Source organism: Porites lutea, chromosome 1 (genome assembly GCF_958299795.1).
Source record: "Porites lutea chromosome 1, jaPorLute2.1, whole genome shotgun sequence".
In the NCBI taxonomy this organism is placed as follows: domain Eukaryota; kingdom Metazoa; phylum Cnidaria; class Anthozoa; order Scleractinia; family Poritidae; genus Porites; species Porites lutea.
The window spans coordinates 42,619,301-42,691,389 of NC_133201.1; the positions used below are offsets into that span (position 1 = coordinate 42,619,301).

Here is a 72,089-nt window from a genome sequence, read left to right on the forward strand (position 1 = left end):
TGCCTTTTTTCTTCTTTAAAATGGACCTTAATTTTTCCATTTAAAATGGTTAAATTTCATATTTTACTCACTTAAGTAAGTCGGATAAACTTCATTGAATACCTTCTTTAATGCTTTCACTGAAATAAGGGAAGTCGATCTGCGATAATAATAAAGATGGTCTTCTTAGTATCTCATCTGGAGCTCAGAAGTTTTTGGGAGCTTTCCAATATTAGATTTCTCTTCTAAATACATCTTTAACAATTAATTGTACACCTATAATCTGGGCCATATTCATCAATTGCAGGAGCAGCATAAGAAAGAGATAGAAGAGATTAGAAAAGCTGGCCATGATGCACTGGCAGTCATTGTTGAGGAATATAAGGTAATGTATACCAGTCGTGTAGATTTCGGCAAAGCGAAAAGGGAAGCTCCTCTTTCTGCATTTATAAAGTACTTCAGATGATGAACTTGGAACCACTGCAAAGAAATCCACAAACCTATAGTTAACTTTAGGAGAGGGCCATTGACTTTTGAGGACTAGCTGCTGAAAAACATAAACTTGAGCCTGCAATCAATTAAAAGCTAATAACTGGGCAGCAGAAAGCTTAATAACAAGTGACCTCAATGAGTTGGCACCTATGCCAGCAAGGCATTCATTTGATTCTGGTCAGCGGATACCAAGATTGGACAGCTATCAATTGACCATAAAATGTATATCTATTAACAAGTTAAATACATATTTCAGGCTCCCATACCAGCTAGAAAATGTGACATTTCATATTGGTTTCCCTGTGGTGCAGACAGACGGGTGGATGGATGGGTGTGTGGACAGGCGTACAGTCATCTGACGACCAAAATTTGTCAGATACATAGATAACCAATTTTTCTTACCCATGGTGCTCTGCTGCACGCTTCATGAATACGATAGCTCCCCTACAATAGCTTTACCTTAAGGCTATCTAGAACATGATTTAGCTTTGAGCGATCTGAATCTTCCTCTTAAGAGTAAGCTGCATCTATACAGGAGGTTGATAAAAAGTACACAATGTACATATTTCATTGCAGGAATTATCAAGAAAAGCTGTACTGGAACAGCAGGAGATGAATAAAATTCAGATGGAAAGTATTTTGGAAGATCAAAGAAAGAAATTCCAGGAGTTTCTTCAAGAACAGGTAGTTACAAGAGGAGAGATTTTATTAGATGGACAAACTCCAAGTGCTATCTACTGTACTTTTGGAATATTACTATTTTAGGTAAATTCTGCGCTGAAGTCATTACTTAGTACCTTTACCCATACACAAAATGTTCCTGCACGGTTGAGAAGAAAATTATCAATCATATTCAACAGGGAGCACTAAACATAATTTTTTTGGCCCGCAAGATTGTTGATTCCCTCTTAGCAGAGGTCTCTCACGACAAGGCAATCTCTCATTTTTGCCTCGTCGTGAGAGACCTCTGCTAGCAGGGAAGATTTTTGACAGATTGGCATTAAAAGTTTTTCAAGTTTCAATCCATCTCTATTCTTGCTGTTTGTTGTGACATGTGACAGAAGGAAACAGTTAATATGGTCTTCAATAAGAAAAACAGGACCATTATTTTTGGAATTCGATTGATGCAATGACAAGTTCAAGTTTTTTAAAGATTAGCAAATAGTGCGACATAGCCTCTTTTAATTCAATTTGACAGGAGAGAGAAAATAGCATAGATTTGTTTCGTTTGGATGTGTCTGATAGGTCCCTGTTATGTAGCACTTTAGCGATCTATCAGAGATCTACACTGTTCGCAGTCCCTTAGGATTATTGTAGTTATGACCATATTAAATACGAGCGAGCAAGGCAAATGCGTGACTTCTCGCTTGTGCGTTTGCCTCACTCGCTCGCGTGTATTAAACATGCTTGCCTGTGCAACAATCCAGAGGAAGTGTGTTACAGAATGATTGAGCTTCAATAAAAGGCAATTTTCAATTTCCCTTTAATAATCTCATTTTCAGTGCAAGTGTGATAGGAGGTTGAGTGTTAGCATGACTTCAGTGACAATCTTTAAATTTTGTTTTGGTTGTTGTTGTTTTTTCTTCAGCAAGATAGTTTTGAAAGAAGGATGCAGGAGGAGAGCAATAAGAGCAAAGAGAAGGCCAATAGTTTATTAGAGGAAGAAAAGAAACAACACAAGGTTTGATGTCTATTTCTATGTGATGCGATGACTCACCATTTTCTAAGTGTTTTTGAAAGTGCCATTTTGAACATTATATATCAACAGACAGGTACATCACATGGTCTTTAAATGTGTTAAAATAGACTTTCAATGTGGAAAATAAACAGAAGAAAATCAAAATTTTAAGAAGTTTCATTTCCTCCTGTTTGTTTTCCAGTGAAGAGTAGATTTTAATACTAGTCATGAATTTTTTTGAACATATAGAGTCATAGCTGGCTTTAGGTTAAACAAATTCTGGACTGTGATGGGCAAGGTTGCCCACTCCGGTTCAGGATTGCCCCCTCTGTTCCCATATGGAAACACTTTCTCTTGTCCATTATGATAAGCCCTTTATTGATCAAGCTTCTGTGGCCAATTTGGCTGGATGTTGGGTACATATATTCTTTGCGTTTCTGTGGACCTCTCCTTTATCCTAGCCCATTTAAACATAGGTGAAAAGAAAAAAATAAATAGGCCTCCTTGTAGTTTCATGCTGTTGCTTATGACTGTTCAGTGTTGTATCACGGTATCTTTTGTTTTAAACCTTTTTTTCTTCTTCGCTAGGAACAAATTGAACACCATTTGGAAGAAGACAGATTAAAGAGCAAAGAAGCATTGAAGAAGGCTGTTGAGGTATTGAAAATGACTGAATAGAGTAGCTTAACTGAGCTGTGCCTTGGGCTTCTGTCTTCTGTGAGTGAAGAATTTTTGCATTTTTCGGCGGAATTTACCTGGGTCAGGATGAAACGTCAAACTTTACATTCGCCGCTTAACCCTCGGACGACAAGCGGGGGCAAGGGTGCTGTGGTTGCCACCCCCCCTCCCCCTAAGGTTTTTCTGATTTTTTCCTTAGACGATAAAACATCAGCACCTGAAGTTTTCTGTAGCTGTTCGTTTATCCCTAGTGCGCATTTTGAGACAACTTTAGTGATGGTCAGTAACTATGGCGTTACGGGATATGACGTCCTAAGTAGCAGGTGTTGAAGCCATTTTTGAGTGAAAAGGCATGTTTTATCAAGTTCTTTCAGGAATAAAAGTAAAGCTTGTGGATAAAGTGATGCAAAGTAATTATTTATGCGTTACTTTACATGTTAAGCGCAAAAAATTAATTCTCACTGTTTTACCTGATTTCTAATTCTTGATAAAATTCAAGATGGCGGCCAAGATGGCAACCATCTTTGGTGACGTCACAGACCTCCAGCAGCGCCACCACCCATAAAATATACCTTATCTTGTAGAGAAGATTTACTCTTAAAGATCAAAGGCTTTCAACTGAAGGCAAAAATCGTTTCGAAATGCTGCAACATATCAAAAACTCAAGGGAGGTTCCATCAACCGCCCCCCCCCCCCCCCTCCTTCTTGTACCATGGTGGGGTTATGACTTTGCGTGTACGTCCGAGGGTTAAAACCGGAAGGAAACTGGGTCGAGTGAACTTTCGCAAAGACTTCTTGGGCTGTTACTAGGGGCAGGCAAAAAAAATTGGCCAATAGTCAGTTCTAAAGTGATGACGTCGTAAAAGTTAAAGTTGTGAAATTATGAGATTTGTCAAGATGTTCTGAAAGAACAACGTCCAAGACGCATATGATTTCAGGCCAAATTGTCTCTGAGATATTAACCCAGTTATGCTTTAATGACTCCATACAAATTCTTCTAAATTTGACTTAGGTCTAAACGTTTAGATGGGTTAATATTATTATTGTGATTATTTTGCGGTTAATTTAAACAGGAATCAAGACAGGAAGGATTGGAAGCTGTAGAAATTGTGAGAAAGGAAGAAAGACAGAAATATGAAGAATTTGTTACTGAATACAAGGTGTGAACCGTATGCTGCCATCGTTCAAATTCTTAAAGGGCTACTCATCATCATCATCATCGTTACTATCCTCATCATCACCATCAAATCGTTTATTTTAAAAACATGATAAGAATTCCAAGTAAAAGCTTGTGGGGTCGTATTGCAAGGGTAAAAAGTATGAAACTACAATAATTCTCCCAAGAATAATGCTATGTAAGAAGTTAAAGCAAAGTGTATACAAGAATTTTAATCATTTAAAATTATAAACACTATGAATAAATGGCTAATAGCAAAAACAGCCGAACAAGTTAATAGCACTTATAAAATCGTGCACGGTCTGTGGAGCTGTACAGGCCCTAAAATGATCTCCAGCCCTGAACTGGTGATCATTTTGGGGCTGTAGAGAGCGAATGAACTGAATGGGCGCTATAATCGAGATCGTTAACATGACGATGGCAGTGAAATTGTCACTAAAAAAATTAAATTGCATTCTTTCAAACCCGGTGGGTTTATTTAGCCTCACTTAATTTGACAAATGTGAGCAGGTTTTCCTGGAGTTGATTTCTTAAGGGGTGGGTTGTTCAAAGTTGGTCAAAGATTGGGAAACTCGAAGTCAGAAATGAAAGCTTGGAAGCGAATTCAGTAATTTTTGTCGATGAATTGATGCACGGATGTCCTGAAACTTTATCCGTGAAAATGTTTCTGAACAAAAAAGAGAAACCCGGATTAAAGTTTAACCAATTGGGCCAAGGTCTGTATCCAAAATCAGGCAGGGAAAGGAAAATTTACGCCCTGCATAACACTTTCATAACATGAAAGGAAGTTTCACGTTGTAAGTCGCGCAGTCGACGTGAAAGAATGTATCAAACGGTGTGTTCCAAGTGTTTAATGTTGTTAAATGTTCGTTTTGACGGTCTTGTTGCCGTCGTCATCGTAGTTTTAAGCTTCCAATGTTTAAATATTGTTGTTGGCGAAACAGCGACTCTTTAAGGCCGCAGTTTTGACACTGCCCAAGCAATCGACCCCAAAATTTTAAAGCCGTTAACTGGGAACACCCCATATATTTAGCTGTTGTTTTTTTCGTACCGCAGGAGTCAATGAAATCTTTAACCGATCAGGAAGGGAAAAGGTTACAAACTCTTGTGGAGGAGACAATCAAAGAACAAAAAGAAAGCAATAAAGTAAGTCATTGCCATTTCCCATAATACACTCTGTTTGCCTTCCCAAATTTTGCATGATTTATTGTATTCAAATGTTCTTGGATGATACAGTCCTCCCGGGAGTATTTTGAAATCGTAGTTTATGCAAAATTTCGGCGTTAAACAGAGTCTGTTACTGGGGATTAGAAACTAGAGAATTGGGCAGGGATTTCAGAGCCTTTTAACCCGTTATTAACAATTCAACATGCCTGTGTGTGTTTTTTTTTTGTTTGTTTGTTTGTTTGTTTTCAACGATAACAGAAGCACACACGTACATACAATGACATCTTGTGCCTGGCAAGATGGTGATATCCATGCTGCCTAGTTTCATTAGTTTATAGATTTCTAAGTTTGGGTTGTAAATATTTCACCAGCATTAACTCTCGTGAAAACGAAAAGGAATGCGAAATAACAATGGACGTTTGGCAAGTTGCAAAGTTAGCCCGATTTTTTCATTTTGAGTGAGCTGAAAATTTTACAGCTGCCTGGAAAATAAAACATTTAAAGGCGGGAACATATGACGTGTGGTTTTCTCTTAAGCCATGTTTTAAAATAATTATCCAGATTTTTTTGTGGCCTTAAACATTTGGGACGATTGAAACGATCGACACGATCTGTGTCATTATTTGGAAACCAGTCGACAGAGCAGACCCTGTGTAGACCTCAGTTCTAGAGTGGTTTTCGTTTGAGTGTCGTAAAACCAAAACCAAAGTAATTACTCTGGCCAATCACATAGGACACAGACAATACATTGAACCAATCAAAACTCGAAGTAATTACATGTGGCTGACGCAAAGCGCGGGAAAATGCATGCGAGCGCGTCACAATTGGCTTTGGTTTTACTTCTGATTGAATGAAAAGGTGGCGCGAATCTTTTAAGCCAATCGCATCGTGTAGAAAGTGCAAAACCAATTACTTTTCGACACTCAAATGAAAACCGCTCTATCTAAGCGGTTTTGGTCACCCCGATCGTCTGGATCGTTCCACAATTCATCAGAGTTGAACGACGTTTTCCCCCATGGAATCGTCTCGATCGCCTGAACACGATTGTATATGTACAAGTCAATCCAATCTTAATTAGACATGTTCCTGTTTTTACGGAATTTGTAAAGGCGGCATTAGAGGACGCTTTGGCCGAAGAAAGACAAAGAGGGAAAGAATTTGCTGAGGAAATCAAAGATGAAACCAAGAAAGAAATGCTTCAATACATACGAGCAAAACAAGAGGTTAGAAGTCATGTCTAGTTTCCTGACGTTACAACTTAACTAGCAGAGATTTTTTTTTATTTTTTTTTATAACTCTATCTAGAAAGCCCAGTATATTATAGCAATGGGTTGGTTAACTGTGTTTCCTAAAAAAAGCCCCTCCCCGAAAATATTTCCATACTTTTAGGGTGCAATTAATTGCCCCTTTTTAGTAAGTCCATACGTCTGAAGAGGTCTCCATTTAAGTCGGCTAAGGAAGGAAATTGGTTGCACATACACGATATTGACTAAGTACTTAGCCTGCGAGAACAGACGACTTTGAAGAATGCGCTACTAGCTTGCGAATACAGCCGTCTCTACTCGCTCTTCGCCGCTGCGGCCGTATTTACAGGCTTACTACTAAGTACTAGGCGGGTCTTCAGCTTCCAAATGATAGTCTCTGGTATCTGATTAGTCCGACGGTCATCATGTCCCACCGCAAATAGGATTTTCTCCCCGGATGCTTGACATATTTTAGGCCGGTGACATCGGGGCCATTTATAAGAGGAAAAATATAACGCGTCTCACATAAGACGCGAACTTTCCGTATAAACGGCACATTTCGTCTAAAATAAGACGCGTCTTATTTTAGAACAGCCCTTAACACCTGTTCTTGGATACGACGCGTCGAGAAAAACTTTGTATAAATGACCTTCGCGTCTTACATAAGACACGAACGCATAGTATGCATGCGTTATTTTTTGGCGGGAAAATTTTCATTTGCCCCGCGACGGACTCGCAGGCTACTGGCAGGGAAAAGTTGTTTACAAATTACAACGCGTTTTCGTTTCCTTGGGTTGCCATCTATTCTAAGACTTTTAAGCTTTATTTGTTTCTTCGCTCAAGTATAATGAGCACACCGACAAAGGCAAAACGAAGCACGTGGTACACCGCTGAAGAAAAGGATTTTTTTGTTGTTATGCAAGGAGAGGGCAATAGCAGACCTCCTGGAAGACTCCCCTATTTTCATGAAAAAGGTCTTCAAAATATTGCCTCTGCGGCAAATTGCAACATGACACCCTAACTTTGAAACGCGCGCCATGTTGGATTGCCGTTGCTACGGGCAACATTCACATGAAAACGAGTCAAGAACAGAAATAAGACGCGAACCATTTATACGAGCTGTTTTCGTCTTAGTTAAGACATGCTCGTGTAAATGGTACAGTTCGCGTTTTATTGAAGACGCGTCTTATTGTTCCTCGTATAGATGGCTCTATTGGCTGATGACCCACTGTTATTTAAGCCTCTGAAATTTTGAACCTGCACAAATAAAATAGAACACCACGTTTTACCCTGCCCTTTTTAATTTTTTGTTATTATTACTACATGACAATTACAATTTCTATTATTAAATTAAAACTTTTTAGCGCAATGAATTTTCTATAGTGCATGATCAGATACTCCTTACCACTTTACAGTAAGATAAGTGACTAACAATGATTAATTAAAAATTTACAAGCAGTTAAGAACATTAAAAAATCAGTATAAAATAAAATAAAGAACTAAAATACCTTATTACCCATTTTAATGTTTATTTAAAAAGATACGTTTTAAGATGGCATTAAAATTTGAAATTTTATCATTATCATCATCATCATCATCGTCATCATCATCACCGTTATCATTACTTTATTTCTTAATGTTGTCAATACCTTTTTTGAGATCATATTGGTCTTCCTTGTAACAGGCCGACAGAGCTGCCCGACAAAAGCATCTTCATGGTTTGGACTTGTTTTTAGAGAGTGCAAGGGCTCAACTGAAAGCACTTATGGAGGACCAAACTGAATTAGATCCAAGCGAAACGTCTGGACTCTAACCGGTTTAAGATTTTTAGCTTACCAACATACGTAACACAAAATAAGCGATAATGTAGGCCTGGTCGTATAGTGTTTTAAAACCGTTCACGTAATAACTGTAAGGAAAGATAGAACATACGTTTTGCTCTTCTAACCGAGAGGAAATTTGAATGCCCCCCCGCCGCCCCTACGGGTGGGCTAGGTGAGAGAGACGCTACCCCTAGGGGAGTGGGGACAGCTGACACTTCAGAATAGACACCAGGGCCCAGTTGTTCGAAGGCCGATTAGTGCTTAACCCGGGGTTAAATTTAACCCGGGTTTCTTTTTCTTGTGTTTAAAAGCATTTTCTCGGATAATTTTCTGTGCTATTTTTAGAGCTTCCAATCATCAACTTGTAGACAAAAAGAACTAAAACTGAAATGCCTTCTAAGCATTCAAATCTGAATTCAAATCTCGGCCTAACCCTGGGTTATCTTAACCCAGCTTTGAACAACTCGGCCCTGGGTCCGGGCGACTGTACGCACAGTTGCGGGAATACGATCGGATATCAGCTGTTTTCCGGCAGAAACTAGTATATTTTTGAGGAGGGCGTTTTTATACTGGGAAAGAGTTGATGGTTCTGAAATATGTAGTTAGTTTATAAGAAGATGTAAAATTAACTTTATTGTAATAAAATTCGATAACAATCCCGCGTAATTGAACGAGTCCATTGAGCTACAGAGAATATACAGTAATGTGAAAAGATCGTTAATGCTGATGAATGCTGATGAAAACCTGCTTGTCACAAGTGCATTGTTCATAGCCCATTATTTTCTCGTACTTTTGTTTGTCAAGAGTGAATTTCTTTGCCCCCTCGATGTGTTAATAGGAACGATGGAAAGGCTGTTTGTTCAGTGCATGTTTTGTCAAGAGTACTATTGGCGCTTTCATTGTCCTAAGCCAATGATTGGGTATCAGATTCTCAAGCGATAGATATCATAGAGCAAAGGCGGGTCAAGAGATAGAGGTGAATGGGAAGGAGAGAGTTCCCCAATTTTTCCTATGCCCAATTTTCTCCTCTTACTCAAACTAGAGATCGCTGCTTGCCAGGACAAGCCTGCAAAACTTTTCTTTCGCCCCATGAAAGGAAATCTAAGATTCTTTTCGGATTCTTTTTCAGTGGAACTTGGATTCAGGACTCCAGTCGTTACTGGGATCCGGGTTCCTTAAGGCGTATTCCGGATTCCAAAGCCCAGAATTCCGAATTGCAAAAGAAACTTTTGCAAGCCACAAGCAAACTTTTTCCCATTCCTGAATCCAGATTCCCCTGCATGGGGCAATTCAGTTCTTTTTGTGTCCTCGGAGTAAATAGTGAACTTACGCAACAGGACGGGAGAGGAAAGAAGACGGCAAACCTTGTGTGACAACCGTGACAACAATTTTGTTTGAAATAACCTTTCGCAAGAGACTATAAAGGGGACAGAGAGGGCATCCCCCATATACACCCTATTCCATAGGTAATTCGTCTCGAGTTATTTTTAACACCACAGATCTCAAGGGGGATTAGACAACAGCCAATCACATAGCGCGAATGTGTTCCGCGTGGATGACCCACGCTGAGAGCCACGCGTCCTTCACGAAATGACGCAGAACAAAATGGGGGAAGACGCGGAGAGCGATTCTGCTAATCCGAAAACGACTACAGCGAGATTTCTGCGAAAGCTGTGTCAGCGAAACCGAAATTAAAAAAGAATCGCCCTTCCTCTCTTGTATAGAGCTAACAGTAGAGCAGGGAAATCCTTAACACACTGAATATTCTCTCAGGATCATTTATAATTTACAGTTTGAAGAGAGCAATTTCTGGTTTGATGTTTATTTTTTTCAGTCTTTATAGCGATTATTCCTACCCACTTACTTTATCAATTGTAGGCGAACCCTCCTAAAGCTGAATTTCAAGGGACCATATTCAAGCTCAGAAAGAGAAATAAAATTTCGTCGTTGCTTATTTACGTCCTCCATAAAACGCGAAATTAGGCATTTTCACGTCATAGTCGTTCAAAAACGGGAAAGAAATGAACAAAAAAGTGTGTTGCACGTGCGAAGTTGTTGTTTTGCTAATTAAACCTATTGTTTTTTTGACGTTCTAGTTGTTGTCCGCGTCGTTGGATCTTAAACCCCCTAAATTGTACAAACGACCCGTTTCAACAGACCGGCGAAATTTCTCATTTTATTAAAGCACTGAGGTTACGACAACTTCGAGTTAAACTGATTTCACGGGTTGTCAAAGAGTATGGCGATTCCTTTTTCCCAGGTGAGCGCCGACTCATTTCGCTTCAATATTCAGGAATGCTCTCGATCTTTTTACGCTTTCATTGCCTCTCGCCCGACATGTTTTGCACCGCGTTTGGTCATGCCAAACCTCCACGAAACATCCACGCCTCGCGCGAGGTAACTTTATCCCGATTCTAAAAATAACTCGAGACGAATTACCTATGGAAAAGGGTGTATATGGGGGATGTCCTGTCTGTCCCCTTTATAGTCTCTTGCCTTTCGCCAAACATCACTTTCCTTTAAACATATCTTTTTGTAAAAACAAGAAAACATTAACGCTAAGTGAAGATCACAACATAACATGCAAGTTATAGCCCTGTCACGTTTGTCACACACAAACATTTTGCCGTCCTCTTCTTCCTGCCGTCCTGTTGCGTAAACTCACTAATAACGAAGACAATTACACCGGGGGGGGGGGGGGGAGGGGCGGTACTTGGGTTAATTTTTGCTGGGTGTGTGCCGCTAGCCTCCCAGAGCCCCTGCTCAATTATAGGCTATTCTGTGGCTAATTATAGACTATTTTTTAGATTGAATGAAGAACACTTTACTTTCATCAGCAGTATAAACATTCTGGTACGTTTGCTAACCATAAATATGAAGAACAGTCTTACCCCAAAAAATCCGAAAATGTGCGAGCCCATTCTAGTAACTCTGTTGAAAATGCGACCCCATTATAGTCAATCCAGTCATGAAAATGCGACCCCATTAGCCTCTTATAAGGCAGTACCGCCCCCCCCCCCCCCCCCCGGGGCAATTATACGACTAAAAATAAGTTGAGCGTGTAGCAGTTTATGGGATTGCACTATGGAGATGTTTTTCAGCTTTTAACACGGGCCACCGATTGACACTGCTGGAAAAAGCGCCTCAAAATCGGTCAACTTGCCGAGTTTGAGAATGATACGTCCTAAAATAGGGAGGATATACCTCCACAAAGTCGCAAATTTTTGCACACGTGATTGGCCTCCCACGCGGGCCTTTTTGGGGAGGGAGGAAATACGACTCCCCTAAAAAGGCCTACGTGGGAGGTTATTGTCCGGTGGGAGGCACACAAATCGATCAGAGTGGTAATACAAAGCCCCTTATGTGAAATTTCACGACTTTGCTGAGTCGATTATAAGGTATATCTACCCAGGTTAAAGGAGGGGGGGTTACGAGTTTAGCCAGTTGATAGTGCGGTAACTGGCTACCTTATTGAGCAATAAAAAACACTTTCAAAAACCGAGGAAAGGGATCCGTCCGCCATTGGTGTAAGGAAGATACTTGCCGTAAAAGTCGCAACTGCATAAAAGAAAGCCAAGGAGCGCTGCACCAGTATCTGGAGGGTCGTAGAGGTCAGGGTTTGATCCCTTAGAGCCTGAATGTTTAGGCTTTCTTTTCACAACTACATGCACAAGTTGCAACTGCGAGGATCCTCCTTCTTCCTTCCTTTATTTCGTCATTCTGGGTTCAAATGTATGAAATTCATGTGTTCATCATTTCAAAAACCACTGGCCTAGAACCCGTCGGCTTGATTAAAAATATAAAGGAGGTTTTTCAACTTAATTGGCCCGTAAAAAATATGAAGGACTTTTATACAGCTATTTCGTAGACTGCGAACAGTCTCTTATTTTTCTTTACAAAGTAACTGCACGCTAAACCTAAGCACGCGAGCAGCGAAGCCGCCATAAATTTAAAACAAGGGCGTAAGCACGAGAAGAAAGGCTTAGATAAGACTAGAAGTATTTTAAGAGAAAAGGCGGACTGCAAGCAGTCTAGCTATTTCGAGAAAGGTTGTACAAAAAATGTGCACGCGACAATCCCTAAATTAAACGAAGTATGGGATACGATCAATACATTGTTCCTGACATAGGAGCTGTCGAGTCCACTTCTTGTTGCTTTCCTTAATTTAGCACTCGCAAATGACGTCCTTGGCCTCTCGTACCATTGTTTGTTTGTCAAAACCACCCACAATACCCTTCGCGATTGTCGCTTCCACTTTTTCCGACAACCATTCTCGAAACAGCTGTACGTGTCTATCTAAAATGCAAAGACCTGCTGCGCTGTCTATATAAACTATCCAAAAATCGATTAATTTGCATGGAAAGATTGGACCCTCGTGACACCTATGGGCCAGCTTATAATTACTATTATTCTTTCGCAGGTATCTGCAGTTTGTGGTGTGCGTTCCCGGAAAATTCACTAGTCACAAGGTGAAAGCAAAACCGATAGGAAAAATTGTGGTAAGTAAGCAATAAACGACGTACGTCGGGGTGTCCATTCAGAAATAATAACGATGCTTAATTTGAATTTGTATTCTATACATCCTTTAAATTGCACATAGAGTACTAAGCCCAGCTGCGATGCAGATTAGGAAACTTAGTATGCTTAAGAAACTTCTTGGAAAGAAATACTGAAGATATATATTCGCCAAAATAAATAGAGTTTTATACTGTTTTAGACATGAATAATTAGTAACGAGAAACCGTAATGCACCGTTCGTGTCGTGTTTGGTTAGCAACGAAAAAGACAAGGGAGGGGAAATGATTCCATTATCTTGCTCTAAATGTCCTTCTAAAAGTTTTTGTTTTTGTTTTTCTATTTATTATTAGTTTTTCCTACACCTGTTTGGGTTAAGTTAGGCACTTTAACTTCCAAATTTAAATGTTCTAGTCGCTGAAATAAGTATTCGTGCGTGACAATCCATACAGTAGTGATAACTGGTAATGGTTGTTGGAACGTCCTGGTCCTTACGAAAAGAAAAGAGGGTCTGAATGGAGGGGTCCACTTGTCGGTTGTCGGTTAAAATTCAGTTACTTTGTCGGTAGTCGGTTAAAATTTTCGATCTTTGTCGGTAGTCGGTTAAACTTTTTGATTTTTGTCGGTTGTCGGAAAATCTCAGTTAATAAGTAAAACCCTTGTTAATTATTAATATTTTTTATGTATTTCACCCAGCTTCAAGACTTTGATCCCTAAGGAAAGAGTAAAACTTGTAAGAATGCATCATTGGATTGCACTTAAACTTCATTATCCGTCTTGTTTGTTTATGCAACATGATCGTTTATACCTCCACTGTTTGCCAAATGAATATCATGAGTACTGATAAAATCACCAAACCTTTTATTGTAAATGCGAACTTGGTTTCCCTGTCGACTATAGGGCACAGTAAAAAGTAATTAATTAATTAATTAATGGACTCCAGCCTTTTGGATACTTAAATTATTCTTACTGAAAAACTGCAAGGGGTGACAGGCTGCACATCTATACCTTTAATTTTTTGGGCTCTAACAAGCATTTCCTTTGCCTTAATTTTCCTTTCTCAAAGAAATAACACTTTAACCCCCTTAGGTTTTTCTGGGATTTTCCCAAGAGGGTAAAACATCAGCACCCGACGTTTTCAGTAGATGTTCTTTTATCCCTTGCACGCATTTTGAGACACGTTTAGTGATGATCAGTTTCTATGGTTACCAGGTATGACGTAATAAGTAGCAGGTGGTCAAGCCATTTTGAGTGAAGCCATTTTTTCAACTTTTTTCAAAAATAAAAGTAAATTTTGTGGCTAAAATCATGCAAAGAGTTATTTATGTGTTATTATTCACGTCAAGCAATTACCATTTCTCGCTGTTTTAAGGTGGCTCGACTGGATTTTTTGAGGGGGATACCTCCCAAGTTTGAGCATTAACTACGTCGGCATGAGCAAAGATATGGAAAAAAAGGTTACCACAACTGTATTATATGAAGATCAAAATTTCTTATGATCTGGGTTTTGTTGCAATCGGAGTCACCATGGCAACGTAATGACGCCATTACAGTTTTCATTTATCGTTGTGTTTCTCTGTTTTCAATGTTCTTAAAACTTGCAGGGAATATTTCTTGACGATTGATCTCGGGATTGTCGAATTTATAAAAAAATTTATCGAGCAGTTTTTGAAAAAATGCGAAATTTTTAGGCATGGACCAAATTACCTCGAAAAACTGAATCAAAAGCATCTGAATGCAAGTTAATAAAATCCTTCTTACTCGCGATAACCCAGAGCAATTCCCCTCTTTTTCTCTAAGCAGTTTTTAATGGAATCAAACCACTATGAGATGAAGCCGCGTTCTCAAAGCTTATCATTTTCTTAAAATATTAGCGAATTGTGCGGCTAGCATGCTATTTCACTGTTTTTATGATTCTCAAAAATGCATTTCAAAATATTTCGAAAACGCTCTCATAGAATTTCTTCAAACTTTGCGATAATGGAGGCAATCATGGCAGGTACATACTTCCTTAAGCGATTTCTTCAAAAAACTTCTGGTACAGAGAAACACAACGATAAATGAAAAACGTAATGGCGTCATTACGTTGCCATGGCGACTCCGATCGCAATAAAACCCAGATCATAAGAAATTTTGATCTTCATATAATACAGTTGTGGTAACATTTTTTCCATATCTTTGCTCATGCCGACATAGTTAATGCTCAAACTTGGGGGGTGTCCCCCTCAAAAAATCCAGTCGAGCCACCTTAACCTGATTTCTAATTCTTGGTAAAATCCAAGATGGCGGACAAGATGGCCACTATTGTTGGTCACGTCATAGGTCCCCAGCAGCGCCACCATTCATAAAATATACCTCATCTTGTTAAGAAGATCAAAGGCTTTCCAATGAAGGCAAAATCGCTTCGAAATACTGCAACATGTCAAAAACTCTGGAGAGAGGTTCCATCTATCCTCCTCTTGTACCATGGTGGGGGTGTGATTTTGCGTGTATATCCGAGGGTTAAGTGGTTCTTTAAAAATTTGGCAAGGTAGTTGTTGGTTTTGTATGAGATTATACTCTTTTTCATTAAAGCTTTTTTATAATAGACACTAAGGGCTTGTATTGTGTCACGAAAGGCAATATTTCTCTTTCTTCCTCGTTGTTTTGTTTCAGGAGCGTTGCTTTCCTTCTGTGAATTTTACGTCTAATAGCAATTTTTCTTTCAAAATTGTGTGGCCAGCCTCTGTATGTCCATCAACTGCTTTTTGAAATCTGAAATACTCCCTCAGAGGAGTTTGCTCTTAGGGTTCTCAAGGCTTCTTGTTTGTCAACTCCATTTTAACAATTGGTAGGTGATAAGAGGTTAAAATGTATATGCTGGAAGGTTTCTATTTAAAATGCGTCTTTACGTAGATCAATGATAGCTTTTTCTCCCTTTTCGTTGAGTGTTGTGCCTTGGTATACAACCGGTTTAAAAAAATTGTCTCAGTGTCAGATACTTCGGCCGTAAATTTCATAGCCAGTAGAGCAGTAGGGTGAAGTAAGTTTACTTGTTCCGTGAATTTGAAGAAATCTACCATGTCTGGTTTACTTATGTCCCATAGGGAAAAATATCATGTAGCGTTTTCAAACAGTTGGTTTAAAGACGGTTTTGCTTAAACTTTGTGTTTCAATATATGCGGCCATGAAAATGTTGGAAACGAAACTGCTGTATGTGCTTATCGCGGTACCGTGGTTTTTTACTGATAGTGCTTTCCATGAAACTGGAAAGAATTTTCTTTAATGATTAATCTAAGGATTTCTCGTACCAAAACAAGAAACGTTCAGTATTTTGACCTTTGTCTTTTCAATAAAATTTATAAAGTCGGTGGCATCTTTAAGGTGTGTCATCTGTGATTATGATTTTGGTTGTAGTAATGTATCCGTATCAACAAAAGAGGAAGTTCTTTCTGTTAGACCATCTGATGAGTCATAAATTTAAAGAGGTTACTTCCTAACGGCTAGAAAAAAATGCAAAATTCTCTTTTTTCTGAAAACAAATATTGATAATGTCAGCCCATGTCGGTAGTCGGTTAATATTTTTCCTGTCGGTAGTCGGTAATTTTTTACTCGTTTTGTCGGTAGTCAGTACTATTTTTCGCCCTTTGTCGCTAGTCGGTTAACCCCATTCACACCCCCAGAAAAGCTAGGGGTGACCCTTTCTCTCGCCAGTCCTCCCCCGTTGTTTTCGCTCGCTCTCTTTGTCTTGTTGGTGTAAGTCTTCTTCGTACAAGTCTTGTTCGTCTTATCCGTACCCGTCTTGTCTTGTTCTTTTTGTCCGTAGCTAGAATATCTCGTTTGAGGTTCCCTTTGACAACGGCTTCTTGCTAGATCCAAATTCAACTCTGGGATAATAAAGCCAGCTGCAGGCAAACAGGCGCCCCAGTTCCACCTGGTTTCAAAAGCACCTCCTGGAGTTGGCATGGGATTTTTAACCTTGTTGCATTTCATTTGAATTATTTGTTTTATACATTTACTCGCCCTCGAAAACCTCAAGGTTGTTAACACTGTCGAGGTAAATAAAGGTTCATTTGTTTATTTTGTCGATCCCGCCCACACTAAGTTTGTAGAATGAAACTGTATTCTTTGACTTCAGAAAGAAATAAAGTGTACTTTCCCCTCGACAGGACCTTAGGAAGTATACCTTATCGGTTAGCTAAACAAAACCTAAGAGTGAAATGGTAGATTAAAAAAAAACAATCTGCATAACCGGGAGAGGCGCCAGGTAACTCGATTTTAAAAGGAGTTGTACAATACAGCCCAGTCCCTCGGCATTCTCTCTTGTCCCGTTGTCCGTGCGAACTCTGGGAAAGAGTGGGAGAGTCTCTATCGATGACGTCACCGCTCACTGTAGAGTCCTGGTTTGACTAAGCCGAGTACGCCTGGGGACTAGCCTGGAAGCATCAGAAAAAATCAAAAGGAGGTGTAGTTTCAAAGGCCAATGAAAATAGGGTTTTCCGAGGCCTTAGTGGCTCCAGAGAACGGTAATTGGGGTTAGGGGATGGAAGCAAAAACTAGAAAGAAGTCACCCTAGACGGTAATCTAATATCATTATCATTATTATTTATAATTGGAGTCTTGGTGCAGGCATTAGCCCCATTTGTCCCTGTCATACTTATTATTGATATTGGGTTGGCTTTTATTTTACGCCTTTTTCCCTCCAACTTGGCGGGTAATGAGAGTAAATTGAAGGGTGACGCGAGTATTGGCATCTTGACGCCCTTAGAATTTTCCTGTTTCAAAGGTACCGGCTCTACAAATTGATTTTAACCACGGCAATTGGAATTGGAAGCAGCTTTGTTTTTGGTATGATTAAAGTGGCATCAGTCAAGGCTGCAGGAAGTCTCCAAATTCCTTTTATTCGCTGCCTAGAGAAATGCCGACAAATGGCATTTGTTGCCACTCGAAGCTAATTGCCAACGAGGCAACCGAGCTAAGAAGCGAGGTTGACTCGGCGGCAGAATTATAACGCCGCGCAATGTAGGCAAGAACTCAAATTCTGCGTAACCCTCTAGAATTTGCATTTTTGACCATATTTGGGTGTAAGTAAGACCCCATATTTGGGTAGTGACGTCATGGTCTTGTATTTACAATTCGTGGTTCGAGATTGGGTGATTCAGTGTGTAGCCTCCCACGCAGGCGTTTTTAGGGGAGCTCGTCTTTCGGGAGGGAAGAAATACGAGCTCCCCTAAAATCGCCTGCGTGGGAGGCTATTCTGTTCGTTGTCTGTTCAAGAGGACCTAACTGGTGAGCAAGCTTTAATACGATTTCTAGTTTGAAAGGGCAATTAGTGCTCTGGTTTGCTTTATAAATTGTGTTTAAAGCAGAAGCTGATCAAGGAATAGGGTTTTACGCTCAAATTTTTGTCAGAACTAGCTTGTTCTTTGCAGCTCGGCTTATATTGAGGTAGCGTGTTCGCTTCTCGACTCAGAACCAGGGTTTTCAGTGTTCTCTTTTCCTTTGTGAACTGAATTTTATGCGGTAGTTGATCAAGGCATAGGGTTATATTCTCAAAACTTATATCAGAACCAGCGTGTTCTTCGCAGGTCGATTAACACTGAGCTAGTCCTCACCTCCCGTGAGGAATGCAACGTATTTGCGGACCTTTTTTTTAAAATTTATTTCTGTTTTTCGAGAGATTTTGTCAACCAGCATGTTTTTTTTGCTGCTCGATTTACATTGAGACAGCCCAAAACTTCCGTGAGGAATGCAACGAATTTGCGGACCTTTCGTTTTTCAGACTATCATTATGCCTTTCAAGAGACTCTTTGTCCTGTGACACTCGCTCATTAGATCTTTGTATTTTATTCAAGTTTATAGTTTCATACCTCTCTTTTTCCCGCCCCATTCTTGCGCGCTTTTCACACGTTTTACTTTGCACCAATTTTTTTCTTATGTATATTACCATGCAAAATATTTTTCTTATCCCTGATGACGCTGTTGTTCGGAATTTAATAATTATTTTTATTTTCAGCAGTCAAAGGCCTCATTTGAACTATGTTTTTCTTTCTAACGTTTATAGCTTTGATACAATGGAATTTTCCATGAAACATAAGTGCTAACTTGCTCATATTTACCAACAAAGCTTCAAGCCATGTTGTTATTCAATAAAAGTGAAAGCCTAGAATGTACCAAAGTTGTTGTTTTGAAGTTGGGTGCCATCCTTTTCTATATCCGAATCCATTTTAAACCTCTAAAATTATGAAAGAAGATCTGAATAGGCACATTCCACAAAAGATAAACGAATTCGCCTCGTTGGCACTACAGACTGACATTATATCAGTTTGCATCATACAGCATTAATGTTGTTTGGACATAGCCTGCGTGGCAGGCGCAAAAAGGGGAGGGGGAGGAGGGAGGGAGAAAGGGAAAAGGTCCCCTCCCCCTCTCCGCAATCCCCCTCCCCTTTTTCCCTTTCTCCCTATCCCCTACCCCCTACCCCTTTCGACGCCTGCTACGCAGGCTACATAATGAAGATTTTCACACATATTCCATACAATAGGTGAGATAAATATAGGAAATGCAAGGTTCCATGCACAGTTTCAGTTTGATTACACAGCTTTGACCATAAGAAAAGATTTAATTAGAACTTGAATTTTTCGCTATTTCACATTCACTTTTTACATTCAGTTCATTTTATGTGCCGGAAAGTAAGCCTTAGAAATTAAAAGGACGTTTGATCAATTCACGCTCGCGCATTCTAGTCTTATTGTAAACTTTATAGCGGAAGGACATCTGTGAGCAGGGAATAACTCAGCACAGAATTTGATTGTCGGTGAATTTCTGTAATCGTCCATCGTTCTTCTGGTGACAAGCTAGCCGTTGCTCACTCGTCGTGCTTGTTTGGGGCTGAGTCTTATTCCGGTCAAAGAGAGAGAAAGAGTGCCTGGCAAGGTTTCCAATCAAAGATTTGTGAACTCGTGTCCGGCAAACTCTCTAAGTGTTTATTTATACACAGTACGCACCTTATAACTTCATCTACGCTTAACGAGTGTGTCTTTTGGTCCATAACTTTCAAAACAACCGCTTCACTGAATGTCATGACACGTAACGAAGTGTGAATGCACAATAAGGGCCTGTTTACATGGAGTGGGGGACCCCGGTCTAGTGGGGTAAGTTTCTTTTGTTTTCACGCTCTGGGGGACACAAAACAAAAGAAACTTACCCCACTAGACCGGGGTCCCCCACTCCATGTAAACAGGGTCTAAATGTCACGAAATCTACCTAAGCGGTCCTTCGGGATTTTCTGTCTTTACGTCATCCTAACCATTAGTCTTCATTACCTACCGATTCCTTGCGGCCCCTGTTCAAGCAAATCGAGATTTTTTCTATATTGACTGTATGACTGTATATTTCAACTGTAAGTACTTTCTTTAATATAAGCGCGAGTTACTAGAGTGCCTCCTCGGGATTTCGCCTTCTAGGCGAAATCCCTGTGGGGGCAATAATGTCTGAAACTTTCATTGACATTGATTCTCTACGACACCTTGAAATTTCAAGACAAACCTATCCTACGAAGAGCCATAATCAAATCGGTCAAAAATCCGCGCTACAACATTCTCTGTTTAGACGTTATGCTAATTTTTCCGAATTAATGCGGACAATACATATATCCACGACTAGAACATTTCAGTGTGAGTATTGTCAATGTTTTACATTCAAAAGATGCGATAAATTCAAACTAAAATGTACTAGTCATGGAGGTATGTATAGTGTGCATTATTTTGGAAAATTTAGCATAACGTCAAAACATTGAATGTTGTAACGCAGATTTTTGACTGGTTCGTAGGATAGGTTTGTCTTGAAATTTCAAGGTGTTGCAGTGAATCAATCTTAGCGAAAGTTTCAGACATTATTATATACATTATGAAGATTATGTGAAGAGATTTTAAAAGATTCATTCGAGTCGTTTCAGAGATATACAAAAAAGCGCTAAAAGTCCAAATTTCGAATGAAGTTGCTCTTATACAGGTGGTGAGAAAACGGGGTTAGTTTTCAAGATCCCAAGAACAAAAATACACCAAAATTTCCTAGCATCAAAATATGATATTAAGCAGCATTCTGACGCTAGTTAAGAATAATTTGAGTCATTTATAATGTTTTTATTGCATAATCTATCACGGCTATTGAAAATTTAAGGTATGAAATATTTTTTCGTTTTAGTGGAATTCAAACATACAGAATTTTTTACTTCTTACCGAGGTCGTTTGCTAAACACCAAACTTTAAGTTCCTCGTGTTGGATTTTCAGTAGCTGGTCTAGATCACATAAAATTCGGCTTTTACCAATTTCAAAGTTTTTTGTTTATTGTTGTCATAGTAATATCGATTTTACTACATTTTCACAAATTTCAATCCATAAGCAATTACTGTAGGTGAAAATTTTATAGCGATCGGACAAGTAAAAAACCACTTTTAAGGCGATTGAAAAATATCGGTATGGCCTCTGACAAACTGTATCGAAACACCTTAAACACATCGCAAATGATCGGCACTGTGTTACAGCTCCTACCAACGACGTGCATTAATTCACACTCCCTTTCACGACTTGACTAAGATTACTAAAGACGGGCTAAAGACCGAAAGGTCTTATCTCAAATAATCCAAATAAGACTGCTTCTTTTTTTTAGGTGGACTTTGCTTTCGATCGAATTTTGCAAGATAAATTGTGACATCTCCATAAAGGGCGGAAAAAAGTGCTCCACTCTTGTTTGGGCACAACAAACTTGTTTCGTCATAAGCATTCATCGCGTTAGCCCTTAAATTTATGGCGATACACGTTAATTTTATCTTCTTCCACTGAAGATGCTCTTGGAATAGCTTTAGTTTTCAATGCCTTTCGCCTAGTTTTCTAAACAATAGACATTTTTCCTTAACTGACACACTTATCAAAAAGTCCATGTATACTCATTTCTACTTTTCGAGAGAGGCTTTTTGAAATGCAATTCATTTGAAAAAAAATGCATGTTTGTTTGGTCACAGGACTGGGTTTAAAATTTGTTCGGAAATTATGAATCGAATAACCTTGAGAAGCTAAATTTACTACACCAGTTTGTTACTGAAGTTATTCTTTCCCGAAAGTATGCTAACGTCTGGCTCATTTCCTCGATATTTATTTATACTTTAATGATGCAACCTTGACATACTCCATATTTTATACTGTGCAACTTTATGGGCAATGAGACAAAATAGTACATAAGTGAAATAAAATTAAATACGGCAGGGGAGATTAGAAAAATATTATTTACAAATGTTTCCGTGAAAGCTTCTGAAACCCTATGATACTGATAGCGTGCATGTCCTCAAACAAGAACCAACAGGTGGGCGGCAGTCGATACTTATGACCTTCCCACGTGCTTGCATCGTGTGGATTGGAGTTAACAGAGTTTTTAAAATAATGACCTCGCATCCGTAGTCATTTCAGCTGTTGAAGGGAGGAGATCTAATTGAATTAATCGACGGGAAAAGTGGCTGACTGAGGTACCTGTATATATAGCTTTAAACCCGACACGTACTCAAATATAATTGTCAACAAGCCAGCCGAGCGAAGTTGCAAGGCCGGCGAGGCTGTGATAGCATTTTATAGCCGTTGCGCGAGGTGTTTTACAGGCGAGAAATATCTCGGCTGGCTCAGTGTAAGGTAGGGAGAGGAGTAAGGAACGAGCAGGAATACAAGAACCAATCAGAGTCCGCCTCGTTTGGCAGGTTTTGGAAGCTCGCATTCTCAATAGATTTTTTCGCCGAGGTACAATTCACTCTTATCAGTTTTTGTTTATTTCGTATTTCAAACCGTGTCAGAAGTTTATCTTTTTCAAACGAACGTTTGAATTGGCTTGTAATACTTGATTGAACTTGCGTGATCGTGATATGTTTAAAAGGATTTTTCTAGCTTGACACGCACGGTTGAGAGAAAAAGGTTCTCGGCACGCAATGTTTGTTTTGCCGCTTGATTTTTCCTCTTTCCATTTTTTTTCTTTCTTCTTCCCCCGCTTCCCCCCTTCCCTCCACGCAGCAGCTTTTAAAATTTCTTTCTATGCATTTTAACTATTAAACCTAAAAAAAAAAAACAATAAACAGAACAAATTCAGGAGTACAATTATCGTCAAAATTGTTGGGGAGGCTGTTTTTTTTTTTTTACCTCTGTTTTTCCTTCCTTCCCCCGCCCCTGGCCCAATGTTAAGCAATACATTAATGTTTGTGATCGTAATTGTTCTGTTTTATCCCAACATTGAATAAAGGGGACGGACCGGGGATATTTAGCAAAATTAAAGAGAAAACTTTCCTTTGTGACGATTGAAATGGACTACTGTTAAGTTGTATAACCTTCCCAACTACTTTCGTCTTGTTGGGATTGTAGTACGTCGTTATTCAGTAGGGAAGGTACGGGGAAACAAGGAAAAGCTGAAAGGAGAGAGATTCGTAGCAATTTGGTTCACTCGATTTCTGGATTACATGTTAAGACGGAATCTATCAGGAACTTGACTAATTTTAATTTTCAGTGAACAAAAACCTTGTACCAGAATTATTTAAAGCATATTACATTGATTTATTACAGGTTTCAAGGGCTATCGATGTAACTAATAATTTTTACAGTAACGCCAAAGAAAATTTCTTCCAATTCTTCCATTTCACAAAATGATCTTACACATAATATTTTACCTGTGTTTTCAAAATTCCTGTGAAATTTGAACCTTATTTTCTCGGGCTCCCCGCATGACAATTTTTTTTTGGTATTATAAAATATAACACTGCAGTGAAATCCCACCTTTTGTTGGGCATAACGACATTTTAGGAAGCAAATGTAAACTTATACATGCCGATGAAATAAACTAATGTAACGGTTTCCTGGGGACTGCGGTGCGCCCCTCCGCCTCCCCCTTCAATCCTCTTTTTGCCCTCGTGCCAATTTTCTCCACGAGCTCGCACGTAAACACTTGCTAGGCAGGGCGACTCGGGAAATACAGCCAAATATCTTTCCAACGCATAAAAGCCTACTTCATTATTTTTTAAGAAACCTAGCTAAACTTAAAGAAATTGAATCAAATCACAACTCGAAACCAGGAGCTGCTCCGGATATAACATACTAAAAAGGGCATGTACTAAAACCTGAAACAACAAAACGAAACGAGCGAAACAGTCGTAACGATCAAAACGAAATCACCACAACAAGCGTAACGGCCGAAAAGACCAGAGCGACTCACGAAAACAAGCAAAACGGCTGAGATGACAACACAAAACCACCCGTATAAAAATCGAAAAATAAAAAGCAAAAGCTAGAATATAGATTAAGTTGTCGCTATCTCCCCTAGCTCACTTAGGCACTTCCTATAAATACGGCTATTTTACGAAAACTGTTCAACAGAAAGTTCGTCAGTATCAATGCCGGTTATTGGCACACCGGTCTGTGAGTGATCTCATCTCCAAATAGCCTCCTATGCAGGTGACCTTATATACTTTTCGCACGCCAGCTCATACCGCGAAAATGTAGCCCCTGCGTCGCAGGGTACCGTTGGGCACTCAGCCATAACTACATACAACTGGTACTCAGTTTAGTAAAAGCCGGAATTGACGCGCACATACGAGTAACGCGAAGTATTGTCAATTTTCTAGTTCTTTATGATGATAAAAGCGATAAAAAAAACTAGCGTTTCTCATGTAGGGTAATCATATTGAACTTTGTACATTTGAAATATGTCTTTCTTCGATCGAAGTTTAAAATCTCAAAATCAGCGAACGCCCAATAAACGAATGACCGTAAGATTCAATAGCAGGGCCAATTTTTGTCGATCAGTGATTTCAATGTCTGGGGTACACTGTCCATTTGAAAGTGAGTATAACATCTACGAGTCTAAATTTCATGGCAAATGAACAAATAGCGTAGCGCGCGAGTGGCGTCAGAGTGACTAATTTGCAATCTTTGTCTGAGTTTTGCCATTTTTCTCGTTTTAATGACAAAAGTCAGACAAAAGTGAAGAATTCACTAAATGTTAATTGTTAATTTCAGTTAGTGTCTGAGTTTTGGATCTATAAATAATAACTGCGCGCAGCACTACATCAACCACGCCAACGCAGCGAGGTGGAACAGCTGCTATGTCACGTGATCATTTGATAACTAGTGTGTTCTTTTGTTTGGGAAAATATGCTTCTTCCTGAAATCTAACAGCTTCATCAGTACAACCAGTATCCCATAAAATGACTTTATAGAAGTGACTCAATTAGTGTCAGTTGACTTACGAGTTTCAGTATATCTTGACTCACAAATAAGACGGAAGCAAATAATAAGCAATTGGATGAATATTTTTTTTATTGTTTTCGACCTAACGTGGGCAGTTTCTTCTAATAACGGGTTTACTTTTCGTGACTTTAGAGAACAGGGTCGGCCAGGGGGGGTAGTGGTATACCAGTATACCCGAAAAAAATTCGCCAAAATACCCAAAAATACCCAAAATTCATCCAAATATACCCAAAATTATATCCAGGTATACTTTATACCTGAAATTCAAAGAAAGTGACATACCGAATACCCGTATTTAAGCTGCAATATACCGTATACCCGATTTAAAAAGTCCCTGTATACCGTATACCCAAAAACCCTGGCCTACGCTGAGAGAAATCTGCGAGATGCCACTGAAATTCGCTTTTCGCTCGTTTTTGGAGCTACGAAAAAATATTACTACAGTCTTTCGTGGAATAAGTGCCGCAGGGCACCGCCGTCTAATAGCTAGGCGCCCTTACCCTGAATGAAACATCCACTACCATCAGCCAAAGTTTGAACGGCCAAAGAAGTAGGCCACATGGTAGATTGATCAAGTCCCTCCTCTCGCTCTCCTCCCTGAGAAAGAGGATCCAAAACAGAGGATCCCTCTCTTGTTTGTAAAAGGTTATTGAATCACATTGTCCTGACCTTGTATCAGAGCTTAAACAAAGAATCCAATACCTCACTTTTCATATCCTGACTTATTTGATGTGATGACTTATTCTAATTGATTGGCGGCAAAGTCACGTGATGATCATAAGAAGATAAGAATCTTTCAGGCTTTTATAGTTTATGGGGAAGTCTTAGAAGTCAGCCCCCTCCAAAAGAACCACCCTTGGAGAGCCTACTAACTTCAACAACATAACCTAGTTTGCAATGAAATTCATTGACTCAGAGGGAAGATTGAGTGTTATGCAGCTTTAGAGAAGGCCAAAGTTCAGTGTGCCTATGATATTTTTAGAGTTCGCTGCTGACATACCGTGACCTCATAAAACGCTTAATTAATAAGGGAATATCAAAATATCTGAACTAAATACTTCACGCCTGAAAGCTGCTTAAAGATGATTGCTTTTGCATGTCATCCACCGCACTAATAATGTTTTGCTTCCAAAAATACCTGTAGAATTTAATACTAAAGAAATAATTTTATACCATGTATAAATATTGGACTTTTTGAATCCTTCAGTTCTGAGCTCTGCTAGTGTGAATGTCCGGTGTTTAAAACATTGTCACGAGTCTGGGTTTTGTTAAATATGCGAATGTCATCTGTGCCGAGTTTTCAAACTATCAACGAAGCTAATTATTCAGCTTTGCTTACTGAGTATATCCCCAAGTTTCTCTTCTGTGTGCCATACTATTTTATTTGCTAAAAACCTCCAAAAGTGACCATAAATGTTAGTTTTTAGGACACAATGTTGTGAGTTTGAAACCGAACTCCGCAGACTGAAAATTGCTGCTGGTTGTGAGCGCGGAAAATGATAGGGCACTTGAAATGATTATCAGTAGTTCAATTCTAAGCACGTGCTAAAAACATGAAAAGATCTGTCTGACGACTTCCTTCCTAATACAAACAGTAAAAATTGTACTGGTGCTCAGACTTAAGTACTTAAATGACAGGAGAAATTAAAATTATGCTACACAATCTTAGACTATCAAAGCCTTAATAGCTGCTCCATCATAACAACTTCCGACGAATTCTGTCAGATCAGTCACCCCGCTTTCGCTATAAAATGAAACTTTTCTTTGGCACTTTCCTTTTCGTAGCCTGCGAACAGCAGACATATTTCCGGTCGTCGCTTCTCTCACTCCCACAAAAACCGAAAAATGCGTCTGTTTCGCACTTGCACTTATACTTCCCATAGTTACTAACTGTGGCCTTTCTAAGCTGAGCTAGCTTTGGATTTTGATCTAAGTTTATTTGTGATTTTAGTTTGACGTCTCAGAATGAGACCTAGTGATTGAGCATTGAGGGATAATATGTCCTGTTTATTTCAAGGCTGGTGAACTTTTTATCTGAGGTGGGGGATTCCAGAGGAAACTCATGTTAAAGCTTTGAACCAGGAGCCCATGTGAAGGGTTATAATCGGTTATGGGCTCCTTTGAGAAAAAGTCTCAATCTTTCAGTTCAGTCCAGTCCAGATGTCGTATCGTTAGGGAGCTTCAATACCGAGTAACGACGACGGCGACGTCAACGCGAACGACAAAAAAAACAATAGGTTTAGATTGGCCAAACAACAACTTTGCACGTGCATCGCGCTTCTTTTTTGTACATTTCTTCGCCGTCACTGCTCGACTACGACGTGAAAATTCCTAATTTCACGATTTGTGGAGAACGTGGACACAAGACAACGACCAGATGCGGGTGATAGGCTTGCAAAGACTTTGCTTTTCTTCTCTTGAACTTCGATACAGTCTCCAGGAAAAAATGGCAACATTTGACGAATTGAACGAGATGGAATAAGCGCGATAAAGTTGAAGCAGATTGAATACACCTTTCGTAGCCATAGACCCTATCCGTCGTTGTTGCTTTGAGCTCCCTCTTACCAATGACGTGACGCGCCGATTTGTTTCGCGGGTAAAATGAGGCACGTGATCAGGCTGAACCTTTTCATTGGCTGGTTCAATCTTCGCGCCAAGAACAAATTTCGACAAATGAGCCTCGCACAGCAGTCTTCAATCAATCTGTCCTGCTGTAAACATCCTTTCCTTCTCCGTTTTTTCGTTACAGTTTTCCTCCCCGAGTATATCCTTCCTGTAAATCACTGATACATCAGCGAGCTACTTCTTTCTCGCTCGTTCCTGAAGTCTGAAGAGTTTAGAGAGATTTTTCGGTGAGTAACACGCTTCGGAACACCACGATGTGTTCTGTCGTTGGCGCCAAATTCAGCGTTCGCGCCGTTTACATGCTTTCATAAAATTTCCGTTTTCAACGCAACCAAGGAATAAGTGAAAGCTATCTTATCGTAACTGGATAGTGGTTCGAAATATACTATACTTGATGCCGATCGCTTTGCTTCTTTTTTCAGTTACAAGCTGATTTTACTTGAATACTCCGCGATAAACTATGGAAAGCCCGCCAAGAAAAACCGCGGTTAATCTCGAAGACAGTGGCTGTGTTGTCGATGGATTACGCAGTGCTCTTAGCGACGAAGGTGAAGATGAAAAATCCATGATGGTACGTCATTATATTATCCTCCTTACGATATATTTTGTTGGTAATTTTAGACCTTTCATTTGTTTATAATTGCGACCACGAGGAGTGGAAAGAATGAGTCGACTCGAGCGTCCCACGTGCGTTAAAACTTTCGCTCTAAAATTCATAGCCCTGCCTATCTGACAAAACTAGACAAAGCATTCGAAATAAAACATCTTCGTTCTAACCTTAACAGATCGCTGAAAAAATATATGAAGCATTTTTGTCGTATGGTAATTCTTGCCGTATTGTTTCTTAATGGTTGTACGAGTTCATTGAATCAAAGGCGTTAATTATTTATGCGTGACGTCACGCGCTATTCTCACTATTTCAACTACGACGCATAACTTCTCTTCGGATTACCACGTGCTTGTGTGGAACATTTACCGTCGAGTTAAAGTTTGTAAAGTTGTGCTAAATTTCACGGAAATACTCATTCTGCTAAGATGACTTCGGTAAGTGTATCTTGACTTATATCTTCGTTTGTCTTACTTTCAAATGATAATTGCCGAATACGAAGTCGAAGGGCATTGAGAGATAAGCTTATATTGGTTGAAAACAAGTACAAAGCTACACTCTAGTAATGTGATTCCGTTTCTTGGTGCATTTGGTAAAAGCAGTGCATTTCATTTTATCCACAATTTACAAATACGAAGAATAGTCTTTTATTATAACTTGACTATTTTCTTTGGATAAAGAGTTCCGCTAGACTGCACGATCAAGCCGGCAACATTTTTGATCCGTTGGGATATATGCTTCTGATCAAGCACACTGGGGTTTCTTGTCAGACAGACGTGTTTTTTACTTTGCTTTGTGAAGCGTGTTTTATCTTCTTCTTCCAGCAATCTCGCTCTTTTCTTTGAGAAAGTGAACCATTAATTTGCATTTCATATTTGTGGGCGATTTTGCTAAATTTATGACGCAACATTTCGTTCTGAATTTATTGAGCTTTAAGTGAACAATAAGCTCAATTCTTGGTACGAAAGTTACTATTGGTGAAATGTTACGAGAAACAGATGAATCTGATACTTTAGATACAAACGCGGTCATGGTAAATGCGAGGAACTTGTGGATTATTTGTCGTTCTCTGCTACGGTTGGTTTGTTCTGCACCGCTGTTTTGGCGTCGCTGAATTCGCTATCATTGTGGAACTAATATAATTAGGTAAAAGTCTGCTTACTTCGGTGATCCAAATGCACCTTCAACAATGCAGTTTGTCCTGTTTTATACTTTTTCAAGAAAATTGCAGCGATAGCCATTTTTCTTTTATATCTGTTTTCAGAACCTTATCCGCTGATTTTCATGATTTGTTCGTTCGAACTACAAATTATAATACTTTATTGTACTCTTGTAAGGTGCAAGCGAAGTGCTAATGAGTAGCTGCGAGTGATTAAGTACGGTAGTGAAACCTGTATTATTAACCCTCTGTAAAGTGAGCAATACCCCAAGTCCCAAATTTCCTCCCTCAATTACTTTGAGTGAAACGTTTGTAAAGCAGACACCATCTGGTGAACATAGACACCTAAAAAGTGGATGAAGTGGTCATTTCTGTGGATATAAGCCGTTTGAACAGACACTGGTGATGGCATTGATCAGCAAAAGCTCAGATTTTAACTTAATTTTTAATTTAACAGCAAATAAAGGCCTCACTCGAACAACAATATTTTACTTTCAAAGTTGACACTGAAGTCATGCAAAGATCATTCACAGTTGTAATATTAAACTCCGCGACTACAACATTCCAGACGCCGGAAATGTATGAGATTGTCAGACACAAGTTGTTTATTTTAAGAATTAAAAATGTGACTTTACAAAAGATATATCAATTTCTGTCTATTTCTGTCACTATGCAGTGAAATTCTACAATGTGAGAGCATTCAATTCATCGCATTTGCTTCTTGAAATTTTTGCTGAAAAATGTGGTGTGAAGCTGGTTGAGCCATTTTCTGGTAACAGTCTGCCCAAACTGTTGTTTACAAGTTGATAAATAGGCTGGTGTTATTCCTGATAGATAACAATTATTCACCAAAGTGGAGGTGGCTAGTATTGGATATTTACGGAGGCCGCGAAGTGAGATAATCGAGCACAAAATGATGATTTTTGACTCATTTACTGTTGCCAACGATTACAATTTTGGCGCAGGATGACCAAACGGCCGCGGTCGTCGCTTTGTCTTAGCGACAAATAAAACTTTTGAAGGCGTTTGTTTAGCTCTTGCGGGGAAGTTTCTTCAAAAGGAGTTGTGAATTCTGTTTGTATTTAAAATAATTTGGTAAAAAAGATTATTAAATTTAGTTTTAAGCTTATTTATGAACAAGTCAACTAAATAAAATAATGCAAGACTTACCGGTAAGCTTAATTTGCATTTGTAAACAAAAAACTTTTTCACCGGTTTTATCGATAACTATTCAAGTCAAAAAGACAAAGCTTTACCTGTTAAAACTTCCAAACCGAACTTCGTCAACTTCTTCATGTATTTCGGAAATAGCTTGCTTGCGTGAAATTTCTTAGTTTGTTATGGCAGCAAACCGGGAAAGCATTTTGCTCGCAACCTACGCGAGTTTGGCTACGCTCGCTCGGAGGAACTGGAGGTGAATCCGTGAATAGTGCTGGATATTCACTGATTCAGTAGCCAATCAGAGCGCCCGAAAAACACTATCCACTGTTTTAGTATGTACTAATAAATTTTATCCACTGAAATTCAGGGAATTGCTGCTACAATCGGCGACAAAATGAGTTGAGACACTTCGCCCAAAACTGGGCTTTTTTGCGTTTTATTAACTTCAAAAGGAGGAAATATAGCTTTCCTCCCCCATCCCCTCTGTTCAATGTTGTGCCCTTGTTCTAGCTGCCTATAGAAAACAACAAACACCCCAACTTTGAATGAAGGGGACAGGGGAGGGGTGCAGATTCTGTTGTTCTCCGAAATTACCCTATTTAAGTACAATGTCTCAACAATTTTGTCGCTGATTGTCTGAATCTCAAAAGTGGCTGTACGTCCTTTAGAAAGGTAATTGAATTCATTTCTTTATGCTGGGATGTAAGACCCCCTGGTGGCTTTTTATTTGTTGTGTTCGACTTTATCATAGCTATTTTAGAACAATTAGAATAAGGCGATTTCGTTATTTTCAGTGCCTGACATTTCGTGTCACGCTTAACCGTGCCTTGACATCATGCAATGCGGCGCATTACGCACGATTTCTTATTCTCTCCTTTATCAAAACGCATCGAAACAAAGAACAAAGTGAAAAGGATAGGAAACTTAATAGTTTTTTAGGCATTAAAGTGGTTATAATGGCTAAAATTGCTCTTTAGGAGGAATTTCCAAGAGTAACCACGATGAATACAAAACAATACAATCTGATTATCTTTTAAGAACAAAGTTGGTTACTCGTGGCCAGTCTCCTCCTTCTTTAAAGACCCTTATGGGTATATGGGCAACGAATCTGCGGCACAGATTTCAGGGCTTTCAATAAGATTTGAAGTAGGCAGCTGTGACTATTTAGGTGGCCGAAGGCCACCTTTTCTAGGGGGGTCTGGGGACATGCTCCCCTAGAAAATTTTGAAATTTAGAAGCTCGGAAATGTGATTTCCAGCATTCCTGGCATGAGAAAGTAAAGTTAATGATGCATACCATAATCCCTTCAATTGGCAGATTTCTGTGTGTTTTTCAAGAGCTTTTGTGAACATGTAAGGTAATTGAGTTTAGCAGGAGTGCTTGCCACGTGACTTACCAAGGCCCAAGCTGCAACCCCACCCTTAAATTTACACCAAACATCATGATATATAGCCAGTGTGGTCGTAAAGCTATGAGAAGATGCTGTCATTCAACTGAAAGTATAGCTAATTTCTTCATCAAAATCTTGACAAACTTCTTCCTCCTCAAATAATTTTGATGATTACACTGGCCACTAGTTCAGTAGTAATTTATACTTTGACAATTTCAGTACTGTTTCTGACAGTTCTATGGGTTTATGAGAAAACAATTGCAAAGTCAAAATTTATTCAAAATACCTGTTCCAGTTCGTGGTTTCTTTGTTAAGAATGAAAACAATTCACTTTGTCCGAGGCTACGCTTGGCCGCCATCTTTGTTCAACCAACCACTTGGTAATAGTTTGGGCGCGAGGCTAAATTTCATTATGATACCGCTGAAAATGGCTGAACGTTTCTCAATCAGTTGCAATCCGTCGCGGTACAGAAATCGTGTTGATATATGCTTTATTCCAAAATTCTCAAGGCAAGAGTGCGCTTGCACTATATTTTATCAGATTTATTTCAACTGAAAAATGGGTAGGCTGTAAACATTTTAAGAGCTATATTTTTGGAGGATTTGCTGACAAACCTGGCCAAGTAGCCGGTGACTCGATGACTCGCAGCCGCCGGCGCTCCGGCGGTAGCCGGCTTCTAATGAAAGCCCTGAGATTTAGCGATGCTATGCAGCTTTGCTGTGTGTTAGAAGTTGGAACATTTTTCCTGAAAATTCTCCTGTGCATAGCAAGCATGGCTATTTTATCGTCCATCCCACCCTTATCAAATAGCCAAACTTCGAATAAACACTTCGAACTTACTAGGGATATATTCAGATACAATATATTACCTGCCATCGATTCCTACCGATCACACTTAGTTACCAGAGGAAAATCAATCATTCGGTACTTGGGTATGCTGCGTAATTACTTGAAAACACTACCGAGTACAAAGATTGTCAAAACTAATTTTCCCTCGAAAAACACAGGAAAGGGGTTATATGAGTATCTTATCTATCTTCTGAAAAACGACGCGGTGTATATAGTAATCTCAACTAGTTACTGTCTCCTAACCGGTGCTAATACTTAAGACAACAGCACGTAGATTTCGATTCAGACAATCGGTGACAAAATGAGTTGAGACACTTCGTCCAAAACTGGGCTTTTTTACGTTTTATTAACTTCAAAAGGAGGAAATATAGCTTTCCTCCCCCATCCCCTCCGTGCAATGTTGTGCCCTAGTTTTAGCTGCCTATAGAAAACAACAAACACCCCAACTTTGAATGGAGGGGACAGGGGAGGGGTGCGGAATCTGTTGTTCTCCGAAATTACCCTATTTAAGTACGATGTCTCAACAATTTTGTCGCCGATTGTAGACAACTACCATATATATAATAAACAATAATGATAACAATATATTTATAAAGCCAACTCTAGATTTTCAAGAAATTTGTAAACCTCACGCTGACAGGTCCAAAACTTAAAGGACTGAAAAGCGTTGAGTTCTGATGACTATTTGGTTCCAACAGTATTTCTTTGATACACTCACTTTGGAAAACCCATACAATGGCAGTAGCCAAAACTTTTCAGATCAAAAATATAACTAAATGTAATAATAAACGCAACTAGAAAATTCTAATAAAATCAAGAACCAGTCGTAGAACCAACCAACACTCAAGTTTCTCATGTTTGATATTTTGAAATTCTGCATGATAGCAAGTCGTAAGGGGAACAAACAAAGACAATGACTTAACATTGAAAGTGGGATATTGGGATATAGTAGATGATTGCCCTATTTGTGAGAGTGTTTTGTGGGCAAGCATAATATTTGAACCTTTTGATTGTACTTGCACATGGGTTAGTTTGGCTGGTAATAATGTAACTTTTGTAATAATTAATGCTGACATGCTTTTTTCCCATTTCCTTCATGTAGCTTGATCATTTAGAGATGTCAGGTGTTAATGAGTCGAAGTCTAGCCTGAAGCCGGACGATGGCCATACCAATCATCAAAAGAAGTTTTACCACGTTATTGTTGCAAAGTGGGAAGACTCACCCGAGATGAATAAGTTGAGTGACCTGTGGGAACGGCATGGTATGACTGTGATCATGATCTGTGTCACTGTTTTACTGCTGATCTACAGCATTGTAGCAATAGCTGTTAGTGGATTTGAGCACGCTAAGTGGCTCTTTGGCATAACAATGTTTCTGTGGTTCTGCATGACATACATGTTTATCCGGGATCATTGTGGAGCTGACATATTCAGAGTGTGTATAGAACCTATTGTGAATGCTGTGGAAAGCCGGTGGCGGTATTTGAAATGGTATGTACATGAAACACTTTTCTTTTACGTGACTGTTGTACTGTAGACCTGTACAGTATTATATATACATGCAAAATTGAATTCAAAATTTTGATGTAAGCAAACCAGATGGTTTACATGTTATAACTTACAATATATAGTGGTATATATGTTAGTTCAAGTCAATTTAGGAGAGAATGATCAAGTGAAAAACACATAAACTTTACAATGGATTATTCTTAAAATTTATTGTGAGACCGTGAAAAGAGTGTTCCTAGAAATTATTAATACAGCAGGACCCTGCAGTCTTACCATTATTTGTGACTAGTATATTATTAGTATATTTTTCAGGCCAAAATTTTTCCGGGAATGCAGGTATCATAAAGAAAACCAGTCATTTTTCATCTGACATCCTCATTAATTGGCCAGATTTTCATGGTCCTGTACTTTATCAAGCACAATCCTGGACATAACTACTTGAGAACGTTTTTTCATTGATGTGGACTAAGTTTTTCAACAGAACTGTTTCCAAATCAGGGGCTTTGGATTAAGAAAACCCCCTCCCCTAAAAAAGCCCAGGGATGATGCTTTTTGAAGACAACGGCACTGCTTCCAAGGGGAGGGACAAAGAATTGCTACAGCTACGATATTTAAAAATTAACTGCTCTTTAAAGGAGATGTTACACGGGACGATTCACAACGACGATTTTTAGCGCAACACAGCGTTGCAATGTTGGAACATTGTTGTAACTATTCGAAATGCTGTGCTGCGCTAAAAATCATCGTTCTGAATTGTCTTGTGTAACGTCACCTTAAGTATGCAATTTTCTCAAGAGTTTTGTTCAAGATTGTAGGTACTCGAGGGTGGGTTCTTTGTTTAAATTTTAGAGTCAAAGAGGTGATGCTCACACGTTTTTTAAGAGAGTGCTTTTTGAGAGAGGGTAGTACTTAAGGCTTTATAGTAAGTTGTTCAGGAGGTGTTGCTCATTGTTCATTTGCGTGACTTTGTGTTTCATTCCAGGGTTTTTCTTGTGCTTGTTTTGGTGGCTCTTGGAATTTTCTTTGGACTTGACACTGCAAAGCAGCCAGAGCGGTTTGTTTCTATAGCCGGGCTAGTTGTTAATATCCTGTTTTGCTGGTTGTTTTCCAGACATCCTAGAAAGGTGAGATGTGAACCTTTCCTTCACAGTTCTTGCAGTTTTCTCTTTAGCTCTCCTCTTTTGCAGTTAGTATGTTACATGTATCTTATGTAGATGATCTCAGTGTTCACTCTAGGCTGCATTTTTGCCTCAGTGACGTGGAATATTCCTTTCTGACACATATTGAAATACAGTAAAAACCCACATATAAAAACTTAGAATTTTCGACGTTAGGCTGAGCAGGGTCTCAGGGTTGTCACTAAGATTTCCAGTTGCCAGGCAAATATAAAAAGTAGGCGGGGAATCAAACAGCTAGGGATTTCTTTTCTTTCTATGTTTCTTCCATTTTCCTTTGAAAGTAGCGGGAGGCCACATTCGTAGTAGCCGGGAAAAAACCCTGGCCCTGGGGTCTTATATTGTAGGGTAATTTTTCACAATTCAGGCTGATAAGGTTCTTAATAGGTTCTTATTTTCCAGCGGTTGTCATAGTGTACCCATTGGCAGAAATATATTTTAGATTTTAAATTGTCTTAATTGCACTGAGACTGGAGCATACATTCAAGTTTCTGCTTAGTACATTGCTTTGCCGATGGATTCACAATTTGTTCCTTTGTTTTCGTTTCATTATGAAACTATTAAGCTAGGTTAATTTTTTACGCAAAAGAGGATGGCAGTTTAATCTGAAAGGCATGAAGATGGGCTAGGGAAGTCATTTGTTTCATACAATGTAGTTAGACCCAGACCATTTTTGAAATGAGCAAATGCTACATGTATGAAAGACATATAGCCCACTTTGATTAATTTTCTAGGTTGAACACTGTGATCTTGCAATAGCTGATTTGTTTTTATCTTAACTACAGCACAATGTTCATTCCAATATTTTATTGTAGCAAGCATTTTAACCCAACTCATGCACTTTTATTACTTAGGTAAACAATTCATGTGTCACGTCTTCTCATAGTTATAGATTGCTGATGGTTAAGAAGCCCACAAGGACTATTTTGTTATATGTTTTTGTGGACCTGACGGTGCACAACGTTCAGTAGCATTGTTAGTAGTAGTAATAATTTGTTAAGAAATAACTTAAGAGAAAAAAGGCAAAAATAGTAAAACTAATATAGCAATTCCAATCATTTTGATCTTATTGGCCAGTAAAAACATCACATTGATAATTATTTATTTATTCCCAATTTCTGAACAGAAACAAAGGATTGTGCACCATTAAGGAGCTTCCAAATACCTTATTATAGGAAGTTAACGCTTCATGAAATTAACGCGAATCGTTAAAATTCGTAATAATTTAAGTCGTATTAATTTTGTTGAGCGTTGATTTCTGCGATGTTAATTAAGTGCAGCGTTAATTTCCGCACTCCAGTATTTTAACCCCAATTTTGGAACCTGTCCAGACATTCTTGACACCTGAAAAACATTAACTACAAGCTTTCTTTCTTTCCATTTACCCTTTATTTTTCATCTTTCCCAAAAGCTAAGGCGAAGGTTTACAATATTTCGAGTTATTATGAAATTCTACCTCCTCTTTCGCGTTAATTTTCTTTATTCGAAAGTTGTTTCCCATTAAATTCGCGTTAATTTAAGTCGCATTAATTTCCAATACCTTAATTTCATGGAGCGTTAATTTCCTATAATAAGGTAAACTGCAACAGCGTTGTTTTATCTTTGATGTTTGCAGCTTTTCATAACCAGTCTCCTCTTGTAACTCTGATCTTCTCAATTTTTACCCTAACTTGGTTCATTCTAACAGGGTGTGCTGTAGGGTACAACATAGTGTGATTTCCACAATTTGAAAACAAGTTAGATGTCAAGTCATCTCAGTAAAAGTTAAATTAATTACATCACAAGTGGCACAAAGACATGCTCTCCGACCTGTGAATGTGTTAAAAAAGAGTTGCCAGTAGAAGTCAGCAAGTACGTAATATAGTTTTAATCATGTGACTATCTCTTTAGGTTAAGTGGCGCCCTGTTATTTGGGGACTGGCTTTGCAGTTCATTTTTGGTGTCCTCATTCTGCGGACTTCAGTTGGCTTCAACGCATTCAAAGGACTTGGAAACCAAGTCTCCATATTTCTTGATTACACCAATGTGGGCGCTGAATTTGTGTTTGGAGCTGATTACACAAAACACTTCTTTGCTTTCAAGGTACCGTTCTATTTTATTATTGATCTGCATGTTAAAGAATTTAGCTTGATAGAGTGAATTAATTAGCTCAACAGTGTAAAAGAATTAAAAAGTTTTTAGAGCTAAGCCTTCCTCATTTTGTCTGATGAAAGGGCTAGCCCTTCATAAGTTATCTTTTAATATTTTTGTGGTGATTAATTGAACTTTGCCATACAATGTAGCAGGCAATGTGTCCATTCTAACAGTACTTGCAGGGGTTTGGATAAGAATTCAAGTAGCCAGCAGGTTTGATTAGAGTAACCAATTGTATCAACAAGAGGCCAGTAGTCCATGTTTTCGTGCGGTGTCTGGGAGAATGCTCCCTCAGACAATGTTTAAATTTGCAAAGCCCTCATACACGATTTCTAGTTCTGAGAGGACTAAACTGAGTACAAAAGAGCAAGTTATTTGGTTTTCCAGCTGTAAGTCAAATTTTGATATACTGTCAACTCCTGATAACCCAAACCTTGGAGGAAAATTGAAAAATGTTCAAGTTATCGGGAGCTCGAAAATAATAGCCGGGAGTAAGGAAAAAAAACAGTTTTTACTGCACAGTGAACATTTTAATCACAGTTAATTGTAGAAATGTTAAGTGAAAATTGAAAGATACTTCTAGATTATAAATCAGAACATAACGTAACAAAACATTGCCTAAATAGAGCATGCGTTTTACTGTTTTGAGAAGTAAACCTGTTTAACGTGAGAATTGTGATAAACAACATCAACCTCCACTAGTAAACTATATGCCTACAACACGTCAATGGGAAAGCAAAATTCAATGTTTTGGACACCAGTAGACTGTTTTTTCCCGACTTTTTAAGGGCTCAAAACAATTGGTTTGAGTTATCAAGAGTAAAATATTATTGTATCGAAATGATCTGAGGGGAAACAAAAACTACTTCGAGTTTGTGGGAGGTTTGAGTTATTAAGGGTTTGAGTTATTGAGGGTAAAATTACAGTAAATGTATGATGGCAATCCAGGGGAAAACGATTTTGGTTCAAGATAGCTCGAGCTTGGAGTTATCGGGAGTCAACTGTATTAGCCACACAAAGAACTCCTACATGTACAAGCAATGAGCAAATGATAATTACTAAGTTACCTACATTTTCGTGTGAACAAATTCTATTTTTGCCCTGTGACGTTATTCAAACTAGTTGCTTCTTCTTTGGGGGGAAAAAAGCAGCAGACTTCTCCGAGCAACGTACACGATGCCTTTCGTCGATTGTCGGTGCTTCATCCTTGAAACCCCTTACTTGCATGTCTTCTTTTATTTCTTTCTTACTTCATGCGAAAATTCTCTTTCATGGCTTTTGTAACAATATTATCACTTATATGTGTCAACTTGCCACATAGCAAGGTTAATTATTGATTATTTGTTTATAAATTACACCATTTATTACGAGGCTATGAGGCCTCTGAAGTCTTGCTTTTTATCTGAAGGTCGTGTGGATCACACAATTTCTAGTCATGTAACTGTGATACTTGTTTTTGCAAATTTCCCCTTTTCAGATAAGCTAAAAAAAAAAGTCCACATTAAGTTTTAAATTGTGTTACAGTGCTTGAATTTGTAATTTGAATTCCCAAAAACTTCACTTACCCATTGCAGCGTGCAAAGAAAGTACTGTCTGATAGCCCGGGGCTAGTGGTTTTTGCTATTGAGCTAGTGAATTCGGTTTTTAACTTGCCCGACGGGCAAGTGATGTTTTGTGAGGAATTTGAATAACAGAAGAACAAAAAGTTTTGGGGGCTAGTTGAAATGACGACTGGGCTAGTAAATGCTAGCTTCAGCTTGCCCGAATAGCAAGCTGTAAAAATGATTTTCTTTGCACCGTGACCCATTGGCCAAGTTAAGAACATAATTCACTGGCCTGATGGCAAAATCCACTAGCCCTGGCCTATTGGACATAATTTTCTTTGTCGCTATGTAGTGTACTACATAAAGTTTTAGCAGACTGTATAATTTTCTTACGTGAATGCTGTGTCATGTTTTACTTTGCAGGTTCTTCCTGTTGTCATTTTCTTCAGTTCTGTGATTTCTGTTTGTTACTACATTGGTATAATGCAAGTGATAATCAAGAAGATTGCGTGGCTCATGCAGAAGACCATGAAGACATCTGGTGTAGAGTCTTTGAATGCTGCTGGTAACATTTTTATTGGGCAGGTGCTGATATTTTTAATATATAAATTTAACAGTTAGTTCATGCATAAGTTGCATTTGTCAAGATATTGAACATGCGGGAATTTCGGAGAGCACGAAAGAGGTGTAAGAGTTGCTCGAAGTGCAGCAGAAAGCAACTCTTGCCTCTTGAGTGCTCTCCAAACTTCCCAAGTGCTCAATATCTTGACATACGCACTGCTGAAACTTGAACTAATTTGTTTTACAACAATATCAAAGTAATCAATGCAGCAGTTAACTTAAAGTGTTATTTTGCAGCACACTAAAAGCAGTACTCATCAATGTCTATGTGACTAAGCTTATATTTTTTACCTATACTTTTGTTTTATCTTGAAACTGAGAGAAAGCTTACTCAAGTCGTTCAAGATAATGTAACATTTAAAAAGACTGAAAGTTCCATATTCAATGAAAAGTTCTTTTTGAGAGAAACAAGTTTGCAAAGAATGATTTGCACATGCCATAGCCCTAACAGCACTCGCAGATGACAACAACACTTACATTCTGTACCTCTTTTCCCTACTATCGGTTAACAAATTCAAAAGTTTTCTCTAAAATTTATGTTATAAAACACACGGTAAATGCTTCATGGCCAGGGCTGTCATTAAGTTTTGAAGCAGCTGTAGCAAACAAGGTTCACCTGTAACATCAAGTGAGCTCTTCCGTTACAGGTGTTACGGGTTATGGCCCTTGATGACAGCTCTGATCATGTACTTTTAAGTTGTGGATGCACTTGGGAGACGTCTTGGGAGGATTGCTAAGCTCACAAGAACTCGATGTACAGTTTATTGATGTCATCAGTGTGCTCAATGGGAATATGTAACACGCTCGTGCTATTGAATTTGATGAGGCGAATATTCTAGCTATGTCATAATGAAATGAGTAAGAGGCAAGTTTTGTTTTGTAAATATATCTACCAAATGGAAGCGATTGAACAGGGTGTTCCAACCTTGCATACCATTGGAAGCATTCATTCTCAGTTTGGCTTCTGTAACTGCTTAATAATTTTTGCCTCTTTGGTACATCTACATGTGCATGTAGTTGTAGTTCTCTCATAAATATTATTAACACATAACCAGTCAGTTAGATAAAAATTATCAATGGCATAAAAAAAAGGCTTTGACTCTGTGCTGGTCAGTCAAGCGGTACTGTAACCACATATAATAAAATGAACAAGACTGCAAATGGCCTTGTACTCATTATGAATCCAATGGAGAATTTCTAACTAGATCAGAAGTCACTTGGCATTTGACTTAATGCATTCCTTCATTATTTTGGAAATTTACGTGTATTTCTGTCCTGCTTCTGCTAATGTTTACTGATTTCTTCTCCACTCAGACTGAGGCACCTCTCATGGTCAGGCCTTTCCTTGAGCATGTAACAATGTCCGAGCTTCATGCCATAATGACTGGAGGTTTTGCGACCATTGCTGGGGGTGTACTAGCAGCGTACATTGAATTTGGAGTATCAGCTTCCCATTTGTTAAGTGCCTCTGTGATGTCTGCCCCAGCTGCTCTTGCCATCTCTAAGTTAATGTATCCTGAAATAGAAATACCAGAGACTTTGAATGAGGATGAAATTGATCTTCCTAAGGGGTTAGTCATTTGAACATGATATTATATGTTCACAGGTTTGGTTTCCTTCCGTAGGCAGTGGTCACCTTTTTCCTTTTAGGTCATTTCTGACAATACATTTTACACTGACATGTTTCCTTTGTTTGGACTCCCCATGTGGTCTGAAGATTTTGAGTGGAACTCCTAGATTTCTCCCTGTACGTTCCTTCTCTTAGTCCTGTCAAAATGTCTCTTGTGCACTTTTGTAGTGTATTATACATCAGTGCTCCAAGCTCAACATTTTTCAATGTGGCCTTTTGGCAACCTAAAGTCATGTCGCCAGACATAAAAAATTCGTTGCCAGAAAAAAGGGACACTCTCTGCAACACTACATGAATGTTTGAAAGAATCAAAATGGCTGCCCAACCATCGTTATCGAATTTGGAGGTGCACGCGACATATCAATGCTTTATACCCAGAGAGCCAGCGTGAAATTAGGCAAATTATCAGGAAAACAGAGCATACACAATATTTAACACAAATTTTATCTTAAAAAGACCATAAACACTAACTGCTAGAAAAAACGCATCTTGCAAAATGTTGGGAATTTCTTGGGAATAGCTTGGCACATGATCGCTGAACACAGGTCACCAAATTGGCGACTTTCATGGCAATTTTAGTTGTGAATTTTTTTTCTACTCACTATGGCAACCAAAACGGTCTCAGCTTGGAGCACTGTACATGTAGTTACACTGCATGTACCATTTGTACTTCAAACTTCTAGAATTTCTTTTGTGTTGCGTGAAGTCTAGTGACAAATATATTTAAAGGCTCCAGTTTTTTTAGAGGGGTCAGGGCTGTCACTAAGATTTCACATTCCAGGCTATGCAGTAATGCATGTAGAACATGCAACATTGAACCAATTAGGAATTTATTTCAGTTGCTAGCAGTAGTGCTCATAGTTGCAAGGAAATTCTAAATGACAGCTCTATGGAGTCCAACTGAATTTAAAGGGTAAGAGAAATCTGAAACCCAATTCCTGTTTGTGTTATTTTATTTTGTAGGAATGAAAGAAATGTCATTGAAGCCGCTGCCAAGGGTGCCTCTACTGCCATTGCATTAGTTGCCAATATTGCTGCCAATTTGATTGCATTCCTGGCATTTCTTGCATTTTTCAATGGAGTGTTGTCATGGTTGGGGTCCATGGTTGGGAAACCAGAAGTCAGTTTTGAGGTTTGAACTTTATTTCTGATTTTTGCTGTACAGCGTCTGTAATTGTGGGAGTGTAAAAGTCTATGGCTGTCATTTCTGCCATCATTTGTGTTAGCCTTAGCAGGGAACTGTTAATTAGAACAATTTATTATTTAAGGTTGTTTTTCTCACTAGTTCTTACATATACTTAAGACAGGTGTAAGAGTAAATTTCACTTCACCCCTTTCATTCCTTACAGTACATTTGCTCGTATGTTCTTCGACCCGTTGCCTTCATCATGGGTGTGGAATGGAGAGACTGTGATGTTGTTGCTGAATTACTGGGTATCAAAACCTTCCTGAATGAATTTGTTGCGTATGCCAAACTTTCTGAGTACATAAAGAACCGACAGGCTGAAAATGGCTTGCGTACCATTTCGGTGAGTTCATGACCTTTTCCCCTTACAGGTTCATTGAATTTATTAGAGACCTTTAGCATACGGTTTTTTTTATGGGAAACCACAAACTACAGTTTGCAGTTATACATTTGCAGTTTCACATTGCCAGGATTTCAAATTTTAGCAGGGCATTCATTTTTTAGTGCCACCATGTTGTTAGGGGTAATTCATTTATTTGAGTTCAAAAATCCAACAAGCACATCACAGACGGATAAAGAAAACTACTTTGTGCCTTTAAACATGAGGCTGTACAATTTTAAGTGGGAAAAAAACTTGCCGTAAGTCGCTTACCGCTGGATGCCCTTCCTGCCCTTCAAGCGTGAACTGAAAACTGCAAACTCGACTGCAAAACCATAGTCACGTGACATTCTCGGGTTTGCGGTTTTCCTTGAAAAACCGGATGCTAAAGGTCTCTGATGTGTAGTCTGCAATTTTGTAAAAATAATTGATGGCGATGTTTTACAGGAGGTACAGTTGTAGCTTATGCACACTAGGCTTTGGTTGACATCTTGGAATGTAATACAAGTAGCACAGTTTACTTTTATCATAACATTCCTGTAGAAAACACTTTTGAAATACCAAGTTTATGATCATGGTTGTTGTAAATTTGAATCATGGTTGTAGGAGGAATTGTGAATTCCTTTGAGATTTGCCTTGGATAATGGGCAATATTGACATTAAAGTGTTTTTAAAAATTATTTTGTCAGAGTAGCAAACTGCAGATCAGGCTTCAGTGTGATGCATTCTTTGTAAAAAGCATTAAAACCATTCAAACAAAAGTGTTGTGCTAACAGTAAATTAGGCTACTACATGATAAATGTAAGTTCAAACTTGATGTACACTAGGTGATGTTATGCAGCAGCAAATTGTGGCAACCTCCTCATTTACATGTACTTCTGTAATTCCGAAATACATTATGACTTTTATGTCCTGTTTTGTCCGTGACTGTTTGAATGATACCATTGCATAATAGAGGCCACATTTTGTCCCTGTGACAGCCTTTTGGGTGTGTCACGTGGGGAAAACTGTTGCCATGACAATGAAATTGTTGCAATAGTTGCCTAGTGTGCATTAAGCTTAAATTGTACAAAATAACTGGCAGGAGTAAACAGCCAAGGTAAGTGACATAAAGCTGTAATTATTTCGCCCATGCTGGATGCCTGGTGGTGATATCTAATTAGTGGTAAACAGGAATGCATGTGACTGCTGCTCTCAAGGTGGATGATTCGAGATTCCAAGCAAAATTGCTATTCACAGGAACTGGCTAGTTCAAGAAAGCCTCGCATGCGGTTTTAATTAACACCTAAATAACGTTGAGTTAAATCAAAATATTACGCATTAATGCATGAAAAGCAATTAAGACAATCCATCAGGAAATTGATTAATTTTGATTTTCAGTGGAAAAACCTTGTACCAGAATGTATAAGCAGAAGGGTGCGATAAGTGCTAAATGGAGGAGTTTTTGATGAAATCGTAAAATAACACACTCAGTTATAGAATAGTAGAATCGGAAAAATCAGAAGAATCATACAATTGGAGACTTGTTTTTAATCTTCAATTGTTTTTAGACTTCAATTCTAAGTAGCATTCGAAGAAATCTGTAGTGCTTCTAAATCAGTTATACTATTTTCTGATTTAGCATTTATTGCACTGCTCTCATATCACATTCTCTTTTACACTTTTCAAAAGCTCTAAATCTTAATGCAGTAAGTTATATGTATATCAAATAACTCCAAGAAAAGGTTCTCATAGGAGCCTGAGAAAGTGAATTTCAAATGTCACAGGAATTGAGAAAACACAGTTAAAATCGTCATGTGTAAGATTTCATTTTGCGAAATTTGTTTTTTATTAAGGTTGTTTTCTTGGGCTCCCATGAGAACCTTTTATTTGGAGTTATTTCATATAACTTATTACATTTATAGCTCTCGAAAAGTTTAAAAAAGAATGCAATATGATTGAAATTATTCATGCTCAAGGTTTTTGTTAACTGAAAATTAAAGTTACTCAATTTTCTAATGGATTCCGTCTTCTTGTGCTGTCCTACAGTTGTGAACCAATGATTTGAATGCATCTGAAAATGTTCATACCAGCATAAAAAATAAATTTTTGGACAGTTTATTGTTTGGATGTGTTCTCACCCCTCCCTCCAGTCAGTAGGTTATGGTCAGTGGCTGTCTTCTGTTTTAAGTGATGTTGGCATTGAATGGGGGAGAGTGGGTAACGAGAACACACTGATTTGTTCCAGAATTTTTATTGTGCAAGGCATAAATAATGAAATAATGTAGCTGTCTAAAGCTAACTGTACTTAAGCCTTCACGGTAGATATTAGACTTCATAATACATCTCAACTTAAGAAGTTCTCTGGCCTCTTTTCATTCTTTTAAAACTGCCCTTGTTAACAGTACAATAAGGGTGCACTTGATTGTCCCAGAGTAAAAGAAAATTTGTATTGTTGAAAACTGTACCAGTTGCCTGAAAGGAGTAGGAACAAGTGAAAGCTAGTTGGGTGCGCATGACTGTGAAGGGCATACGACCTTTTCATTCTTGTCTACCCAACTTTCTATTTTCCTTTGCCTTTCTAGTATTTAATCCCTGGCCAATGTGCATTGTTATAAACATGTAACAATCTTCTTGTTTATCTTGTCCTGGAATATGCCCAATCAGTGTAACTCCAGCGTGTTTTTACTGTAACAGTTGCATGTACTTTCTACTCATTTACAGACATGTATACACATCATGTCTAAAACACTGTTTATTTCTCAATGTCTAAGTTTCAAATTCTTGAACAGGTTTTCTGTGCATGCAAGCCAGTGTAAATAAAGCAACAGCTACCATAGTCTGCTCTGGTAAAAAGCAAAGGATGGCATGGCATGTTTAAAGCTTTGAAGTTGGCAAATGCATGCTTAAAGCATTATGCTAGATCTCTGCATGCTATAACAAATACTAAGATTAAGTATAATGAACTTTCTTGCCATGTTTTCTTGAAGAAGGCAATCTCTCTTAATTATTAACCGAGTTGGATTTAACTGAACCTTTTCTTTTCAACAATTTATGCTAACTGCTCTTAACGATTTTGATGTTTATTTTCTTGCTAACAGCACAAAGTTACTCGATTTTAAAACACTCGATTGTAAGTATTAAAAATTAATGCCATTAACAGTTTAAAAACAGCAATTTACACTGCCTCCAATATTACTGATTTGTTGTTTTAATAGGAGTTAAAGTTTAATATTAGTTTTAAAAACTTTTTTGCACTAATTATTGCATTGTTTGATATTAAGGAATTGCAATTAAATATAAAAAAATGTAACAATAAGGTAACAATATAATTATTAAATAATAATTAATAAATAATGATTTTCAAAATCAACACTTTACCTCTTGATAGCATCCTTTAATATGTTTGATATTCAGGTATTCAAAACGGATATAAAAATGTAAAAATAGGGTGTCATTATAATTAATAATAAAAATATTAATGATTTTCAATGTCACCACTTGACCTCTTGCTAATATCCTTTAGCATGTTTGATATTCAGGTTTTGGAAATAAATAATAAAATATAAAAATAAGGTATCATTATAATTAATAATAATAATAAATAGCATTAATGATTTTCAATATCAATACTTTACCTCCTGCTAATATCCTTAAATATGTTTGATATTCAGATATTGAAAATAAATATAAAAATATAATAAATGGTAACTTAAGGTAATAAAATAAGAAAATGATTTTCTGAATAACAACATTTTACCTCTTGCTGATATCCTTTAACTTGTTTGATATTCAGGTATTGAAAATAAATGTAACAAATGATAACTAAAGGTCAAAAAACAAAAAATAATGATTTTCCGAATAACACCATTTTACCTCTTGGTGATATCCTTTAACATGTGCTTAAAAATTAAAGACGTTTTTAAACTGTACCAAAATAATCCTCTCTTTTACATACATGCAAGGCTCTAAGGGGCTATATTTGCATAAGCATTTAATTATCTATTTGTCGTTTATAAGAGGTTGCTTTGAATTTTAACTTGATGTAAAATCTTTATTTCACGGCTTTAAATTCATAATTGCATGCTTACAGAAAATCATGACATATACACATACTGAAATTTCTGAGATCCAATTAAGACATCCTAAAACTTTGGTTAATCAAACTTTACTCCTTGCTTTCTAATGAAGTAATTTTGTTCACATGCTACACAAATACAGGATATTAGATAAAGAAGCATCTTTATTTTAATCATGGAATTTACATCTTGAAATGAATGTAAATTTGGTTAACATACCTAATTCGTTTTAATGGTTACAAAATTTGTGGAAAAAATTTTTCAATAGTATTTTTTAAACTAAATTTCTCATAAATTTATTGGTCAATTATTTTGTAATTGAAACTAAGTATGTGACGAAAAGAGGTGATCATAAAAGACATAACCTTATCATATTGTAAGCTTGTTAATGTCGTAAATGTTAGCTACTGTACTAACCGATTTAATGTCCTAAAGGCAGACTAAATACATTTACATTCCAAAAAAAATTTTTTTTTTAATGAAGTGTAATGTCATATATTATTTATATTAGTTACCGTGTTTTGTGAAATAAGTTAGCATAATAAGGGTCTATTCATAATTTATTGTATCTACCAATAAAGTTTTCATTATCTATAACTGTTTGAAAACTCTGTTCAAACTTGAAAAAGTGTTAAATCTTAAGCATTTTATGAATAATTGTACTGTTCACAGCATAGCAATATTTTTTAAAGAAGTTAACCAAAGTTAAGTTAAAACAATATAATAAGTTTAAAGTGAATGACTCCTTAATTCTAGTTGGAGACAAGCAGTTTAACTTAATGTGGCTTTTGACATATTTGCTCAAACCTGTTTTTCTATTTAAAGTCAAATATATTTTTAAAGTATGACAAGAGCTGGTAGCTTATCACCACTATTAAATTAGAGATGCAGGTGTATGCATGTATATAAATAATGTCTTCCACATAATTATAATTTTAACTGTTTTCTTATACATTGTAGTTTAGAGTATTTTAAATGGTTCCACCTCCTCCCTACTGCTATCAGGGTCAAGTTGATGAATAGATAAAGAGAAACAATATTACTTAACCAAAATTTAAAGGATTCTGAATCTTAACAATTCTGACATTATATTGTGTTATGATAAGAAAATATCTAAAATAATGAACTGGATTAATATGCTTAACTCATGGTGCAAATAAACTGCTGTTTTTGCTGCGGTTGTTTATTGTGGTAATTATTCAATTGCATCTAAGTGCTATAAACAGTGATGTTCAGCAACTACTCCAGACTTTCTAAGTGACAAGGTAAAGCATGTTTGACGTATCTGTACTGCATTTTTAACAAAAGTCTAACTTAAGAAATTAAATACCACTGAACTTGATAACTTTTTTTGCTTTAAGTTCATTTCTGATAAAATGTGTGGGACTCTTAACTTCTTGATACTTGCATTCTGTGACTTTTAACTTGAAAAGTGTGAACTTTGCTAATCATATTGCATTGCACAAACTGAATAACATAACTTTGTTTTCATCTTCACTACCCTAGAACTGTGTTGTTAGTGCATGGTATTACAATATCATTTCTGTATAATTTAACTATGCTCTTAATACTTTTAACAAAGTGGTCTCGAGTCTGTTAATAAATCCGATTATAATTTGTGGTTTATTGAGAGTTTTTGTGAAATAAAAACTGGATTGTTGTCGTTGCTTTTTTTCAAAATACCTCTGCAAGGTTATTGCTAATAGGTAGCAAAGGCACTAACAATAAACACCCTGAAGCTAATAGCACTGAATACAGTATTTGTCTCTTGACTTTCAAATTCTCACGATGCAGTTTTATCGGTATCTGGCAGTTTACTGCTAACGTTTAGTCAGAATCATTTATTTCTTCAGTGGTTGCTTGAAATTAGCTTATTTTTCAGACTGCCTGACTATCCATTCATTCACCATTTGTTATGTACTCAATTTATAACAATCTGTATCAGCTGCATGTGTGATACTGTATTACTTTCGCTCAGCATGGAACAAAGTTTTTTCGTTATCTCTATTTTCACTTGCCATTGAAGTGAAAATAACTTCTCTTTAACTGTTCAATGTTCCTTTAATACACGTTTTGCACAAAGAGTAGTTTACTAGGAATGATCATAGTAAACTACGAAAAAACTAATTTTAATATCTAATGGCGCACTGTCATTATCTCTATTTTCACTTGCCATTAAAGTGAAAATAACTTCTCTTAAACTGTTCAATGTCCTTTTAATGGACTATTTGCACAAACAGTAGTTTACTAGGAATAATCAAAGTAACCTACGAAAAAACTAATTTTAACTTGTAATGGCACACCATATCAAGGGTTAGATCTTTCCGCCTTGAGTATCATAATGAGCCCTATGTTTGGAAGTCTAAAATTAAGGTGCATGACTTGTCTTGTAGCAAGAGTAAATTTCATTTTAGTCTTGCTGCTTCATGCTTTTTCTTGCTTGTTATAAATTTTTGCAGAGGTGGTCGAGCCCTTAAATCCTTCCTTGGAAGTTCCTTTTTATGGTGTGCCCTTTTATTTTAACCCTTTCACTCCCAAGCAAGAGTATGGTCACAAATCCAGTACTAAGATCCAAATTTCAGTGCAAGTAAATACTTGTATCATATCAATAGTCCCATCATTATGATTTCTTTCACGGTCTTGAACTGCAGAGTTGCAGTATATTCCCCTTAATATTTGCTTGGAAGTTAAAGAATGTGAGTCATACTCATCCTATTAATTCCTGTTCATTACTTATATTAATTATTTGTTTATTACCTGCTCACTGAGTTGCCATTTCACGTCGATTATCTCGATCACCATTGTTCAACTACTTTCTCTTTTTGCCTTATACTGACCATTTTTTTCACTTATATTTTAATCCTTACGAGAGATGTCTGCCGATATTGCTCTTCTTTTACTCTGAAGTTTGTTTTGTCTCACTGAGTAGTTTTCTCTGCTCCTTATCTAACCCTTCTAACAGATTCGCTCAGAGATTATAGCAACATATGCGTTATGTGGTTTTGCCAACTTCTCCTCTATCGGAATCCAAATTGGTGGCATGGGGCCACTTGCGCCATCAAGAAGATCAGACATGGCTCGTGTTGCTGTACGTGCACTGGTTGCAGGTACCGTAGCCTGCTTCATGACAGCATGTATTGCAGGTGAGATATATGTTTTTGTTGTTGTTTTATTCAAACAGATTCGTTCTGAAATCATTGCCACGTATTCCCTGTGCGGGTTCGCAAATATGGGCTCAGTAGGGGTAGTGCTTGGTGGACTCGGTCCCATGGCCCCAAACAGATTGCCCGATATGTCCAAGATAGCAATCAGGACCCTTGTTGCTGGGACTGTGGCTTGTTTCATGACTGCATGTATGGCAGGTGAGGTGTCTGTACAGCATTGAGAAAGCAATGTCTAACCCTGTACCACGGAGAATTCCAATCAATAGTCAACAAAGATAAGAGAATTATCCTAAAATGCTGATATTCTACTAAGTTTCGTATTGTTGGTCATCATTGGAATGGTCTCAACATAGGGTCTTATCCACAATGTCAAATGTCACATGTTTAGTTTAGTTGTATTGATTCTGGAAGTAGAGTATTTTTATGCCGAAGTGAGGAATGCAAGTAGCTTTCACTCCCTGTGTCAAAGACAATTGTCATAACCTTCCCCGCTTGTTGATGCTCCTGTAGAGAACTGCAGACGTGACTTCAGAGACTGGGTTGCCGGGCTTATCTCAGAGATGAAGATCTGAGATGGAGCCATATTAAACTTTGTTTCCCTTATTTTGCCATCTTATCATTTTCGTGGCCATGTTTCTGCAACAGTTTCCTCGTTTGCTATGGCCTCAATGTCTGCTGTAATAGATTTCCTCCATACTCATGGTTGTGATTTGGAATATAGTCTTAAAGTACTGTACTGTGTTCTGGTGTCAAACTTTCATCCTTTTTGAGATCTTGAAAGACGTGATATGCCATGCTACATTTCTTTTCTATTTAAAAGCTTGTGTAGGAAAGTTAAAAACAGTCATGAATGTCTCTTGGAAAGACCATTCCTAAGACTGTTGAAGGAGAATGAGAATGGCTGGACTAAGGAAAGTGCAGAAAAGTTCAATATGGCGATGATGATGCATGGAAAACGTTTATCATAGAATACTACTAATGGTGTCACCTTGCATTACGCTTAGGATTCCTGACCTACTCCTGAAAACAATATGGTGTACTGTAGGTGTTTGACTGTCTTTGTATTACCGCGTTAATCAGTAACTAAGCTTTCTGTTTTCCTCCTCAGGTGTTCTTTATGATGAGACACTGTATGAAAGTGCAGTTGGTCTTGCAACCACTGCTGCCACCATCAATGGCACAGTAATACCAACCACAGCCTCTTAATTGTAGTGTACATTTTTTCTGTTAATAGCTTATTACTTTTAGTCTTTGGGGGTTGGGGGTAGGATTAATTTTGTCATGTAACAAATGATATAAGTACTTTCCAAGATGTATCATGAGATCATTATGCTATCAAACAAGTCAGTCAGCAATTTTTATAGGGAGTGGGTGTGTTTGAAAGCCTGTTTACACTGTGCAATTGTGTCGAAAGGAATGTGCTTGCAGCAAAACTACAACCCGAATCCTATCATGCAAATCAAGTCAACAGCAATTGCAAATCAGTTTTAGGACTGATATACAAAATGCGATTCGTGTTGTAAACGTATCGCAAGCACATTACCTGTGACTTAGTTGTGCTGTGTAAACTGTTTAAGTTTGAGAAATTATCCAAAGTAGTATCACAAGAATTATTAAGAACAAAAAGTGTTTGCACCACCAATACTTTTGATCTTTCTTGCTCCTGTATGTTTACTGAAAAGCATCTTTTTTAACCAAGAGTTAAACAAGGGTAATTGGTTTCCTTTCTTATGTTTTTTATTATTTCATTTCGCAAGTATGATTTTTTTATTCTTGCGCATTATTTTTGCTGAAATAGAGACATATTTTTACCAAAATTCCACTGGAAAATCGTTTTGAAATAATCATAATAGCTATCGTTTTCTCAAGCAAAACATCATTTTATACTCAACTGTAAGTAACAAATGTCATTTAGTGTACTCTCTTGTAAATAAAAGTATCTTCACGTGAAACGTTGTAATTTTCTCTGTCAGGTGTAAAAGTGTGGGCTCATAGTGGTATATTTGTAACAAACGCACCTCATCTCCTTCCTGCATTTCACCATTCTTCTGCATTTCACTGGGCATAGTAACTAATCCTAGTTTTGCGCAAGTAATGATCCGAGTAAGGTGGATAGCAATTTCTTTTGTTATGCGGCAACGGTGCTTTCCCCACATAGGAATGTTCTCATGTTTACACAGAGAATGCATAAACCTACATGAAGGCCGTTTACGCAATAAAATGCATTTACACTCCACTTTGAAAGGGTGTTTTTGTGTTGAAAGATTTTGACCAATCACAAGAGTTGAAAACAATAGCCAAGAAAAGTTTACAATTCCACATGTTCCTCACATAGGATTTCTTTGTTATTCAAACTGAGACCAGATTTTGTTATATGGAAGATGGTTGGAAAGTAAGGATGAATATATGTACTGCTTTATGAAGTTTTGTTAACTTTTGCTGTTTAAGCCAATAAGAAGTAAGTACAGACAATAGAAAAGTTAGCACCTTTTTTGCATTCCAACATGTTCGTTTCCGTTGTTGCTATCGTTCTTATCTGTACCGTTTCTTAAAGACCTTATTCACGATACCAGATAACGGTCATGCAAAATGAACAGCTCTAGTTTCGACAGAAATTAGGTCATTATTGTTTGCTGCGAGGATATCTACAGTCGCTGCTGCATTCAGAAAGGTAGCAACGGGCATTTCAAACCATAATTTACCACAATCGTCTTTAACATGAAAGGTTTTGTATTTTTTGCCGTCTAGAATAAACAAACTCGACCGCCATTTCTTGCACTTACAATTTCTTTTCACTTATTTGCCCCTAGACCTATTCGGCTAACTCAGTGTTGTACCCAATTGACCACTCCAGAAAATACCATAACATACCAAAATACTCTTAATTTGCATAAGCATTGTCTTTAGTTTCTCTTGGGTGTTAAAATGGCCCCAAGAGAAACTGAAAACAATGCTTATGCAAAATTTTGGAGTGACCAACAAAGAGTATTATGGTATGTTATGGTATTTTCTGGATTGGTCAATTCAAACCCTTTGGAAACAAATTAATTTGTTTCAGGAATTTCCATATCATTTAAATGTGAATGCCGCATAAGGCAAATACAATACACAAAGAATCTTTACCCCGGGAGATTTGAATCTGGTACAACACTGAGTCAGCCGAATAGAGTGTTTTCACATGACGTCACGGCGGCCATATTGGTGTCCCAAAACAATGAAACGGCCGCCATGTTGGTGTCTAAACCAATCCTGTGAGAGTTGAACTCTTTTCTTATGCAAACGCTTTCTTTTGTTCCAATAAATTTGCATAGATGCTGACCACGTGAGTGAAAACACTCGGGGTGTATCAGTCTTTAAGCGCGTGCAGTGATGAAGGGTATTACTCTTTGGACAATGTTCTGATAACACAGTGCTCCCCAGCGATAGAACGGGAGACGAATCCTAAATAACGTCTTTTAGAATAGGCCACTTTCGATATATTAAAGCTCAGCATGATGGCGACTCTTAGAGGACACAAACAAAGAAAATTGATAAACATGTTTATTCAGTGTTTTTTGGTAGAGGACACAAACAAAGAAAATGAATAAACATTATTCATTTACTTTGTGTCCTCCAATTATCGCTGTCATACTGAATTCTAATATATCGAAAGTAGCTTTTTGCTTCCCAGTTGACTTTTATTTGTATTCAACTATCATGCCTGTAGACACTTAAGGTAAACCTATCAAAGTTCTGAGATTTTGATAGTCACATAAATGTTTTGATAGTCTAAGGTTGTGATATTTGCATACTCTCGTTATGTATCCCGTAGTATGCCTTTTCACACAATGTAACGGTATCAAAGTTCTGAGATTTTGATAGTTACTATTACAGTTAGTATCATGATACGGTATATCCAAATAACAAACCTTTGCGCGATCTAACCCTATCAAACTTGATATATTTTGATAGTTGATAGAATCAATAATATTCTGATAATATGATAATAATCTGATGTTATCATATCTCAAAATATCAACCCTCAATGCTCTTCAGACCTTTTACTCCATGCAGAATATCAAAATATCATTGCCCTCTATGGTCTATCGATGTCAAAGTATACTATCAACATTCGTTTTAATGTCTCACCTCACTCGACATCTTTCCTGTGTTCGTTTCCTTCAGAAATGTAGTTCGCATTTGCCTTACAATTTCTCTTTTAATTAAAGATTTCTTGACAGCGTGTGCCACTGAAGTAAATTTTCTCTTTTCTATCCCACCCGTGTCTCGCGCAGTGTGCTCGCTCCCCCACCCCTTAACGTCCCAATGATGCTGATGTTCGCGCTACAAAGAAACTATCTATTAGGGCATGCTTCCCAAGCATATTAAAGTAGACCATCGAGACCTTTGGAATGAAAGCAAAATAAATGATACTTTCCAAAATAACGAATACAAGTTTCCGCAAAGTCGAGAGTCATTCGTTTGTATGGTTGGGGCAAGTTTGTTCGTTCTCTCACTTTTGACTAGCCCGTTCCAGGCTCCGAGATAGTCGGGTCCGCTGAATTGAAAAAGCGCAAACACTAAAGTAAAACGGGAGGAAACTTACCCGCCCCGCCAACTTTCCCCGTGCCTTTTTCTTTTGCGTCTCCCCACTATCTGAGAGCCTGGAACAGGCTAACTTTTGACATTATGACTCTCAATCTTGGCAAGTTAACTGATTTCAAGGCGCTCTTTTCGGCAGTCTCGGAGGGGTTTCTTTCTAAAGAAACGTTGGAGGATTAAAGTTTAAATATGACTTTAGTTTTATCTACTTATTTAATCTTCTCATCCAACTTATTTATTCTTCTATTTTTGTTTTAAATGTTCCCACCAGATTGTATATAGCTCCAACATCGGTATATAATCCACACAAAATCAACATCTCCTTATTCGCTCTGGCGGAGGGCTAGACATGTACTAGATAACTATTTACTCCATTGTCCTAGGTTTTCCTCCCATTATGGTTGTTTAAGTGCCACATGTCAGTTTGGTGAAATAGAAATAATATAAAGTAGAGAGATGTTGCCCAATGTTTCAAATTAAACATTTGTAGAATGACCTGTTATCATTGTTTCTTTAATCAGTATTAAGAATAAGTCATATGGCATATACAAGCTAGTAATGATACAGTAAAAACCCGTAACTTAGAACCTGCATTTTTTCAAGTTGGCCTAAACAGGTTTTTGCATAAACGGTAATCAGCACAAATTTAGGCAATGCCGGTTCTCAAATGTGATTCTTATTTTCTGGAGAAAAAAATACATTGAATTCAAGAGTATTTAGTGTTTTTTTCAGCTGTTCCGTATATAAAATCTGCATACCATTATTTTATTGCAGTTGGAGTGATAAGACACAGGATTCTGAACGTTGGCTATCTTATTTGCCCAAGTGTACAGAATTGTTTTCATAGATTTTAGAAAATAAGAACCTGTTTCAAATTTTAGGCTAAACAGGTTCTTGTATAGAGGGGGCCTAACTGGCAAGTTTTTGCCTAACAGGTTCTAAAATGGACCAGGTTCTTAGGCGCCGGTTTTTGGCTGTATTCACGTAGACTGTGACCTCACAAGCAAAAGATTATTACGTACAGCTGACTATTTAATTTTTTAGCTGGTAATTTAGGCTTTCCAACAATTTGGTGGCCATCAGAAATATCACAATGCAGATCGCGTCACTGTTACTCATGACGAAGTTTTGAGATCTTTTAACATGTTTTTTTTTTACAATTTTTTTTAAAAAAACTTTGATGGGTTCCACATAACACAGAACCAGTCAAAATCAATGTTGATTTGGACGTGGGGTCGTTATTATCAAGGATTACAAATGAAACCGTTTTTAATGTGAAACTTATCAAAGCTGTTAACAGTTGTTTCGAAAATTGTCAAAAACAATTAAATTCCAGTAGTGATGCAATCTGCACTATCTGTTGACATTATACGATTTTGGAATGTTCTAAATCTTTTAGTATCTTCGTTTTTGAAGAGACTCAAGGAATTGTTCTTTTTGTTAGGAAAACCATGGTAGAATGACAATTGCAAAATTTTGATAATAGATATTAGTACAATAATAGGTATAGTATTACGTATAGGGGTCGCACTGTCGCTGACAGTGACTGACATCTCGATCCACACTCTTTGCGGTAGTCAACAGCAGAGTCACAATAAGTTTTGTGGGACTATCCTCAGCTGATCATATTTAACTCTTGTTATTGACCAATCGAAACGCAATGGTATTGGCAGCTTGTCAGTTAAGCTTTGTTGTTATTGGCTGTTAAGAGTCTAGAAGTGCAGGACGATCCACCTACTTATGAGATGATTCTTGGGTTTAAACCATTTAAAATAAAAATATATGCCGTACATTTTGTAATAATCGATCTTTTATCCCAACGATTTTTCACTCTGTCCAACCACTGCAGGTTGTTCATTTCTTAGAGTAGATTTTAAAATACTACTTGAGAACGATAACGTCATTTGTGATCATAACATGTTGATCAAATGTTACTTAATGATTAATTACTGAATAATAATATCAAGCCACACTGTTTGATTGACTAAAAGTTAACAAGTAAGCCCTAACTTTTTCATCCAAGATCACTAAGGTTCTTCTATGTACAGCAAAAAAACAGATTTGTCAATTTGTTGTTTGATTCCTTCTCATTTACTATGAATAAAACTGTCCACTAATATTTGGTTAATTACCACTTACCTTTTGGGCCATTGAAAAAGTTAGGACATTGCAATTACCTTAACTTACCACATCTCTGTCTTGTTTATCAATTGCTGAACTTTATCTCACCAGGCACTTTTCTGCTTTTTATTAACCTTTCTAACAGATTCGCTCAGAGATTATAGCTACATATGCTTTATGTGGTTTTGCCAACTTCGCCTCCATCGGAGTCCAGCTTGGTGGCTTGGGGCCACTTGCGCCATCAAGAAAACCCGACATGGCTCGTGTTGCTGTACGTGCCCTGGTTGCAGGTACAGTTGCCTGCTTCATGACAGCTTGCATTGCAGGTGAGATATTTACTTGCCTTTATATGTTTTCAGGGTTTGTACAGGGTCTGGAATTCTTGAAAAAGTCTTGAAACTTGCCCAGCATTTTTCCCGATCTGGAAAAAGTCTAAAAAAAGGTTAACAGTCTGGAGTTTTTTTTTTTCAAAGCTGCAGCAATTACCTTACAAGTGATTCTTAGTTTTGGTCAAATCTTATTCAACCTCGATTGCACGTTTGCAGCGATCATGAAAAAAGCTTTAGTCCTCCTTTTTTTAAAGGTCTTTCTGAACCCTTTAAGTCCCAATAGTGCTCAAAATCAATTTTCTCCTAACCATATCCATAGACTATCATGGGCAAAGTCTATGAGAATTAACAAAATGATCACAAAGAGAAACGTATTTGATCTTTTACCAAATTCTCTCAACAAATTCTTTAAGAAAATGTATAGAGATCAGTTTGGAGAATTTGCATGTGGATATTGGGACTTAAAGGGTTAAATGCATTTATGCTATTATTGTACTTAACAACAGTTGCTTTGTGTTTTCCGTTTCAGGTCTTCTCTATGACGAGTCACTATATGATAGTGTAGTCAATATTCCGACGACTGCTGCCCCCATTAATGGAACAGTTGTGCCCACCACATCGTCTTAATTTTTTTTACAGCCGTCAAACGTTACCTTCTTGGTGTGGGATGGGATGACCTTATATTGTTATTTTTACGTTATCTAAAGGAAGTCATAAAAGCTTATTAGGAAAAAATACATCTAATTTTGATACACTATCCAAGGAAAGTACCGTTAGAAACGTTGAGAACAAAAAAAAAAATACGAGCTCATTAGTAGGTTGGCAGCAGGGAGAACACCTCAAAACTGTAGTTTTGAAGAAACAATCTGTCTGCGCGTGTGTTGTAGGTATATGTATATATCTTTGTCGTCCTGTTCTAAGGGACTTCGCCGTTATATTTTTAATCATTATTTTGCAATATGAAAATTACCTTAAAATTTGATTTAAAACTCAAATAATATTTTGTAAAACATGGAGAACAACAGAGAAATAATGACAGAATATAGATGACTAACGATCGGCTTAACTACAACGCCTGAAAAAATGGGCTAAATTCTTCACTTTGCAAAAAATGAGACTTAAGTTGCAACTGTTAAGCAGTGTTCAATCTTTAGGGTTAGCACTGTGATTGTCTTTTATGTTGTGCTATGGGTGTTGTCTCACTGTCTGCTTCAGTTCATTATTTAATGTTGGTGGAAACACCAAAGAATAACCAAATTAGCTCATCTTCTGAATTTTGGAAAGGCAGATCTTAGCAACGGCTAATCAAATCCATATAGAGATTTCATTGAACTAAGCAAACGCAAAAGTTATCTTAAATGTGCAGCTCACAAATGCGAAAAAGGTGAAGTGAAATGATCGACCGGCTTTAATGTTCATGTATCGTAAGTCCAGTGGAAAAAAATAAAATATTTTAATTACCTTTAAGCAATAAATAGTGCTTTCTGGCATATGTAGTTTTATAGCGACTTTCTCTTCTTTCGGATCTTCTTTCCTTCGGCACTGGCTTTACTGAACGTTAGAGAGGTGGAGTCATTACGTTACGTCCCCATGGTAACAAAACTTCTGGATTTCAACAAACTATGGCAGAAAAAAACAAAAAAATGACGTGCATGGGTTTCCTGTGCATGATTGCACTCAAACAAAATCACAAAACGGTAGTCCATAATTTTCTTCCAACGTACGAAAATGCAAATGGCCGTCTCTGTCAAGAAAGATTGTTAAGATAAAGAAATTTTGCTACCATGCTAACGTGAAGTCCCACTTCTCTCGATGTTTGACAGTATTATTGTACGTGCCTTTTTAACCCGAGATCAGACTTTATTTTCGTTTTGACGACGTAAGACGGAATGTATGGAAGCTGCTAAAATTGGCCCTGATCTTAGGTTACGGCCTTTTGGATCAACTGGATATTTAAAAATTATTGGACGAGGTTAAGCAAAATATCGTGATTTGTCAGTGGCGTTCAGATCAATTATCGGCTGAGGCAAATAATTGATCTGCGAGACAAACCAGTGGTAGCGTCGCCAAACGTCGGCTGTTTGCTCAGGCTAATTGATCTCATGAACTTGAAAAAATGAATACAACAGAACGGGGACATTCACCAAATCGAAGATGCTGTCTGAAAACGTTCTTTTAAATATGTCTTTATTGTGTATTTGTCAATGACAATCCAAACTGAATTTGGAGTTTGCATTTTATATACAACCTTTCATTATGTAGCGTTTATTTTAAAAACATACGGATAATATATTGGTGAGATATATAAATGCTTGTTATTGATTAAAATCTTTGGGAATTCATTGCTTGTATTGTGCTCTGTGTTTGTTTCTATTTGAAACTGAGAATAAGCGGGTTCCCAATTATAGCCACACATACGGATAAAGCTGAAGATAAAAAGAAGCTTAAAAAATATTTTTTTATGTATTTTATAGAGGGAGACAACAATTTACTCTCGCCTTTTTTAATCTTTAAAGTTACAACCTTGAAAACCATATGATATCCTAAATTGATCTACAATAGATTATTTACTACCGTTCCAACCCCTTGATCTCTCTACATGGGGCCGCACTTGGAAACTCTAATATCATAAAAAGCAAGGTGAATGGTACTTGATGTATTAGTATAGTAAAACGACCCAGGTTTGGGAAGGGAATGAGGGGATGGGCCACTGATTTTTGTGTAAGGATTCAAAGGTAAGCTACATTTAATTATGCTTAACTAGGAAGGGTGGGCAACAAAAAATGTGTCTTCTGAGGTTCTATTTTTCCAGCCCACCCCCCTCTGTACCTTATGACCAGTCCCTGAACATATTTTATTTGTTAAGATCCCCCCCCCTCCCCGCTATGAAGGTTTGTTAAGGTTCAGACCGAACATTATATGGCGATTTTAAATATAGTTAGCTCTATCTTTGCAAACACAGCTAGAGAAAATTACAGCCATTTGATTAAGGGACTGTGCAATAATTACCTAGAGGGAGGGGGGGGGGGTGTAAATTTAATGGGGGGACCTAAAGTTAAATTATGGTGTTGGGTGGTGGGGGGCTAGATGTCGATTTGTTAAACATAGAAGGGGGGTGACAACTTATATTGATGTTTAAGTGGCACATAATTTATTCAAACTCAACTTCTTTGTTATTGACTGACTTCTAAGAATATCAAGAACAGTACATGACACATCTAGACCCTGTAATAATAAAAAACTTTGAAATGATGCATAATATGCTAACTGAATAGTCTATGTCATTAGAGATTTCATTAAAAAAACTGAAGAGCAAACATGTCACAACGTATATGTAGTTTGACATAAATCACAAACAAGCAAAACAAACATTACTAACCATGACAATTTGAGGCCTAATTAGTAACAAACGCTGTGAACGAAGTCCTTGGCTTTCCCAATAAAGCATTTGCATGCAAGTAGATCTCAGTTTGTGAAGTAAATATTGAGAGAGTTTCTTCTTCCATATGATCTAGTTGTGGGATCCCATAGATATCAGGTCTGTACTCATTGGTGGCTTCCCCCTGCAGTCTTATCTTAAATGTGGGGATTAGAAGTTATTTTACATCTAGCCGGTAAAGGTGGTGAGAGAGGGCGTAACTTCGCTTAAAGGCCTACTTTGCTCATTTCAGAACCCCCTCCAGATAATTATTGCACAGTACCTAAAATATGGCCAAGACCCAAGATTTTGGCGTCTGATATGCCAGAAATCACACTGAAGGAGGAAGAGGAGGGGAAACAGAAAGAATGAGGAGGAGGCGAGAAAAGAAAAAGCTGAATGATCGATCATCAGGATCATACTCTTAGTTCTTATTGGCTACTTTGGAGAACGAGATAGCTGGAAGGACAAAACCTAGTTGATCGACAAGACCAACAAGGACTGCACATTTGCCCACTAACATTTTCAAAGTTATCACTTGTTTGTTTTCTTTGTTCATCTCGCCTTTTTAAAAAAAAACTGTTTTGTTTCGTTTCTTCTCTTTACTATGTTCTTTGTTCTTTGTTTTTTTTTACCGATACAGTTCTTTTTTTAAGTTACCGCGGCCGCTGAATTATTTGGTTTGTAGTACTCGTGTTTTGGTTTTCGGTCGAAAAAAAAAAATACTTGAAACACATCCCAGGATCCAGCCAAGTCCAAAATTGAGGGACTTGTTTTGTATTCTAGAGCGTGTTTTCTGATATGGTGAGAAGTGTTCACCGTATTCGGGCTGGAGTCTACCCTGCGAACAGAATCTCCTTCGATCTTCCTAGATAAGTCTTATCTAGGAAAGATCGAAGCGACTCAGCTAGCAGGGTAGCTGGAGTCACGCAATGCTGGGAGAATTGCGTGACTCTGAACGAGCCCTTTCATGGGAGACTGGACACTAACAAACAGGCCACCAAACATTTATCACCCAGTTATCACACCATTTTGATCGTGATTAGACACACGCGTAGTATTTCTCCTCGAGTGCGCTACAAACGATTGTATTTGAAGGCTAGGTAAGTAAAAATTGAATACTTCTTTCGGTTCTTTTGAACTACAAAACATACAATGAAGTTATGCTCAAATTAACCGGCTCTTATGTGGATGGAAATATTCGGCCACACAGTTTATACCGAGCAGAGGTTTCTATAAAATTTTCGCGTTGCATGAACTGGTGTGCAAAAGGTAGCACGCCAAAAGGTAGCTTAAGTGTAGCCTCTGCTCGCAGGGTACGCAGTTTGTCGCAATCAATCTTATAAAATGTCTTTTTCTCCTGCTGAGACGCGTTCACGAGAATGGTTTGAACGTGACGTCACGGCGGCCATGTTGGTGGTCAAGAACAAAAGCATTTCTCTCCTCTGGGAACTAAACTCTGTTTTCATGTAAATTCTTCAAGAAAAAATTCTACTGTACCAACCCCCAACATGGCTGCCTTGTCACATGGCTGCAAACCAAGAATTGCATTTAATATCTGTACCCCAGTGCTGATTGAGGAAATATGGAATTCTTCATTGGTGAGTTATAAGAAAGGAGGATTTGAATTGAGAATTGAGGTAGAGTAAAAAATACTGAAATCTTGGAGGTGAAGCTTTAATTTTCATGAAATTCTTCAGGGATAGACCCATAGGGTTGGTTATTTGAACGAAGTCTAACTTAAGCTGCGGTTTAACAAATGTTTGGACCTCCAGATCTCTTCCTTAGTGGGTTATTTTAAGAAGATAATTGCTTGTCTAGCCTACTTTATATGCTTTCATAAAACTGTTGAGAAAAAATAGTGTTTAGATAAAACCGTTGGGGAAACTGAAAATGGCTTAGAACGCGATTTTGTTAAATGCAGGCTAAACTACGTTTAAATATCTGGCCCATTTTCTTCAGGGATAAACCCATAATTTATGAAAGACTTCAGGGGTGAATGCAATCTTCAGGGGTAAGAAGAAAAAGTAAGTGGGGTGGAGTACAGTAATTAAATGCAATAGCTTAATTTACATCGTATACTCAAAGCCTCAAAACCCGGTCAAAATGTGTTGAATGGCCATGATGAACTTTACCTTATGAGGTTTGTGATCCAAAAGTCGCATTTTTTTAAAAAAATAAAAGATAAAATAAAAGATTCTTTTGAGGCAATGAAATGCCACAGATGGTTATCATGTTTACTTCGCCATGACGGACATGTTCGTTTGAGCTGTCTGTAAAGCAACCAGCCAGGCAGTGTTGGAAAGTTGCTTACTGAACAGTATGAACTGAACAGAAATTGTTTATCTTTTGGTTAAGTCAGTTCAAGTCTTGTTTTTCGTCCTGAATGCCATTCAGCTATATGAACTGTGAGCAATCAAACTGAAAGGTGGGTTTTTTACATCTGTAGTCTTCAGTTCAACTTACCAGGTACTTACAAAGTCTCACAAAGTTTGTTCATAAAGATTGTGTTTTTGGAAAAAAGGATCAGAAAAACACTCAGTACTTGTCAAAAGAAAGCTACTGCAATTCGTGTCTTTATTTTGAACAAGCTAGACTTTCAGAATTGTTTTCCTACTTCTTTTTAACTTTAAAACTATGTATGAATATTAAAAGCTTATCTGAATCGCAGTTCTGATACAGTACAATTTCTAGCAAGTCATCTCCGCTTTCGGAAACTAGATGTTTTTGTTCAGTTTCCTCTGCTTGAGCTTTTTGTAGAGACTCCAAACAGGATGCAAGTCTTACATCAGAGAGCATTCTGGCTATTTTTTCTAGGTAGACAGAAGGTGAATCTTCACTGAGATAAAACTAAAGAAAAGCAACGAAGTTTGGCATTCATTCGGCAAATGCCGGGTCTTGCATGAATTAAAATTTTATGTGTCTGTCCTCTTATGGATCATAAAAATTAGGCAATCAGTGTGCAAGAAATAACTCAGTTATTGTAAAAATACATATTTAGCAATAATTTTGCTATAGGTGAAGCAAATGGTAAATCCAATACATTTACTATAAAATTACAGTCAATTGCACACAGATTGTGTGGGCTCCCTGTGGGGGGACTTGAGTGTGTTTCCAAAGTAGCTATAATTAGTGGAGTTATTCCAATGCAAATTTCTGAGAAATGGTTTTGAAACAGCTTAGAACAGAGACCCATGGTGTTCTTGGATTCCTGTTTAGATCTTATAGTTTGCCAGCGCGTTACCTTAGCTCAATTTTCACCATTGGGATTATAAATATATATAGCATTATGATAGAAAAATGGTAGACAATCTGACTACATTTACGTTACTTACACAAGCGATATTAATTGGCTTGTAATTGAAAAATTGACTGAGAAATAAGCAGCAACTTGAATGAAACAAAAACATGCTTTTGCTTTTTATTCACCTCATGACTTATGGGTAGACCCCATAAACTACGTCATATAATAGTTTTCCTCTTTTACAGTACTTAACTAGAAATAGTTGACGTTACACTGTTCCACTCTGTATTTTGTCGGTCAATCAAATTTGTGGTCTTTGTGTAGCTCTAAGAAATATTTATTTATATTGAAGATTTTCACACCTATTCCATACAATAGGTGAGATAAAAGCAGGAAATACGAGATTCTATGCAACCATTTACCCTGAGCAGAGTGCAGAAAATGAGAACCACGTTGCTCACATCCTAAATCTACAGTTTGTCTGCCAGCGATGGGAATTAACATAAGGCTGATACTTGTTTTGACCCTTTGAGCCCCAATATCCACATATAAATTCTCCATACTGATCTTCATACATTTCTTTAAAGAATTAGTTGAGAGAGTTTGATAATAGATCAAAGCATTTTCTCTTTTCTGATCATTTCATTAACTCTCATAACCATTGCTCTTGGCAACATATGGATATTGTTAGGAGGAAATTGATGTTGGTCACTATTGGGACTTAAAAGGTTAACAAACATGGACTGGAACCTCCCCCAGAGGGAGTAGTGAAAATGGTAGTAAAAAATCTCTCGAGGGGATTCTCAGCTATTTTAGGCATTTCAAGGAATAATGAAATCCTATATATGCATTATCTGTAAAATAATGTAATGATCGAATTAAGCCTTATCCATTGTTGTACTTGTAGAAAATACAATACTGTTGTGAACCTCACATGCACCAAATAAAATATTGTTAAAAATTATTACCGTCCGAGCACATTTGTTTTCTCTTGAGGTTCTATTTTTTTCTAGTACTAATATAAACATTTATTCTACATGATTTCAGAATTGAATTCCTCTTTGAAGTTGAATCTTTTGAGCAAGTGATCAGGTGGTGTAATACAAGATCTAGTATCCTTTTGTTCTTTGACTACATAGACAAGGACATATGTCATTACAGAAACCATTTACTTGCAAAATGTAAGGGTTATTTACCTGGAACAAGGGGTATGTGATATATTCACCTGGTAACAGATCAGTACCAGGTGAATATATCACATACCCGCAAAGACAGGTAAAATGCTTATTTTTCACTTGCGAGGTTTCCTGATGCGAAAAGCTTTTAAAAGAGCTGTGAATTATCTCCCTAGAGATGGTTGTTCCCAAGAGTTGTTTGAGGCTGAATTGTAAAATATGGAAATTTATGTGGACTAGTTAAAGACTAGTTTTATCAGAAAAAGACGAGTGACTCAGAGGAAGAGGTATCCTATAGGTTAAGGCAAAGCAGTTTTACAAGCTCTTTTGGACCATCCACTCTGACAGATTTTTATGTCAGTCATCGAAGATCGTCCGACGAGTCACATTGCAAAGCAAGATGTTTGCAGTAAGACGTTGGAGATGTTGTGTTAAATTTGCTCGGCCAGTCTCATAAATTTCTCACTTACTTTGTGCTTGAAGAAATGTCCGCAAAGTAAATGATGTCCAAGAAAATGTGTTAGGTTCATCACATCGTAATTCAAAATTCTGACTTTTGTTGTTTCATTGGAAAGGTCTAATACTTTGGGGGAAATATGAGCAGGGGAAATATACAGCTATTTCGAGAACGTTTGTCGGAAAAAAATGTGCATGCAACCATCTCGAAAGGTAATTTGGGATATAATGAACTCACTGTTTCTGACACTGTAGCTGTCGAACCTTCTTTTGTTGCTTTCCTTTAGGCTCGCAAGCAAACGTCCATTGCCCCTTGTCCCATTCTTTCAAATTTCTTTGAAGAACAGTGAACTCAAAACCACCCACAATACCTTTTAGGATTGTTGCGTGCCCTTTTTCCGACAACCTTTGTGGAAATAGCTGTACATTGCATTGTTTTGTTACTGTTGTAAGCTATTGTTTCAGCCCCACACTCCCCTGTTTGACAATCAATCCCTCCACCAACCAGTATTATAATTATTCCCCTGATAAGAACAAAGGAAACCGAACAAAGTGAATAGTAAGAGAGGATTTTATTTTTGTAAGACTTAAATCAAACCTTTAAAAAATTCTCTAATCTGATTGAGTATCGACAGCCCTGATTCCGGCATCTATTGGACAGTAAACCAAGACTATTTTTCCGGTGTTTTTTTTTAGGGAAAATTGTGCGTGCGTGAGGCAAAACTCCTGACTGTAACCCTTATAGCACTAAAGGCCTCCGTGTTTTTCTTGGGTTTAGAGCTCGATTACGTCTTGTTGTTCCCCTTGGCTGTTAGGGTGTGTTTTAGGTTATCTTGAGTTGTTTTATGAGGGTTTTAACGCATTTTGGACACAAGACCTTAACAATGTGAAAAGGCAAAGGAGGAAAAACACCGCATTGTCGGTACTTAGAAGGGCTTTCTCGTGGCCGCAGTGAAAGCGAAGAATTAGTCGACAACTATATAAAATAAGCCATTAAACACATTTCACACAGAGATTCGGAAGAAGAAGAATTTGACATGGCTTCCTGTCATGGCGATGTTACCAAAAACCCAATCGAGTTCCGTCAGCAAGAACTGATTATCGCACGAGAAAATGGAGATAAAGATTTAGAAGGAGAGGCATATGTCAATCTTGGTAATGCTTATCGCCACCTCAGTGATTTCAAACAAGCAATCGAATTCTATCAGCAGGGCCTTAGTATCGCTAAAGAGATTGAAAACAAGGATTTAGAAGGTTCTTTGTACGAGAACCTTGGCAATGCGTATCGCTGTCTTGGAGACGTTAAACATTCCATCGACTTCTATGAGCAAGGTCTTAGTGTCGCTAAGGAGATCGGAAACAGAGATTTGGAAGGTACTGTATATTGCAGCATTGGCGATACCTATCGCCGTCTTGGAAATAGCAAGAAAGCAATCGAGTTCCATGAACAGGGCCTCGCTATTGTAAAAGAGATTGGAAACAAAGATTCCGAGGCGAGTACATATGGCAACCTTGGCAATGCGTATCACGCCCTAGGTGATTTTAAACAAGCAATCAAATTCCATCAGTATGGTCTTAACATCGCTGAAGAGATTGGCAACAAGGATTTACAAGGTACCATATATTGCAGTCTAGGTAATGCCTATAGGTGTAGATGTGATTTTACAAAAGCAATCGAATTCTATCAGCTGAGTCTTAATATTGCCAAAGAGATTGGAAACGAGGATTTGGAAGGGACTGTATATGATAACCTTGGCAATGCATACCGTTTTCTTGATGATTACAAAAAGGCAGTCGAATTTCATCAGCAGGGTCTTATTATAGCAACAAAGACTGGAAACAAAGATTCTGAAGGAAGCGCTTATGGAAACCTAGGCAATGAGTATAGCTGTCTCGGAGACTTCAAAAAAGCAATCGAATTCCATAGACACAGCCTTAGAATTGCGAAAGAGATTGGAAACAAAGAGTTACAAGGAAATGCATATAACAACCTTGGCAAGGAATATTGCTCTCTCGGTGATCTGGAAAAAGCAATCGAATTCCTTCAGCGGGGTCTTGATATCGCAAAAGAGATTGGCGACAAAGATTCAGAGGGAAGAGCATATGGCAACCTTGGCGATGCGTATCGTGCTCTCGGTGATTTCAGTGGAGCAATCGAATCCCATCAGCAGGGTCTTAGTATCGCAAAAGAAATTGCAAACGAAGATTCAAAAGGAAGTTTATATGCCAAGCTTGGCACTGATTATCATTCTTGCGGTGATTATAAAAAGGCAATCGAATTCCATCAGAAAGGTCTTCGTATCGCAAAGAAGACTGGCAACAAAGATTCAGAAGAAGTGGCCAATAGGAGCCTCGGAGTTGCTTGTTATTGCCTCGGCGACTTCGCTAGAGCTGAGAAGTTTTTTAAATCGAGTATTAAGCTGTTTGAGGAAATACGATTCCTTCTCCAAGATAAAGACGAATGGAAAATCAGCTTCCGAAATCGATATAAAGTTTATAGTCTTCTCTGGAGTCATCTATTACGACAAGGCAAGGGCATCCAGGCGCTTTTTGCAGCAGAGCAGGGGCGAGCACAGGCTCTCACTGATCTCATGGAATCACAGTACGGCATAAAATCAAGTCGATCATCTTCAGAAAAGCAGATGAAAAGAACATCTAACATTTTAAAACAGATTTCGTCACCTACTTTATTTCTTGCGGAAGCTCTCGAGTCAGTGAATTTCTGGGTACTGCAGGACGGGCAGCGGTGGCATTTTGCACGAAAGGAAATCAATTTTACCTTGGATTGTTTGACTTTGGAGACGTACAAGGAGATTGGTGTCTATAGAAGTGCGATGTGCGAGAATCGCTCTATGGACGAGTCAGCAGATGAGACGATATCTCATGGGGGTATGGATGTGAGGCCAGTAACACCATCCCAAGGTGAGGCTAATGCTTTGAAAACTCTGTATGACGTAGTTATTTCTCCGGTTTCACACTTAATAAAGGGCGATGGACTTGTAATTGTCCCGGATGGTCCAGCCTTCTTGATACCTTATGCTGCCCTTGTGGACCAAAATTCCAGGTATTTGTCTGAAACGCTACGAATTCGATTGGCTCCTTCGCTAACCAGCTTAAGGCTGCTGGCAGAGTGTTCCTCAGAGCGCCATAGTACGTCTGGTGCACTGCTTGTTGGTAATCCATGGGTGGAAACTGTACGCGTCAAGGGCAAAAAAATAAAGCAGCTCCCGGGTGCCGAAGATGAAGTAAAAATGATCGGACAGATACTACACATCGAGCCTCTCATTGGAAAAAACGCTTCAAAAGATGAAGTGTTAAGCAGACTAAGCTCAGTTTCTTTGGTACACATTGCAGCGCATGGTCGTGCAGAAACCGGCGAAATTCTTTTGTCTCCTAATCTTGGCAGTTGCCAAAGACCCAAAGAGAAAGACTTTCTTTTGACAATGGCAGATGTGTTGAATGCGAAATTGAACGCCAAGCTTGTTGTCTTGAGCTGCTGTCACAGTGGGCGAGGGAAGATTCAAGCTGAAGGCGTGGTTGGTATTGCACGTGCCTTTTTAGGTGCCGGTGCACGTTCTGTTATTGCGTCACTGTGGGCGATTAACGACGCAGCCACTTTAGAGTTTATGAGACACTTTTACGAAAGTTTGATGACAGGGCAAAGTGCAAGTAACTCACTTCACCAGGCCATGAAATGGATGCGGGAATCTGAAAAGTTTTGTGCGGTGAAGGACTGGGCTTCATTCGTGCTGATTGGAGATGACGTGTCTTTAAATTTTGACCAATGAAGGAAAGATTTTCATCCTAACCCAAGTTAAAAAAATATTTTGTTTTTAAAGGGATCTAAGCAGTGCAATTTGACAATGTATGAAGCATTCTTAATTTATAGTCACTGATCGTAAACTAGAGGGAAATCCAAAATCATCGTTTGCGAGTAGCTCAAGGGAAAAATTTGTAGACATATATTTTTGTAATTTTCTGCAAACGTGAATGAAGGGTTACTTTTTTTGAGCCAAAAGCGCTCGCGTATGCTTGTCTGAAACAACGCTCGCGTATGCTTGTCTGAAATAACGCTCGCGTATGCTTGTCTGAAACAACGCTCGCGTATGCTTGTCTTAAATAACGCTCGCGTATGCTTGTCTGAAACAGCGCTCGTGTATGCTTGTCTGAAACAACGCTCGTGTATGCTTGTCTGAAACAACGCTCGCGTATGCTTGTCTGAAACAACGCTCGCGTATGCTTGTCTGAAACAGCGCTCGCGCATGCTTTCAGAACAAAGAGATTTAGAGTTAGGGTTACGGCAAACGGTAAGTTGAGAATATCTCAAAATATAAAAGAAGCTAATGAAAACAGTCCAAGACAATTCTTATGGATTATAATAATGAAACTAATAATTTTTTGTATCATACGGACAGTGAAAGACAAGTGAATGGAAAGCTTCGTCACGTAGTACAAATTCACGTTTGCCGTTGGCCGTAAACGGCTTGGCGGGCCACCCCTCTGGCCGAGCCAACTTTTTTTTTCTACTGTAAATGGTTCCTGTCTCCCGTAAATGGTTCCGGTCCGCGTGTTTGTAAGGAAATGTATGAAAGGTTGGCTCGCCCAGTATAGCTCGGGTAAGCGAGTGTCCTTTCTACCTGGGACAGGCTCTCACCTTCACTCTTCCCGCCGTTTTTTGCTCGATGGCTATTTCGCTGCTCGCCCGCTCTTTTCGCTCGTCTGCTTTGATCGAGAGCCTGGAACAGGCTACTTTCGTTATTTATGTACACATAGAATGAATGAGGACATCTGATGACTTATATCGGAAAAAAAACAACATAGAAGTTTTAAAATATACAAGGTCTATTTTAGGCAATCAAATTGATTTATTGGAAGTCGTTTGATTGACAGGTTTCCAATTGGGCCGGGGAAAATCACAAGTTTAATATAGCTGGTGACAAATGTAATTAAGTCCTAAAGCGGCCGAATATTTGATCAAAAATGTAATAAAGCTCTCAAATATTATGAGAGTTGACCGCAAATGTAATAGCTTGTAATAAAAGTCACATTCAAAAACGTAATTAAAAGAAATTTTACCAGGATCGTTATGAGCGATTTCCCGAAATCGCTTGTGCATGTATATACGTCAGCAAACTCGACGTTTAGTTTTCCTTTCAATAAGCTCCGTAAACGCAACGAGTTTTGACCTACCGTGCGGTACGAAATTTTGGTGGGAGTTTATCTTTGCGGATTGGCGATTTTTTGTGTTTTGTGGGAACTAATTTTTACGATTAGGATTCCGGTTCTTCTAGCTGGGAATAAAGTCTTAAAGTCATAAAGTCCCGTACAAATCGTTGATAATATTCTTTTTTTTTTTTTGAGTACGTCCAATGGAAATACCGTGGTAACTCGAACTGTGAAGGGAAACGGAAAACAGTTCGAGTTATCGAGGTCGATTGAAAAATTCAATTTGCCATGTTAAAAATTGGTGGTTACTGATTTCTCAGCACTGCAGTGTATTGTGCAGTTCAAATTTACTGATTTCATCAGAAACGGTAAAATGGTTAGGTATGTTTATGAAACAACGTGATCTGTTCGTTTTACTTTTAGTGTTTTACCCTTATACAACCAGAAGAGTAAATAGGATGGGATCCGAGTGGAGTTAAAGGAACCAGAATTCGAGTTATCGGGGTGAATTTCAGGGACTTTTTGATCAAGGGAAAGGAATTTCAGTTCGAGTTAGCGGGGAATTCGAGTTATACGAGTTAGAGTCAGCCAAGTAGAAATGACTGGAAAAGCTCTAATGAAGAAGTCCTCGTAGTACCTCGTACTTCTGGTTGCAATAATCTGGCAATGAAATCAAAACTTTTGGCGGAGCATGGGTCTTACCTGACTGACTGACTGAAGCATAAAGCAAACCCAAACAAAGCAGCAATAATTATTCGATTCACCGAGTGCATTTGAGTGATTTCGAACAAAAAGACACTTATTAAAGGAATGACACTGTTTCCCCCGATAATTCGATAGCCACTGTTTTTACGGACGTCTCTGGAAGAAAATAAAGGCAAATCGCTTATTTCTACAGCGTATTTAACGAATATTCGTCTCCACAGTCGCTTCCTGCGAAATGTTCACTCCACGCTACCTTGACACAAACGATCAGATTTTGAACACTGCCCATGATGCTTAGCGATCCCAGTACGCACACCGCCTGGGAATTTCCTAACGAAGAATCTCTGATAGCGAAAGGGCAGCTAACATGCGGGTGATTATACGCTTTATAAATAGCAATGTAACATCCTAAAACAAGTCAAACCTCTATCAAGCGGTCACCCCCGGGAATTAGCAAGGTGACCGCTTAATGGAGGTTGACCGCTTAATAGTGGTTTTCTAAAAGTAGGCCGAAAATGTGGCAGAAATTGACCCAGAGGGCAAATTTATCACTCTATTACAATTTAGTGTTCACAACACCAGTAACGGGAAATATGACAACAGTATTTGGATGTTATGAGGAGTTCACAACTAATGTGAACTCCTCAGTGTTACAGAAACGTCGCTCTTAAGGTATTAGATCTGCTAAAAACCCT

The 72,089-nt window shown here is 38.0% G+C and overlaps 2 protein-coding genes across 5 annotated transcripts in view; both read left to right on the forward strand.

Moving 5' to 3' along the window:
- LOC140938636 (coiled-coil domain-containing protein 91-like) overlaps positions 1 to 8,673 on the forward strand; it is a 14,690-nt gene extending 6,017 nt beyond the window's left edge. Inside the window, exons 6-13 of the mRNA XM_073388137.1 lie at positions 287 to 364; positions 1,048 to 1,155; positions 2,060 to 2,152; positions 2,738 to 2,806; positions 3,901 to 3,987; positions 5,061 to 5,150; positions 6,281 to 6,394; positions 8,100 to 8,673. Of these exons, the coding sequence (XP_073244238.1) occupies positions 287 to 364; positions 1,048 to 1,155; positions 2,060 to 2,152; positions 2,738 to 2,806; positions 3,901 to 3,987; positions 5,061 to 5,150; positions 6,281 to 6,394; positions 8,100 to 8,228 (768 nt within the window). The 3' untranslated portion in view covers positions 8,229 to 8,673. The remainder of the gene's footprint in view (positions 1 to 286; positions 365 to 1,047; positions 1,156 to 2,059; positions 2,153 to 2,737; positions 2,807 to 3,900; positions 3,988 to 5,060; positions 5,151 to 6,280; positions 6,395 to 8,099) is intronic.
- Positions 8,674 to 27,702: 19,029 nt separating this feature from the next.
- LOC140951582 (solute carrier family 28 member 3-like) lies at positions 27,703 to 59,572 on the forward strand. Of its 4 annotated transcripts, none has more exons than XM_073400877.1 (11): positions 27,703 to 27,860; positions 28,056 to 28,204; positions 33,903 to 34,291; positions 35,292 to 35,433; positions 37,375 to 37,566; positions 39,585 to 39,746; positions 41,097 to 41,353; positions 42,376 to 42,544; positions 42,762 to 42,941; positions 57,047 to 57,227; positions 57,760 to 59,572. In XM_073400877.1, exons 2-11 carry the CDS (start codon positions 28,094 to 28,096, stop codon positions 57,855 to 57,857), a joined length of 1,881 nt encoding a protein of 626 aa, XP_073256978.1. In that variant the 5' UTR covers positions 27,703 to 27,860; positions 28,056 to 28,093; the 3' UTR covers positions 57,858 to 59,572. The 4 variants fall into 4 exon arrangements, with proteins under 4 accessions (XP_073256978.1, XP_073256985.1, XP_073256970.1 ...); XM_073400884.1 differs by lacking the exons at positions 57,047 to 57,227; positions 57,760 to 59,572 and adding exons at positions 50,217 to 50,397; positions 51,308 to 52,151; XM_073400869.1 differs by lacking the exons at positions 57,047 to 57,227; positions 57,760 to 59,572 and adding exons at positions 49,998 to 50,178; positions 51,308 to 52,151 and having other exon boundaries at positions 27,704 to 27,860.
- The last annotated feature ends 12,517 nt before the right edge of the window (positions 59,573 to 72,089 follow it).

Bases quoted from the DNA above. Each gene is read 5' to 3' on its own strand.
- LOC140951582 (XM_073400877.1), top strand. From the start codon at position 28,094: ATGGAAAGCCCGCCAAGAAAAACCGCGGTTAATCTCGAAGACAGTGGC. The intron at 28,205-33,902 runs GTACGTCATTAT...TCCTTCATGTAG, and splicing joins AAGATGAAAAATCCATGATG to CTTGATCATTTAGAGATGTC. The intron at 42,545-42,761 runs GTTTGAACTTTA...CATTCCTTACAG, and splicing joins AACCAGAAGTCAGTTTTGAG to TACATTTGCTCGTATGTTCT.